The sequence below is a fragment of the Ictalurus punctatus genome, chromosome 25 (assembly GCF_001660625.3).
Source record: "Ictalurus punctatus breed USDA103 chromosome 25, Coco_2.0, whole genome shotgun sequence".
Classification (NCBI taxonomy): domain Eukaryota; kingdom Metazoa; phylum Chordata; class Actinopteri; order Siluriformes; family Ictaluridae; genus Ictalurus; species Ictalurus punctatus.
In genome coordinates, this window is record NC_030440.2 from 12,551,610 (window position 1) to 12,607,515 (window position 55,906).

The 55,906-nt window shown below is 40.5% G+C and overlaps 3 protein-coding genes across 4 annotated transcripts; 1 reads left to right on the top strand and 2 right to left on the bottom strand.

Annotated features, from left to right (window-relative positions):
* Window positions 1-414: 414 nt before the first annotated feature.
* On the bottom strand, window positions 415-17,806 carry slc25a24 (solute carrier family 25 member 24). Its single transcript, XM_017456523.2, has 10 exons — window positions 17,315-17,806; window positions 15,426-15,552; window positions 13,089-13,176; window positions 11,047-11,158; window positions 7,403-7,561; window positions 7,127-7,279; window positions 5,417-5,524; window positions 5,137-5,304; window positions 2,519-2,669; window positions 415-1,591 (listed from the first exon to the last, which is right to left on the bottom strand). Exons 1-10 carry the CDS (start codon window positions 17,495-17,497, stop codon window positions 1,413-1,415), a joined length of 1,428 nt encoding a protein of 475 aa, XP_017312012.1. The 5' UTR covers window positions 17,498-17,806; the 3' UTR covers window positions 415-1,412.
* Window positions 17,807-18,923: 1,117 nt separating this feature from the next.
* On the top strand, window positions 18,924-45,499 carry elp3 (elongator acetyltransferase complex subunit 3). 2 transcript variants are annotated; one of them, XM_017456482.1, is made up of 15 exons: window positions 18,924-18,969; window positions 21,099-21,198; window positions 22,613-22,751; window positions 23,919-23,989; window positions 24,695-24,758; window positions 24,851-24,919; window positions 26,598-26,752; window positions 35,345-35,506; window positions 35,659-35,785; window positions 39,761-39,954; window positions 41,865-41,955; window positions 42,047-42,112; window positions 42,220-42,447; window positions 44,474-44,555; window positions 44,865-45,499. In XM_017456482.1, exons 1-15 carry the CDS (start codon window positions 18,939-18,941, stop codon window positions 44,939-44,941), a joined length of 1,656 nt encoding a protein of 551 aa, XP_017311971.1. In that variant the 5' UTR covers window positions 18,924-18,938; the 3' UTR covers window positions 44,942-45,499. The 2 variants fall into 2 exon arrangements, with proteins under 2 accessions (XP_017311971.1, XP_017311972.1); XM_017456483.3 differs by lacking the exon at window positions 18,924-18,969 and adding an exon at window positions 20,647-20,834.
* Window positions 45,500-47,837: 2,338 nt separating this feature from the next.
* Window positions 47,838-55,703, bottom strand: si:ch211-63o20.7 (Serine/threonine-protein kinase pdik1l-B-like). The gene is made up of 4 exons (XM_017456481.3): window positions 55,231-55,703; window positions 53,055-53,745; window positions 50,737-50,962; window positions 47,838-49,496 (listed from the first exon to the last, which is right to left on the bottom strand). The coding sequence occupies exons 2-4, from the start codon at window positions 53,667-53,669 to the stop codon at window positions 49,264-49,266; spliced, it is 1,074 nt and encodes a 357-aa protein (XP_017311970.1). The 5' UTR covers window positions 53,670-53,745; window positions 55,231-55,703; the 3' UTR covers window positions 47,838-49,263.
* Window positions 55,704-55,906: the final 203 nt, after the last annotated feature.

Genomic DNA, 55,906 nt, shown 5'->3' on the forward strand with positions numbered 1-55,906 from the left:
CATTATTGATGTGGGAAAGAAGAGATGTGTGTGTGTGTGTGTTTGTGTGTGTGTGTGTGTGTGCCAGCCATCACTTGGATTTATTGTCTATGCAAGCGTTCTTTACAGAAACAGATGTGTGTATGTGCTGAGAGTAGTTTGAATAATAAAAAGAGAAAGATTCCAATGAGCTGCCCATCATCTCCTCATCGAATGCGCAGCACCTGATAAATCAGTTAAACGACTTACTTTACATTTACACCGTTAAGAGTAAATGGCAGACTGCACCGCAAAACTCTCAACACTTTCTAAATTCTAGATCGCAATTTCAGTGAAGCGTTAAATGACTGCGTTATGAAATCCAGAGAACAGACGTCTCTTCACATTTTTAATAATGAGACTGGACATGATCAGGAACATGCACAACACAAAAGATGAAAATGACAAGCACCACCTTTAATGAAATATTTTCCATACTCACTGCAGCGTAAACAGGGTTTTCTGATAATGACTAAATGGCCTGCAAATGAATTTGGATCAGTTTATCAGTAAGGCACATTAAATCTTTGTGTTTAACAATAGTGTGCAAAATGATAATCAATTACTGCATCACGCCCCCCCAAAAAAAAAAAAAAAAAAAAACATGGACGGATTTCTCTTTTTGTATCTCTAGGTAATACAAACACTAAACACTGGAGGATTGCCAAGCAGACTTCCAGAGGTCTTTGTTTGTGTAAACTTTTGCTATTAGAGCTAGAACTTTATGCATTAAACTTTTTTTTTTTTAAACTGTAAACCTGAGAAAAAAAAAAAGTGGATTTTTTTTTTTTTTTTAAGGATGTAAAAAACCTGCACAACGTCTATTCCACAAAAGTCCTGCACCCCAGCGAGCCAAGGAATGGACTCGGGCTGTTTAACAGTGGCAGATGTGGACAATTTGGCTTCGAATAATGTTCAATTATGGCATTCATAAACACATAAAACTACATTACAAAGTCATTTCTCTTTAAATGTAAAAAGCTGGTTTTGGCCATTTTGGCCCGAAATGCAATCAATCCCTCAAGTTGGAATCCAACCCAAATGTAAACCATGTTTATGTATAAAATCTTTTATTTTCACGAGATGTGCGTGTGCGTTCATATTGCCCAGCCCCAATAAAGACTCTGGGTTAGAGCTTATCACTATGAGTTATTGGAAAACTGGAGCGTTGGTATTCAGGAAATGAACTCGGTTACAATCAGTACAAATAAAGGCTTACACTATGACTCCTTCCTGCTGTTGGTGCCTTTGGAAATCCTCTTTGGTTCATGCAACTTCCCAAAAGTATTACCCAAACACACATACATGTTGTTAAATCTCTTAGCTCGTGACACAGCCCACCCCACCCCACCCAACTCCTAACCCCCACTCCCACCTATACGCACACATACTCCTCACTTAATGCCTAAACCAGTCTTCATGTACTCGTACACCACGTAGCTGATGCTGACAGCAGGAATCACTTTCATGAAGTTGGGTAAAATGCCACGGTACAGGCCAAAGAAGCCTTCCTTCTCCAAGATCTTTTTTGTCAGTTTGGTCATGGACACCTGCTCCAAGCCCTCCATAGACGCTAGAGGAGAAACAGTCAAAGATCAGAGTCACTCTCTCCGTCTATTTTTATTTCAACTGAACATATTTTAGGATTAATCCAAACAGGAAACTACAACTTCTGAGATCCATGCAGGACGACATTAACAAGCAACTCACTGTAATACCTACATTTGTATCATACCTACAAATGCAAGTGTTTCTAGATCATTACAGTTTACTCGCAGTCCACTTGAAGTCCTGTACGTTGTATATGCATGTGCCTGTGAATATTTAGATTAATATGCAATGGGGAAGAGTTTCCGTGAAGATGTTTTGGTGTGGGAGTTATAAAGTTTACTGGACAAACTGGAAAAAAATCTGGTCATCTCATTTCGGTGTTTATTTTGCACTGTAATGTTTTGGACTAGGCATAGTATATGCAGTTGTGGGGTGGGGGCGTGGTCGAGCGTCAGCTGTGGATGGAGAGGAAGCGGGTCGATTTTGACCCATGTTGGATTCTATGTTTGAGTTTAACTGTGTGTTTCTGTTTGTGCTTTCAGTGCTTCCTGTAACAAACGAGAGAGAGAGAGAGAGAGAGAGAGAGAGAGAGAGATATGCAGACAGACAGACAGAGAGACAGAGAGACGACTAGCACAAAGATGTGTGTGCACGCGTGTGTGTGGTTGATTGATTTGAATAATGTGAGTAAATCAGAGTACACATTACAGGAGAAGCATGTAGGAAAAAATATTTGCGCACTCGGAAACCTTATTTGCGCAATTGCGAATGTACTTTGTCTAACGTGCATGTGCTTCATGTTAATATTTTTACCGGACAATGTGTCCGACAATTTTTTATTTTATCTGACATTTTTAATTTTTAAATGGTCAAAAACCAGTATTTACTGGCTAACAGAAACTCTGACATGAGGTAAATAGTCCAAGCTATATATATTATGAATATTTACCCTGGGCCTGCATGCGTGTCCGGATCAGGGCGAGAGGGTAACTGGCCAGCTGACCGCATGTGCTGGAGATGGTACCACACCCCAGCAGAACCAGTATTCCAGGGTTAGCAGACTCTGTAGCATAGCGTGACAACCAGGTATTCTTTAGGGTCTGTGTGGAGAGAGGGGATGAAAATCGGTGAGTGAGAGAGAGAGAGAGAGAGAGAGAGAGAGAGAGAGAACGAGAGCATGAGAGAGAGAGCATGCTCAATAGAGAGAGAGAGCAAGAGCGTGAGAGAGAGAGCACGCACAAGAGAGAGAGCGCGAGTGCATGAGAGAGAGCACCACAAGAGAGAGAGAGCGAGCGAGTGCATGAGAGAGAGAGCACCAGAGAGAGAGAGAGAGAGAGCGTGAGAGAGACCACGCACGAGAGAGAGAGAGAGAGAGAGCGAGCGAGAGCATGCACGAGAGAGAGAGCATGCACGAGAGAGAGCGAGCAAGAGCGTGAGAGAGAGCATGCACGAGAGAGCACGCACAAGAGAGAGAGAGAAAAAGTGCGAGAGCACGCACAAGAGAGAGAGAGAGAGAGAGAGAGAGAGAGAGAGAAGAGAGTGAGAGCGTGAGAGAGAGAGCACGCACGAGAGAGAGAGAGAGAGAGAGAGAGAGAGAGTGTGAGAGAGAGAGAGCACGCACGAGAGAGAGAGCGCGCGAGAGAGAGCTGTACTGGCAGCTGTTGTTGCTTGAGGCTGTGTATGTATCTGTATGATACCTACATACCAGAAGAACTACTATACTTATGTCTGTTTTAATATAAAAAAGTCACAAAATTTTCACATTTTTTCTTGTATTACAGTAAAATGGCTTTGGACAAAAAAACAAAGCAAAGAAGAAACAGATTCTATGAATATGCAATGTACCCAATCCCAGCATGTACCCACCCTCTTCTCCTGCTGTTGCATGGCCTGAATTTCCTTATAATTAAATACAGTGGATATAAAAAGTCTACACACCCCTGTTAGAATTTAAAAAAGAAATAGAAGTACAGGTTTTTGTAATGTAAAAAAACCCAACATAAACCATGTCATCTTCTTCCACCTTTAATGTGATATAGCCAACAGAATAAAAAAAAAAAAAAGACCAAAACAAATAGTACTGTTTTTGGGAAAAAGAAAAGAAAAACCAATCACCTTTAAACTGGTGTTCAAAAGTAATTATCATGCACCTCATTGTTGAAAGGTATCGCTCTGGAGAGGGGTACAAAAGGATTTACAAAACATTACATGTACAGTACCACGATGGAACACTGAAGACCATCATCAACAAACGGAGAAAATCGGGCACTAGATTTCGAAGAACAGGACATCCATCAAGAATAGACAAAAGGAGAAGAAGAAACCTACAGCAACATTCAAGGTGCTGCAGGAACATCTGGCAAGTACTGCTCACTCCCTGCAGGTGACCACAACCTCTTCTATTCTTCACATAGTCTGAGCTAGATGGAATGGCTAGATGGAAGCCCTTTCTCATGAAATACTATAAAAGCATCTAGGCCCACCTAAATCACCCCCAAACCATGTGGGTCAAATGAATTATGTGGTCTGATGAGACCAAGGTAGTATTTTTGAGCAGAATTCTAAAAGATATGCTTGGCACAAAAACAAGAGAGGTTATCACCTAAAGAAAACCATGCCCACGGTGATGCATGGTGGTGGCAGCATCATGATATGTGGCTGCTTCTCTTCAGCTGGGACTGGGGCTCTAGTCAAGATAGAGTTAAACAGGTGAAGTTGAAGAAACATTTCACCTTCTAGCACGATAACGACCCAAAGCACAAATCCAAAGCAAATTTTATGGAATGGCTTCAGAAGATGATGAAGTAGGAATGGTCCAGTCAGAGACCAGATTGAAATCCTAAATAAAGCTTGCACTTTAAATGACATGAGGGCTGTACACATGAGATCCCCTCACAATTTGACAGATCTGGAGTATTTTTCCAAAGAAGACTGGAATACAATTTCCAAATCAACAAGTTTGTACTCTTACTCAAAAAGACTTGAGTGTTGTATTACAGGCAAAAGGTGATTTAACACTGTATTCGTTCAGGGCTGTGCAGATTTATACTTATACAACCTGGTTATTATAAGTTTTCTCTTTTTCTTTCCCTAAAAGTTTTCTAGTTGTTTTTCACTTGTATTTTGTTGGTAGCTGGATCACATTAAAAGGTAGAAAAGGATGCATCCTGGTTTAATTTTGTTTTACATCACAAAAACCTGTCATTTTAACGGGGTATGTGTAAGATATTTTAAGATATTTTATATGGACTATACCAGTTTTCTAGAGTTAGTGATCAGTAGGGTGGTCAGTGGATGTAATACACATATAATAACAACAGTGAAAGCAAAACATGTTCTCATTCAGGATAGGTGGGAAATATAGTGTCCTGAAAAAATGACCAAAGATCTAACACCTGGTCTCACACTACTGAGATAACCCGTGAGCTATTTATCAACCGAAATTAATCTGTCACATGTTTCCATCCCAAAAATCCATTTTGTTGTCAAGTTCTGTTAACTGATCTGCACAGCTACAAGCCTTAATACTAGACCTGAATACAAACACCATACAAACAGAAACTGCACCTCATAGACAGCCAGGTCTATTCCTGCATAGGGAATGATGCCCAGGATATTGGGAATGTAGCCTTTATAAAAAGCCTTCAATCCTTCTTTCCTCAGAATCTTCTTGGCACAGTCAAACATTCCTGAATATTGTCCGGTTTTCCTCAGCGTCAGTCTCGTCTTCATCACCTGAAGAAAACAAAGACTAACAAATTATCCTAAAGATTTAGGGTTAGTGTTTGTTCTTTAGAGAATTCTGATCATAAAACAAATGAAGCATAGTTCTGATTTATGCTCCTACCTCCATAGGGTAGATGGCGGTCTGTGCTGTGGCTCCAGCCAGAGAACCTGCCATGAACCTCTCGTGGGTCTGAACCTTCCCTCCCTCTGACGTCAGCAGCTTCTTATACTAGCGGAAGGATGATCAGGGAAATCAAGGTTACATTATTGGATTGCTGTGTAAAGACACCGACCTGGGAGTGTACCAGGGTTGTGATCATTGTTCTAATCTCAACAGAGTTATACACATTCATCCTGCATTGTTAATGGAGAACAGTGAAATGCAATAGCTGAAGTTGCTAGCTAATGCCAGATGGGCTGCTGATCTCCTCGGATTTTCACATACAACAGAGAGGTCGGAGGAAAATGGCCAGATTGGTTCGAGCTGCCACGAAGGATAATCACTTTTTACAACCGTGATGAGCAGAAAAGCATCTCAGAACGCACATCAAACCTTGACCTGGATGAGCTACAACAGCAGAAGACCATATCCGGTTCCACTTCGATCAGCCAAGAACAAGAATCTGCAGCTATGATGGGCACAGACTCACCCAGACTAGACAGTTAAAGATTAGGAATTTTTTTATTTGATTATTTATTTTTTTAAAATCACCTTGTCTTTTTCCAGTCTTTTCCAGCTCTTGACCTGTATCTGCATGATTTTACTCACTGTGCTGCTGCCACATCATTGGCTGACTGGATAACTGCACAAATGAGCAGGCCTACAGGTATTCCTAATAAAGTCGACGGTGAATGTATTTTCTCCTACAGAACATGTTTCTGGTGTGCACGACCACTGGCTTGAGTCTTTGCTTGTTCTCACACACACACACATTTTGTTAAAGAAGTAAAACCGACAGTAACACCATTTCTACCATCATGAACGGTGGTGCACATCCTGCTCTGGGGTTTCGTTTTGGCAGGAAGAACAGAAAATCTTGTTGACAGCAAGTCAAATACATGCAAATTCTTCAGGGAGAACCTGTTCCAGTCCCTAGGGTGAAATTTTACGTCCCAAGCAAAAACTACAAAGTAAAGGCTTGAAAGAAAAGGTAGTTTGAATCAAAGAAATTTGGCAGAATTGGAGAAAAATCTCCGTTGAGTAATAGAAAATGCAAAAATAATAAGCTCACAGAGACACATCCAAATGGTAAGGGCACTTATATAGCGCTTTTTTCTTAGTGGTTCCAAAGCGCTTTGCACGGTGTCTCATTCCCGTTCACACACACACACACACACACACCAATGGTATTAGAGCTTCCATGCAAGGTGCTAGCTTCCTATCGGTAGCAACTTGGGGTTCAGTATCTTGCCCAAGGACACTTCGGCACGTGAAGTCACGTGGCCCGGAAATCGACCCGCTCTACCACCTGAGACACAGCCACCCAAGACAACACCAAGCTGTAACTGCTGCACAAGGACAATGCATGTACTGATCAATGTATTGACTCAGGTGGGTGAATACTGATCACTTAAGCAGTTTTTCAATTTTATTTTATTTTTAAATATTTCTGGGTACATCTAAATTATTATTTCTGTACAGAGTCGCTTCAAAAACCCGTTCTGGTATGCTTCAACTTGATGTTGTAACACAGCAAAAAGTTACAAATAATCACTGGAAGGTGAATACTTTCTGGAGACACTGTAGCTATGTCACTCACAAACCTTCAGACAAATATGTCCACCTGACAGTACCGGTAAGACAAATAAAAATAAAATCTTCATCTCTCACCTGCTCATATGCCATGAACTTGATGGCTGTTTCTGGAGCAATTTTCAGTACGTTGACACCATTGCCCCGCCACAAAGATGCGATACCACCCTCTTTAATCATCTGCTTGAACCCACTGATCAGACTGATTTGGTTGGATTTTGAGGCATGAACCTGTAACATGAAGCAAATGTAGCTATACACATATTCTTTACCATCAGACGCTGTCGATTTAATCAAACAGACTCAGACGGTGTGACCAAAAGCCCCAAAACAGTGCAGAGACAATAAAAGTACCTGCATAAACACTTTCATTCGGTCCAGAGGAGCTGTTCCTGTGCGCGACACTGCCCCTGCCATCGCGCCTGCAGACAGCTGCTTCCACCACAGACCACTCGTCTTCTCCTCTTCTGTGAACTCATCTGGGATGGTGAGACTGTCGCCTATATCCAACACCTAGGGCACAATGTGCACAAACCTGTGACACTAACATGCTACTATACATTGATGGATGGGGGTCGAGATAAAATATGTATATAATTTTGCAGTGTATTTAATGAGCAATTTATTTACTTGATTTATTTGTCTCTTTCCTGGACCCCATTCTCTGTATATCTCTTAATAAACCCAAGATGAAATGATGCACATTGCCAATATGCCAGATTTATTAATCATGATCATTCCAAACGGGTTCATTTTCAAACACATCTGAGAACTTCATTCGAACAGCCAGATTGAGTTAGAGATAAAGGAGCACTCCCGTTTTGCCAGGAAAAGAAATCATGGAGTATATAGACACACATACACACTATACAGCCAATTGTTTGTTGAACCCTATCATCACACCCATGTAGTATGTTGAAGCATTACAATTTCCTCTTAACAGGAAATAAGAGGCCCAAACCTGTTCCAGCATCACAATTCCAGCATGACAAAAGGAGCTCCATGAATCATCCAGGAGCTTTATCGCCAAGTATGTTCATACACACAAAGAATTTGTCTTGGCGACGGGAGGGCAAAGTGCAGAAAGGAATCTCACACAACATAAAAAAATAAGCAATAAAATGAAATAACGGTAAATGGTCTGCACTTATATAGCGCTTTATTTATTTTTTTTAACCTTAACAGCTCTACAAAGCGCTTTACACTGCGTCTTCACCCATTCACACACACACTCACACACCAATGGTAGCAGAGCTGCCATGCAGTGCCATGCCATGACACGCCGCTCTACCAACTGAGCCACAGCCGCCCCATATATACACAATACAATTACACCCAAATATAATACTATACTAAAAACATAGCAAAAATAGACAGCATTACGTATGTACAGATATGCTATTTACACATGTACGGTTATGTGCAAATGGAAGTATAGAATGTGCTGTGTATGTTACATACAGATATGTGCAGTGAAAGTGTATCGAATGTACAGAGGTATATAATATAAGGATTAAATTACCGGTATTGTTGCATTAAATGCACAATGTAGAGACCCTGTAGGCAGTTTTAATGGTTCAGGTGGGAGGGAAAAAGCTGTTCTTGTGTCTGGCTGTCCTGCTGCTCAGTGTTCTGTAGCGCCGACCAGAAGGCAATAGTTCAAAGAGAAAGTGGGCTGGGTAAGAGGGGACCAAAGTGATTTTCTTAGCCCTTTTTCTCACTCTGGAGATGTAAACTTCTTGGAGTTTGGCCAGGGAGGCACCAATGATTTTCTCAGCAGTCCTAACTGTCCGTTGTAGTTTCCTTCGGTCAGATTTGGTGGCTGAACCAAACCAGACAGCTATAGAAGTACTCAGGACAGACTCAATGACGGCTGAGTAAAACTGTATCAGCAGCTCCTGTGGCAGGTTGAGCTTCCTCAGCTGGCGAAGGAAGTACAACCTCTGCTGGGCCTTTTTCAAAATGGAGTCTATGTGAGCATCCCACTCAGGTCCTGAGAGATGGTAGTGTCCAGGAACCATTCACTCAGGTTCCTGGGTGTGTTAAGGTTGGACTGGAAGAACTCAAGTGTCCTACACAGAGCTCTGACCCCAACCCCACTGAACACCTTTGGGATGAACTGGAACACCGACTGCACCGCAGACCTCCTCACACAACATCAGTTCCTGATCTCATTAAAGCTCTTGTAGCTGAATGAGTGCAAATCTGGTGAAAAGCCTTTCCAGAAGAGTGGAAGATATTATAAGAGCAAAGGCGGACTAAATGGAATGGGAACGTTCCAAAAGCATCTGATTGGGTAACTGGTCAGGTGCCCACAAACTCTTGGCCATATAGTGTACTGTATATAATGCCTCGAAGCAATGATCAGCAAATCAATGACAACACCAAAACGTGTGGCATGGGAGTCCGGGAGAGGATATTAAAAATGAAATGTTGGTTCCTGAGTGACACAACAGAAACATTTGCTCAGGAGATCGTGTGTTCAAATCCCGATGATGCCACACCCACCTGTGGCTAGGAGTCCAAGAGAATAAAACTGGCCTTACTCTCTGGGTGAGAGACCTGACATTAATTACCCTCAATCAGAGCAACACTACTAAACTGTAGACATCTGCAAAACTCAATAAAGGAAACATACAAGTAATCATAATGCTTATTTGTGCTCAACTTGCTATTCTTAAGTTCTCAAGTTAATTAAATTGGTTTTCTGTTGTTCAACAGATTACTAAATACTCAGTGATTTATTTTCAAATATTTCTAAAATGCCGCAGAGTGGCCTCATTCTGACTCGAATGGTTTTCAAACGTTTAAATCAATGCATGAATTCTGAAAACTCATAATGAAAGTAAGTATGAAGCCCTGCGTGTGTGTGTGTGTGTGTGTGTGTGTGTGTGTATGCGCGTGTGTGTGCATTTCCTGCTTATAGCACTTCTGCTACATTTCTCTTTGATGAGACAACTGCGCACGAATGTCTTGAGAATTCACAATTTTATGTACAAGTACAATAACACTGTCGCTTTTCCCATAATTATAACCCTATAGATTAAAATACATGTTTCACTAATACATTAATCTTGAGGTTTTATTGCTTATTGGAGCACTATGCAACTTATGTTAGTTTGGGGCGTTGTTAGAGCTCTTGTGTTAAACAGAATGGTGTTATAAGACTTGCGTCCTAATCGTTCACCTTTGAACTGTGACGTTTCACCCCATCCATCTCCGAGATCGACCCACAGCCAAAAGGCCAAACTCTCTATCACTATCTATCACAATACTACAGTTAGTCTTACTAATGACCACAATAACCACACCTTTAATGAATATTTAACTTTCACCTCACTGCAACGCTCATCCTAATCTCTCTGCCTGTGCCTTTATGCCATCACTGGTCTTATGAAATTGTGTAATTCTTCTGTAACACTTGCACAATCTTTGCACAGACTTAGTGCCTGTCTATAGCGGTCTATCTGATATTTTACACAGTAAGACTGGAAGGTTTGGCTGGAAATTGAATTAAAATCATGCCTACATAATTACAGTGGGCTCACACGAAGGTTGACTCGATGGTCTATCTACTGCATAAGAGTATTTCGGTGCATGTAAATTGCTCAAATACCATACGACACACTATTTTAAATGATAATCAAATCCTTGTAGATGCACCGCGTACAGTACAACGATGTGCTAAGTGAAGCCAATTAAACACGCTACTATCTCACACCTCTTAAAAGAAGGTCTATCCATCCTGATTTCTTTCATTCTCTTGTTCTCTCTCTCAGTCCTTTTCAGATTACATTCAACAGGGTTATAAAACGGCAGGTGAAGTTGCTCAGGAGGCCACTTATTCATGTGTGTTCCTCGTTCATTCCCATACTAACTGTTTCTTGGGTCCAAAGGACAAATTCGGTTTAAAAAAAAAAAACGACTCGTTATCTAATACTCATGCCCCATGAACGAATCTGTTTGGATCGCTCAGGGAAAGTGTGTGAGGTGCTTACAGTAGAGTGTTTCCAGAAGCGTATGATCTCCTCCAGGTCGGTGGCTGGGTTGAAGAGGAAGTGCTCCCTCCATTCATTCCACTCAACTGTCATAGTGCCATCCACGTCAATGCTGAAAGGGAAAGAACAGAGATGGAGAGATGTCCCTGTACATCTGGACATGCTTATATTCTCAAAACAATGCAATATAAAAAGTTTAACATCACCACATGTTTTATATAAGCAACACTAACACCGGAACAGACAAGGCCCTATTTTCATCAGTCATTCCTATTATACATGTTAAACACCTCATAACATAAATCATACTCAAAACAGTATACATAAATATTGTGAAACAATATACATGGTCAAATGCATGTGCCCCCCTTCTAACGATTGAGTTCAGGTGTTTCAGACACACCCGTTGTTAAAAGAAGCGTCTCACGGTCATTGGATGCCACCTTAACTTCTGCCCTGCTAGATCTGCCCCAGTCAACTGTAAGTGCTAGTATTGTGAAATGAAAATGTCCAGGAGCAACACCAGCTCAGCTATCAACACAGAGCGGGGCCACCGAGTGCTGAGGTTCATAGTGTGTAAAAATCGCCTATTCTATGTTGCTTCGCTCACTACAGAGTTCCAAACTACCTCTGGGAGTAACATCAGAACAAGAACTGTCTGTCGGAGCCTCATGAAATCAGTTCCCATGGCCAAGCGGGTGCACAAAAACCTAAGATCATTATGTGCAATGCAAAGCGTCGGCTGTAGGGGTGTAAAGCACATCGCCACTGGACTCTGGAGCAGTGCAAACGTGTTCTCTGGAGTGATGAATAATGCTTTACTATCTAGCAGTCAGATGGACGAATTTGGGTTTGGCAGATGCCAAGAGAACAGTGGAAACGGTTTGGTGGAGTCTTGGTGGAGGAGGGAGAACAGTCTGGGGCCGTTTCTCAGTTCCAGTGAAGGGTAGTGTTAATGCTACAGCATACAAAGACATTTTAGACAACTGTATGCTTCCAAACTTTGTGGCAAAATTATGGGGAAGGCCCTTTCTTGTTCCTGTGCACAAAGCAAGGCCCATAAACACATGGTTTGCTGTGGAGGAACTCCAGTGTCCTGCACACAGTCCTGACCTCAACCCCTCTAAAAGCGTTTGGGATGAATTGGAACGTAGAGAGCGAACCAGGCCTCCTCGTCCAACACCAGTCCCTGACCTCACTAATGCTGCTTTGACTGAATGGGCACAGATTCCCACAGATGTCCTCCAAAATGTAGAAAACCTTCCCAGACGAGTGGAGGCCGTTATAATCACGAAGGTGGGGCCAACTTCATATTAAGCCCTATGGGTTGGGAATGCGATGTTCAACAAGCTCATGTAGGTGTCCACATACTTTTGGGGATAGAGTGTATACGGTGGGCACAGGTTACTGTAGGTTACTGAAGACGAAGGTTATATACTGTGAAACTTGTTTAAAAGATCTTTAGAGAACCTGGACTTTTATAACATAGTTCAAGGTGTTAAAAGTTCCCAAAAACGAAACTTTGAATATCACTTGAAATCATTTCTGCTGCGTTGTGTTCCTCCTGGACATTTGAATCTTGTCTCAAATCTCAACCTAGTTTACAACTCAATCCCAGATAATTCACTTTATATCTCTATGACTGCACATATGCTCAGGGCAATGACATAGCGAAGATAAATGGGATTACAGGCTACAATGATGCCAACCACACAAATACGTTTTTGGCTTTTTTCTTGCCTTATTGAATCACTCAAAACATTTCCCCGCTTGCCAGTATTTGTGATTTGGGATTCGGCTTATGGCTTATCACTTACTCGAGCCCTCAAGCAGCATACACTTTCACTGAAGAGGCTGACTGAGTCGTGAGCCTCGCACTGTTACAGTGTCAGCAAAAGAGCAAAATAATAAAAAAAATATTTTCATTTAGATTTGCACAGAATGTTTGCTAGCGGTCTTTTTTCAAGACGATGAAGCTGACACATGGAGCACTTTTACTCTGTGATAATGTTCATGTTCATGAGTTTTAGTTTCATCACTACCTTTGAAGAACTTTTTCTGCTTTTTCCTTCGATATGTTCATACCCAGCTCTTTAAATGCCTGTTGAATCTCTGAGCAATCAATGCGTCCTGTGGAGAAAATGAACAGAACGGAACATATCATAACAACAAGAGAAAAAGAAAGTACACCCTTCTTCAAGTCTTTGGTTTTTTATTTATTTATCAGGGCCTAAATAACAATTGTGTGGTCCTCACAAACTTCTATAAACAAACAAATTATCTCAGGTGACAACAACAACTACAAAAAAAAAAACAACAAAAAAAAAAAACACAGATTTCAATATATAGTCATTTTGTCCCAAAAAGTAAACCAACATTTAGAAACCAGATGGGAAAAAAATTAAGTACACCCTTCCTACTTCCACAATCATTAAGAGCGTAATTAGCAGCCAGGTGTTACTAATGAAATGCATAAGATTAGTTAATCATTAAAAAGTGTGACTACTTCTGTAAAAGCAGAACTTTTGGCAGTTTGGTGTTCTGGAGCATTCAGGTGTGTGTCTACATCGTGCCCAGAAGAAAGGACATCAGCCATGACCTCAGAGAAGCAACTGTTGCTGCTCATCTATTTGGGAAGGGTTATAAGGCCATCTCCAAACAATTCACTTGAAATTCACCGTTCTACAATGAGAAGGATTGTTTACAAATGGAGACCCTTCAAGACAGTTGCCAACTTTCCAATGAGTGTGTGTCCCAGCAAATTCAGTCCAAGGTCAGACCATTTCATGAAAACCCAAACAGCTTAAATCTAAAATGAGACCCTCCTAGACCCTCTTCAGGGATTTATCAGGCAAAAGTCCTTTAAACAATTTATTGGACATACACCCCAGACTATTTCGTAGGTACATCGATGACATCTTTTGGCATTGCTAACTGCACGGTTGAGGAGCTCCAACGTTTTATTTCCTTCTTCTCTACATTTCACCCAGCCGTGGAAAATACATAAAGTATTGCTTAAACAACAAACTCCACCTTGAAAACCACCATCTGTTACAAACAGTCAGACTCCTATCCAAAGCTCTGCAAAAATACCATTCCTTATTCACAGCTGATGAGACTTTAACACATGAGACTTTTCTTCAGAGAAGTAAGGAATTTTTATTATTATTATAGTATTTTTTTTTTTTTTTTACAACTGTGGATTCTCTAAGAATGTCACAGATCATTATAGTGCTCACATTCCACTGATAGGACCAGGAGAAAACCTTTGCTGCTCACTTATCATCCCACTAATAAAATAGTGATGGATACTATCTTTAAAACTTCTCCAGGATGCTCCAGGATCATCCTCACACAGCTCCCTTTTTAAGGAACCTCCATTCATCTCCTACAGCAGGGGTTCACAATCATGGGGTTGCTTTGTTTCCTTCAAATTAATTCAATTCAATGATATTACTGGGAATCACATTCAGACAAGCCATGCTTAAATTAATGTGCTATTTTAGCTCATTTCGGTTCGTTTAACCCAGTTACATATGTGTACACGCTTAAGCAACCACGTTATTGTAAGCGTTTTCCTTCCCTAAAATGTGTCTTTCACTGGATTTTTTTAGTGGCTATATCACACAAGGTGGGGGGAAAAGATCTGACATGAATTACTTTGGTTTCATATTTTTGCATCACAAAAACCTTCGGAAACACAAGTCCAACTTCTTTATTACAAAGAACTGGTACGTTAAATTGACAATACACATCCTACTTATTGAAGGTTTACATTTTGGACAATGCTGTGTGTCTTTAAAGACATGCTGTAGTTTAAATGTGGTATCCATTAGATATTCTATGCATCATTTTAAATAATGGTGTAAAAGACTCGAGGCTTTGCGTTACAGGCTGGAAATTGTGTCCCTGGAGTGAACCTGGGCAATGCCAGACACACCAATCAAATCAAATTTAAGTTAAATGTATTAAACATACCAAAAGACTTTCTTACATTTATACTATTGGACTTGCTGAACTCAAGTACAATGAACAGAGGAGCAAAAAAAATAAAAAATTAAAGTGTTGAATCAGCTATCACGCGAGGACTGTTCGTTATGTAACTACTCAAAATAATAATAAAACGTCGTCTTAAAGCATGAAACAGTAATCTCTTCTCCCATTTATGATCATGTTATCATTATTTTAACAGAAATAATAATAATCTACAGGTCAAAATAAAATAAAAAATGTTTCTAGACCTTAAATATAAAAGCATGAGACAGCTACAGGACGAGATAACCGTAGATTAATTGGCCCTACGTTTCACACACAAGTTGAACTAGCTGAATGAAAAGGTTCACGAGGAGCAGAAAAAAAAAACTGCATTGAAATCTTACCGTCATTGTTTTTGTCTAGACTCTTGAAAGTCAGATTCAGCTTTTTCTCATGTTCCTTCAGGTAGTTGGAAAACTCTAAAAAGTCAAGCTGCTCGTCTTTATCTGAGTCTCCAGAAGAAACGATTTTCTGGTACAAGAGAGAAGAAGAAAAGGGGGGGGGGGGGGGGGGACTTGTTTAGCCTCATAGCCTTCATGTAAGAGCTTTTCTTCAATGTTTTGGAATAATTAAGTTAACAAGAACCAGGTTTTAAACTGTGTGCCTTTGTATTTTTGTTAGGCTTCCATCAGCAGTCTTAAACGTAGCCTTTATATTAAAATTCAACTCTTTAACATGCACGCTTATCCGCCTGGTCATTTATCAAGGACTGTTAAATAGTTTAAAATCGTTATTCCTGATCATTCTAACGATTATACTGTTTTGCAAAGAGAAAGCATCGAACACAATATTACGTTCTACTTTTCTCACACTGAAGGACATTCACTGAAAAAAATCTTTCAAAAGCTTTTCATTGGTTGAGAACATGGCAGAATCTACTGCGCTGGATATAAATATTACAGTGCTCAAGTGAGTCCAGATGAACTTCAGTTTCATATCTTCACATATCTTACTGCTCCACTGTATATGTGAAGCAGCCTGGAAACAATCAAATTAATTGAAAAAAAAATTAAACGTCAACAGAACTGACAGAACGAATCAACAATTATTTCCCTACCTACGTAAGCGCCAACAATGATCAGTGGAGAACAGAGGAGACGCAGTACCACTTTTACCTGATGCGGATGATGCTGATCAACAAAACGACAATTTCTTTCCCACTGCAAACTTTATACAACTATAAACTGAGCTTTTAAACTAGAAATCAAGCGTTCCCTCCAATTTCTCCCCAATTTGGTCTTGCTAATTCCCACCCACCTAGCCAGCTCTCCTTCAATCACCTGACCGCTACCAACCTGTCAGTACATTTCTTTACTGCTTCCACGCACATTTTTGCAACAGATCTCCTCTCAGAGAGGATCTGAGGTGAAGGAGAGCCGTGTGTGTGTGTGTGTGTGTGTGTGTGTGTGTGTCTGGGTATCTCAGAGAGGATCTGAAGTGAAGGAGAGTCAGGTGTGTGTGTGTGTATATCTCAGAGAGGATCTGAGGTGAAGGAGAGCCAGGTGAGTGTGTGTGTGGGTATCTCAGAGAGGATCTGAGGTGAAGGAGAGTCGTGTGTGTGTGTGTGTGTGTGTGTGTGTGTGTGTGTGTGTGTGTCTCAGAGAGGATCTGAGGTGAAAGAGAGCCAGGTGAGTGAATGTGTGTATATCTCTGAGGATCTGAGGTGAAGGAGAGCCAGGTGAGTGAATGTGTGTATATCTCAGAGCGGATTTGAGATGAAGGAGAGGGTTTGCTATACCATAGGAGGTATGTCTTTCATTCCTGACACACCTCACCCTTCAGGTTTTCACACTAATCCACTAATCCAGATGCCTGTCCTGCCTCGTATGCAGTTCTGGCTGCACAAGCATCAGCAGTCTCTCCTTTATTTCAGAACAGAAATGCATATTTCATCAATCTTTATGGGGAAATATAAAATGTAGAGACTGTGACACTGATAAATATCCTACTTCCCTGGCGTGGAGGGTTTTATTGATTACTCTGCAGGCGTTATTATCCGCCAAGGCTGACTCAGTATGCAGGGTTAATGCTGCTTTTTTGTTTCTGCTAAAGCAAGACAAGTGAAGTCAGTTTTTCATTCCCAGTCTGAAGTCTGTTAAAGTCGAGCTGAACGCGGGCTATGATGGACAGTAGAAGGACAAATGACTGATAATAACGCACACAGTGTGACTGAACCGAAAGTAAAGAGTAACCGTTTTTAATTTACAGTACGGGGTTTTTTTAAGGAGTTTACCTGAGCCGCGTCCGACCCCAGAGAGAAGCCCATGGAGGCCAGGCCTGCCCGCAGCTCCGCAATGTCCACCTTCCCATCCTTATTCACATCCAACTTCTCGAAAAGCGCCTCGAAGCTCTTGCTCGTGCCGTCGTTCAGACACCGAGCCTCGGTGAAAAACACCTTCCTCACGGCGTGATACATTCCGGCCACTATAACCAACAGGAATGTCCTGACTGAGTCAAAAACACGACCGAAACAGCGGAGGGTTTGTGAAGACTGCACGCGACTCGATATAACGTCGTCAGGAGTGTCATCAATTCATCCGTTAGCTAGTTGCTAATATCTAAAAGTGTAATCTAAGGTGGATTTGTTGATTATTAAACAGCACTGTTGAGGGTAGTAAAACAGGCAGGGTTACCGTACAGCCGTGTGCGTATCTAAGGAGACAGAGACACACCCTACTGGAAAAACAAACTCTCTTCGAGTCGCTTAAACGCTTTACTACTTCCTCCTGTGTCAGGTTACAACACCAGGCTACATTCACTCTTTCACTGTTCATGTTTAACTCCAGCTGGATTTCAACGGCGGATGTTTTTGCTTTGTTTACTGGGTGAAAGTCTTAGTGATATTCTGACATCTCATGAGTCATTGAATGCCTTTGCCGTGTTTGGGGAAAAGTCCTCAATACTCTCGAGGCATATAAGCAATGTAAAAAATAAGCGTATAGACTAGTGCATACTTTTAATTATGAGCTGCCAAGCTGGTATGCTGTATTTCGAGAACGTTATAGACATATAACCTCAGACTGTTTCATATGAATGTAGCCTATACACTTCTACTACTACTACTTTTACTACTACAGCTGCTGCTACTATTACTACTTTTACTACTATTACTACTTTAACTAATACTAATGCTGCTACTACTACTACTAGTACTACTAATGATAATAATATACTACTACTACTAGCAATAATAATAATAATAATGATAATAATAATATTCCACTACTACTATTACTAATACTACTTCTACTATGGGTTCTACTACTACTACTACTACTACTAATAATAATAATAATAATAATAATAATAATAATATTCCATCCATCCATCTTCTATACCGCTTATCCTTTTCAGGGTCACAGGGAACCTGGAGCCTATCCCAGGAGGCATCGTGGCACATGGGAGGGTACACCCTGGACAGGGTGATGATAATATTCCACTACTACTATTACCACAACTACTTTTAATAAACTTCTACTGTACTATTTCTACTACTGCTTCTTCTACTACTACTACTTTTACTATTTCTACTACTTTTTCTACTACTACTACTTTTACTACTTCTATTACTACTACTGTTACTACTTCTACTACTTTTACTACTTCTACTACTACTATGTTGTTGTGTACTTTATGGTTTCTGTCCCATACTGATAACATAGACTGGTAAGTCAAGTGACTTTTGGATTGATCTGAAATGTGAAGTCTTTTTTTTTTTTTTTTTTTTTTTTTCCCCCCCACTGACTGAAATAGTCATGTTATGACTCATCTGCTCCATGGCAACCTGGAAGGGCGGATGCTTTTGGCATGCACTACTGTAGACTTGTGGTTCTATCTCAGGGGTCTCTAACATAGCCATGGATGTATCTGGTGATGACAAACCTCTAAGTAAGGCATTATAATTGTTAGGCCTAGTTGTAGTTCTAATTGACTAGTTTCATACAAACTTTAATTAACTTCAAACAAGCATAAACAATGCCACCTTGAATTGAACTTACTTCTGTGGGCGAAGAGGTCAGGAATTAAATTCTGATATGGGTCCAACTAATAAATAAAGTTGGGTCCATAAGTATTTGGACATCGACACAATTTTGGTCATTTTGCCGCTGTACACCACCACAGTGGATCTGGAATGAAGTAATTGAGATGTGATCGAAGTTTAGACTTTTGGCTTTAATTCAAGGGGTTTAACAAAAATATTGCATTAACCATTTAGGAATTACAGCCATTTTTACAGAGTCCTTCCATTTTCACTGGCTCAAAAGTAATTGGACAGTTGACTGATAAGCAATTTCATGGCCATGTGTGGCTTGATTCCTTGTTATTTCTTAACAAATTAAGCACATAAAAGGATTGGAGTTGATTCTACGTATTGAATTTGCATTTGGTAGCTGTTCATGGGAACTCTCAATATGCAGCCATTGAAATGTTGACGCAAGTGAAGGATGCCTTATTAGGCTGAAAAAAACAAAACAGACCTATCATTCTTTCTATCATTTATATCATCAATTCTATCATACGTCTTCATACGTCTTCAGTATCTGGTTTATCCTTAGCAGGGTCGCATTGATCCAGAGTTTATCCCAGTAATATTGGGCACAGTGTACGAGAATTCACCCCAGGTCAATGTGAACACACATTCACTCACTCGCACCTAAGGGCAATTTAGTTTAGCTAGTACGCTTACCTGTATTTTTTTTGGACAGTGGAAGGAAACTGGAGAACCTAGAGGAAGCTCGCGTGAACATGGGGAGAACATGCAAGACAGTAAACCATGCTGAGGATTAAAGCATGAACCCTGGAGTTGTGAGGCACTAGTGCTCCCCACTGAACCACCATGCCACCCGCCTAAAGTTTGATGAGCTTAAATCAAAAAGGGGGACTGTGTCATTTTATTTAAACCCTGGTTGGGTGAATGGTGCCCTGTGGCGGACTGGCATCTCTGGCATCTTCTGTCATCTCGCGGCACTCTGGCCAGGATGAATCAATTACTAAAGATGAATGAATGAATATACTGAAACACATTTTACCGTATACCATTCCCATTTGGGTATGTGAGTATGCTGAAGATGCAAAAGAAGGAAAAAAGAAAGAAAAATTGCTGGTTCCATATATTAATAATAATAATAATAATAATAATAATAATAATAATAATAATAATTAATAATAAATTTGGGTCATTTCAGAACATTGGTTCCTCATATCATATAATGGGGAAAACTATCATTAAACTGATTAACATCTTAGAAGGAAACTAAGTAAAATAATGGGTTTGTTGACCTGTTAATTAACAAGCTACCCCAAATTGCTCTATATTACATTTTTCACGGATGCAGGCATTGTCCTGACATACAGTCTGTACAGTGCACTGCTGTTTATAATATAAAAATGGTCTGTACGTGTCTTGAGCATATGTTCATTAAAATATATGTGAAAACTAAACAGGCAGGGAACACCTCACAGAATTATTACATCATTATTTATAACAAGGACTGGAGCAGGATTCAAAACTTTCTTCGGATCTGCCACTAGGTAGCGTTGAACTGTCGTGAGTGCAGCATTTTGCGACACTTCCCGTTGCTTAGCGGCATTAAGTATGTTGACGCTTGCATGCTAGGTCTGTTTACGTACACATGTGCAGCTAGTTAGCATTTTTGTTTGAAACAAAACAACACAAAACAACACAAAACAAAGTACAGCGAGCTTTACCTACATGTGAGCTGTAGTCAAAATGGGAAAGCCGAAAAAGAAGAGTAAGTGATCCTGAAAGTCGAAGAAAACTAGCTGGCTAGCTAATGGAAGTTTTGCAGTTGTTGTTAAAGTAAATGATTAGTTCATGCTTCGCGACGTTTTTTTTTTGTAAAATTTTATTTAATATATATATGTATATATATATTATTTTAAATGATGTAGTGGGAAGCCCTTCATTGTCACTGAATCAGTGGCTGGCTGGATGAGAATACCATTAAGTTTCATAGTTTCAATAATGACGTTACCGGTGTCTCTGACCTCATCAGGTGACCTGAGCCGGGCTGAACTGATGATGATGACGATTGCAGACGTCATCAAACAGTTGGTTGAGGCTCATGAGCAGGGGAAAGATGTCAACCTTAACAAGTAAGTGAAGTCCAAAAATTGTGGCATGCAGAGTCCTAAAATGAAATCACAAGTCAGAGTTTATTCCAAGAAGAAGAGAAGCAAACATTTCTACAGAGAATTTGTCCTGAAGAAGTAGAAGAGAGAGAATGAGAGCCTAGTGATTACATTTAGTTATATAGGACTAAACAGAGCACCCCTGGGGTTGAGGGGTTCGAATCCTGCCTCCACCCTGCGTACGTGGAGCTTGAATGTTCTCCCAGTGCTTTGGGGTTTTCCTCCGAACACTCTGGTTTCCTCCCTCAATCCAGAGACATGCATTGTAGGCTGATTGGCAGTTCTAAACTGTCCGTAGTGTGTGAATGGGTGTGTGTGTGATTGATTGTGCCCTGTGATGAGTCCAGGGTCCACCCCGGTCAACCCCCCTGCGCGCCTTGTGCCCGAGTCCCCTGAAATAGGCTCCAGGCTACCCGCAACCCTGTGTAAAATAAGGGGGATGGATGGATGGATGGATGGAAATGATTGGTATAGCCAATAACACCATGTTGAATATTCATAAGACTCTCACCTTCTGCTCACATATAAAGAGGATTTTAACCAAGATGATGATAAACAAAACTGGTTCAAACAAGAACTGTTACTATATCTACATTATGCTTATTTGTTTACATTAAGATAAAGTGTTTTTGAGAAAGTAGCCATGCGTTATGTAAGGAATAACACACAACAGACTGTGCTGTTGTAAGCAAATAATGGAGCGGAGTCGCTGCTACACCCCAAACCAGAAGTACATTCGTTTTGTATAACGGCACGGTCTGGAGTGTGTTATTCTGCTTATACCACATCGATTTGCCAACGAGTAGAATGTTTCATTTATTAATGAGCGACACGTCACACATTTTAATGGTTGGTTAGATTTAATGTTGTGGAATGTCTGAGAAATAAGTCGGTTCCTGTTCTCACTTATGCTATAGCTGCAATAAACTGTAATTCACTCTCTATCTTTCTCTCTCTCTTTCTCTCGCTCTCTCTCAAAAAAATGCAGATATTGTAGAAAACCAGAAAGTGTAAACGCCCCTGTCATCAAGACTCTCCCATGCTGGGAAATGTTAAATAAATGTCTCCTGACATAAAGTTCACCACATCAATGATTGTATGCTTTACTTTGTTAAACAACAGCACATTCAAAAAAAATATATATATATTATTAGTTTTTAACTGTTTATTATTCATCTCTTCCATACAAGTCAGTGTGCATGAGCTGTTGCTATAGAAACAATAATGCATTTGTCTCAGCAAAGGTAGTTAATGCAGGAATAAATTTTTGTCACAAGCTGACACCAAATCCATCTCTATCAGTAGGTAACTAACAAAGTCTACACTCTCCTTCTAATCGAGTTAACCCAGAACCAAACGATCTGTTCCTTATTTTCAGGTTGAAGACAAAGACCTCGGCGAAATATGGCCTCTCAGCACAACCACGGCTAGTAGACATCATCGCTGCGGTGCCACCCCAATACCGACGAGCACTCGTGCCAAAACTGAAAGCCAAACCCATTCGCACAGCCAGTGGGGTACGCTTTCCTTTTACTAGAGTTATCACACAGTTTATGACTTAATCAAAGTGTATACGGAGACTCCAGATGTTTCTGGAGACACTCCAATGTTTTTGTGGCTAATTAGCTTAATTACACAGAATAGAGAGAAATGTATATTCTAAGAATTAAAGAATAAAAATCCCTTTAGGAAAAATATCCTTTGTAACAAAATGTCAAATCATTGATACCATGAGAAATTCTTATGAACAAAATGTAACTGAACATTTCTATTTGTATTTGACTTTTTTTTTTTTCTTAAGCAGTCATCCATGTCCTATGACTCAGAGGCCAGATTCCTTTAGGCGTTCAACAATGGGAAGATTAGTGAATACACAACGTAAATGAGACAGAAGTGTTGTAACGTTCATAAAATCATGTGATGGCTATAAAAATAGCTGTGTGCAAAGGCCCATATCCACTGTTAGGGCAATAATAATGAAAAACAACCAGAGCTTTAATGAATCTCTCTAGAAGAGGATAGAAGGGCATTTTACCACCACACACACACGACGAGGAAGCGGGTTAAAGTGGCAGCATTTCTCCAAGGATCACAGTTGGATATTTTAAATGTCTAATGTTAATATTATCAATGTTATTAATGAAATTAAGTGTCTTCTATAGAAATGACTGTTAAATATACAGCCTATAATTGTTGTGGAGTGAGGGGGTCCTTGTGGATTGTTCGAAATATGCTCAGGGTCCGGAGCTCACAAACGGTTAGGAACCACTGGTCTAAGATTCCTTACTCTGTTTCTCCATGTTAGCGGGAAAAAAGTGACTTGTTTATATATTTACATAACTAATCTCGTGAATATTCAGGAAAGACGCATGAAGTATTAATGTTCCAGTCGGTTAAGAGGCTGATACTGGTCTCAAACACCGGTAGTGGATTGGTGTCTGTTATTTTCTGAATCCGTCCAATCATGGACGAGCTGCAACTATGTTTGCTGTGTTATTATTTATTCACTCGGATCATCTGTATCCGTCACATTTGGTCATATCATCGCAGCATTTTTTGCACCTCAGACAAGGTTCAAATCTTTTTTTGAGCATTTATTGAGTTTTTCATAAGTCCAAAAACATCCAAGTTAAAAGGTCGTATTTTGAAATGAACCACTTGTATATTTTCACTTCTCTGTTTAGATCGCTGTCGTTGCTGTGATGTGCAAGCCCCATCGCTGTCCTCACATCAGCTTCACAGGAAACATTTGTGTGTAAGTAGGTGTACAGTAGATATAAAAAGTTTACACACCCCTGTTAAAATGGCATGAAACCAAGATAAATCATTTCAGATGTTTTCCCACTTTTAACGTGATCAAAGCATATTCACAATTCAACAAAAAGAAAACAAAACCTTACAACAACCTGGTTGTATAGGTATGCACACCCCTTAACTAATACTTTGTTAAATCACTTTTTACTAGTAATGCAGCGCTAGAGTCTAACTTGAATCTTCTTGATTTGGCGAGTTTTATTCCACTCCACTTTCCTTGCCAAGAATGCTCCAGATCTCGCTGATTGCGACGGGATCTCCTGTACGCAGCCCTCCTCAAGTCATTCTGCAGGATTTTATGGTCGGATTTAGACCTAAGCTCTGGTCTAAAAAAAAAAAAGTACATATTGGTCTCATCAGACACGTTTTTCCACATGGTTTGGGTGATTTTAGTTAGGCCTGCAAAGGGCTTCCTACTAGCCACCCTACCCTACAGGCCAGGTATGAACATGAGATTGTTGTCGCATGCAGGGAATAACCAGTGCTTAGATATTCCTGCAGCTCTTTTAATGTTAAACAGCCTCATTTGAATAGTTCTAGTCATTATTGGAAAGCACGGCTTTAAGATTTGTTCATTGGCTTTGTGTACGTCATCATTTGTCTCACTTTGACTGATTTTAGTGCTTTTTCCTGCTCATGTTAACAGATACTGTCCAGGTGGACCTGACTCTGATTTTGAATATTCGACACAGTCTTACACAGGCTATGAGGTAATGACGTGGTCTCACACTGTCCTCCATGATCATGCTTTCGAATACAGTGTGATTCTTTGTGATGTTTTGTGTCATTGTCTCTTTCCTAGCCGACGTCTATGAGGGCCATCCGAGCACGCTATGATCCCTACTTACAGACAAGACACAGGGTGGAACAGGTGAGGGACCTTCCATCTACACCACCTTGCTATTGTTACTTATGTATGTTTGAGTACAGGCCAGTGCAAAAGTTTCTATACCCTATGGACAAAGTGAAAAAATTAGTTTTTTAGCAACACCTTTTTTTGTTTTGTTTTGGGGGTTTTTAACGTCATTATCACAAGTAAGTCATTCAGAAGCAGGGATGCAGCAAATGTTCAGCAACCGAAATGATTCGGCCAAAAATGGCAAAAAAAAGTGGTTAACCACTTTTTTGGACTTTTTAAAGCACTTTGTTGTTGTAGGCGTACAGAGTCAGTTATAGGCCTAATATAGGCAGTTCAAGAAGGGGGGATAAATATATTTTTAGTTTACTCATTTATTTATTTTAAGTTATATTGTGCTTTGTTGGTATAATGTCTGCTGGAATGTTAGATAAATATTTTTAAATTGTGGTTTTGTAAATGCTTTTTTCTTTGAAAAGCAAGACAAAATAGGCAAAATAAACGGAAAACAGTGCGTAAAACAGCGTTCGATATTCAGCCAATCGTTTCATTATATTCGGTTTCAGCCTCAGTGCATCTGTATTCAGAAGCTATGAAGCGATGGACCTTTTGCCCATCAGTGTATTTTCAGCAAATATTTATTTCCTTTCTGATTTTTTTCCCCACTCTTCATTTTAAACACAACATATACACTTATCAGACACTTTAAGAGGTACAATTACTCATTCATACAGTCAGCCAATCATATGGCAGCAGCACAAATGCAGAAAATCTTGCAGATACAGGTCAAAAACTGGAGAGCTGAAGACTGAAACATCACATCTTCAGCTCTCCAGTTTCAGTGAGCCTGTGCCCATTGTAGCTTCAACTTTGGCTGACAGGACTGGAACGCAACGTGGTCTTCTGTTCTTGTAGCTCATCTGCCTCAAGGTTCTATGAGTTGTGCATTCTGAGATGCTTTTCTGTTCACCACAGTTGCAAAGAGTGCCTATTTAAGTTATTCCTGTCTCTGCAAGGTTTTTACAATTGCAGAACTGCCACTTAGTTTTGTTGCACCATTCTGTGTAATCTCTACAGTCTGTTATGTGGGAAATTCAGCATTACATTTATGGTATTTGCCTTTATCCAGAGCGACTTACATTTATCCCATTCATACATCTGAGCAATTAAGGGCCTTGCTCAAGGGCCCAACAATGGCAGCTTGGCAGTGCTGGGATTTGAACTCGTGACCTGATCTGAGCACTAGACCAACACCTTAACCACTGAGCTACCACTGCCACTACTACTGCAGGTTCTGAAATACTCAAACTCCGCCCGCCTGGCACCACCAAAGTCAGTATCACCATATTTTATTCATCAGCTGAAGATTAACTGAAACTCGTGACCTATATCTGCATGAGTTAATGCATTGATTGGATAATTGCATAAAAGTGCAAGGGTGCTGGTGTTCCTATTAAAGTGAACAGTGGTATTTGCAGGAGGGATGAAGCATTTTTTTTATATTTATTTATTTTTTTTAAATCGGTATTTCCACAATTGTGCTGATTTGTGTTTTTTTATGTGCTGTCATTCATGTAACGGAGAAATACAAATTATGGCCGTTACATGAATGAATTAATAGTGAATTTAATTTTTTTTTAATTAATTAATTTAAAAAATTAAATTTTAACTTTTTTTATGTAACTGTGTGTAGCTGAAGCAGCTGGGCCACAGCGTGGATAAGGTGGAGTTTATTGTGATGGGCGGCACATTCATGGCTCTGCCTGAGGACTACAGAGATTACTTCATCCGCAACCTGCACGATGCACTGTCAGGACACACGTCCAACAACGTAGCCGAGGCCGTCAGGTACGAGTGTGCTTGTGTATGTGTGAGTGACAGAATTGGGCCACTCTCAGTACCACTCCTGACTCAGACTGTAAGGAGTTTAATGCCACCAGAGGGCATTATGTGCTGAGAATAATGGAGCAGAGTTGGCTTAGTGAATACAGAGGGGTATTTTGCAGGTGTGTTTGGATAATCCTTAGCTCTTTCACGAGTCAATAATGAGACACCAAATATCAGAATACAGCAAAGGTTTATGCACATGTTAGCGGTACTGAAACGAATGCGTTCTTCTACTTTTGTGTTTGTTTGTAGTGCACTGTAGTGTTTTAAATCTGGATTTGTACTCGGCATGTCTTACAGATTTATTTAGAAGACTCGGTGGAGTTGAACAGTGAAATATACCATCATAGGAACGCACAAATCCTTGTAACCTACTAGCACGACACTTCGTTCGGTATTATCGGAAATGCGCCTTGTCATGAGGCGGGCAGATGTTGGTCAAAGGCCAAGAGGAGGCTAATTCATAGGGTTTTTGAGAGGTTGTGCTAACAAGAACAGCTGTGCTGGCTCCGAGAAAATGGAGAAAATCACAGGTTTTGTCCAAGTCCTAATAACTGACTCAGGTCATGTAGTGCTCACTTGTTGTCTGTTTGCAAGTAGTAATAAACAAATCAGTAGGAACAGAATCACCAGAACATTTTAGACACGCTACGATGGCTTAGTGATTAAGAAAAATTTTTTGAGAGAGATTTTTGTGGACAGACTTATAACTGGATGCAGCTGCTTTGGCTTTGCTACCGGGGTATTTTACACTCATTTGACATCTGCAAGAGCTGATATAACAGACACACAATAAGCATCATGAAGTGTCAAGTTATAGATTCTAAAGAGTCCATCATTTTTCCACCAAGTCAATAAAACGTAGAATAATGAAGTCTTACAAAGCCAAAACAAATTAACTATGCTAACACTGAAAGAGTAATTGCTCCAAAGTGTCCAGAAAAATGTCTTGTAGGTAGACCGTTCCGCCATTTTTTTATTTTCGGTCCAGCAAATTCTCAGTGTAAAAAGAAAAAGATTTCCGAAGGTTTTTCAGTTGTAGCTCTTTTAGTTCCGGTTATTGTGTTTTGCTTTGGTTATAACACCAAGATGGCAGTACTGATTGATATAGTTAATATCAGGCATTAGTAGCTAAAAAAAACAACAACTGGATTATGGCATCAAAACATCTGGGAGAAAATGACGCATGTGATGGTGTGCGAGCAGGATGTACAGATACGCTTCAATTTTATGCGATTTCTCAAACAGATAATAAAAAAAATTGTGGCTTTTATTTTGTAATGCACCAATCTGATGTTGGTGTTAGAGCTCATGCTAATCTGCTGGTCTGAAATGCTGGATCGTTACCAGAATCGACGTATTTTCAGATAGATCATGCATGAAAACGTTGTACACACTGCAATGAAGTGTGGAGGCCTCACAGCTCTGCTATTCAACAAGAACCTGCAGATGTTCCACTCTGATACTGTCAGTATTGGATCAGTATCAATAGAGCTCGGATTTTGGTGGTGTATCAAATGGGGTTTTACATAAAGCATTATTAGATAATATGAGCAGAGCTGCCCGCATGTACAGTTTAGTGGTAGCATTTATGATTTTTGACCTCTCGCTATCATGGGAGATGCCTGAAAACTCCTCGTTCCTAGCTAAAACAGCAGTCTGACTGAACATGATTAAATTCGCCTGGCAGAAATGGCAATTTACTAAAGGGGAAAGGACATGGGACATGAAAATTAGGCTTATATCTGCATCTAGTAGTGGTTACTTTTGCTTCATGCCTACTTTATCTAGGTGAACTTTGCCCTGTGAAGTCATGAGCCCCAGAACAGCAAGGTGAGATTGTGGTTGCTTTACCCTAGTTTGGCCACAGAGTAGCTGGTTATTGGGATCCTCAAACTTCTGCCTAGCCATTTTCTTTGTTGCCTGGAGGGGAAAAAACCCTGCATCATCCACAAACATACATTTTCTTTTTTTTTTTTAATCTCTGCCTGCTAGGATTTTCTTTTTATCAGTGTTGGCAACTATAGTGTATGTATCTATTGCTCTCCAAAAGATCTATTGTAAGTATCTAAGCTGTCCACCAAATGCAGATCTAGGACTATCTCCTGGCCAAACCCCAGAGAATGAGGCAGTGAGTTTGTTTTAATGGCTTTATAAAAAAAGATTTAAAAAATATGTATGTATTATTTATAGGCGCCTTTCATGGTACTCAAGGACACAAGAAAAGTTTACAAGAGTAAAGTTACAAGAAAAAAAAGACAACAAAAAAAAATCATAGTCATAGTAGTAAGTAAAGAAAATATATTCTAAATTAAAATTTTAGATAACAGACAATAATAAAAATAAATAAAAGGGTATACAATTGAGAATAAAACGAAAAACGCATATGTGTGTGTACATAAACTATGAGCAAAAAAAAATAATAAACCAAAGAAATGTATACTTAATGGTTGCACACACAAAATACAGTCGTGTGCCAATACTTTAATCTATTCTGAAAAGACAAACTTGATCAGACAACATTTAAAAGAAACACAAGGAGCATGTTGCTGTGGCTGAATCTCAGATGTTGAGATAAATATCATGTAACCTATGTTGGACACAAACAAAGGGAATAGGAAGCCATTTGGGATTGCTGACTTCAAGATGGTGGATTTTACTAGGATCTTGAGAAGGAATCAAGCTAAAGTTGGGGAAAAAAAAACTGAAGGCGCTTTTTAAAAGAGTAAAGACTTTCCCGGATTGAACATGTTTGTGCCAGTAGAGAAGTGACTACAGACAGAGACATTATTCAGGACCATTCTGGCTTTGCTTCTATGGTACCAGGGCAAGAAGGAAAACCTGAGCACTCGGGTGTACGATGGTGTAAATAGCAACAACATGCAGGATTGCGGTTAATTTGCCAAGCACCGTCCAGTGGAAAAGAACTGTTGGGTGAAATTCCACTAGGGATAGGCGATGTAGACTTAAAACTACAGTCATGTGAGAACATGAGTACACTTTTTTTTAATATACATATTTGGACAAGCAAACATTTTGATCCTCTTTTGAAAGTTGATAGACTCTATGAAAGAACACATAAAATTGACATTTTTTTGTCGTTTTCACAGTTTATTTAAAAAAAAAAAAAAAAAAAGTCAGTCACATGGAAAAAATAAGTACACCCTTACATTTATCACACCTTCAAATTAGAATCAGGTGTTGAAGATTGGGTTCCAGTGATTAGAACCTGCTTAGGAAGTGCAGGTGTCTTATTTATACCCCTCTCACATCTAGTGTCTGGATGTGAGATTTATACCCCTTTGCTACTGAGGTGTGTGGTGTCATCACGCCAAGATCTAAAGAGTTGTGTACGGCCTTCAGAAAAAAGGTTGGGGATGCCTATAAGTCTGGCAAGGGATTTAAAAAGATCTCCAAATTATTTGAAATACATCATTCCACTGTAAGGAAAATCATATACAAATGGTACAGATTTGAAACAGCTGCTAATTTGTCCAGGACTGGCCGTCCCTGCAAATTCAGCCCAAGAGCAGACCGTCTGATGCAAAAAGAAGTCTCCAAGGACCCCAAAATTTCATCACAGGATCTCCTAGTAAGTCTTGCAGCTGTTGGTGTCAAAGTGCATGCTTCTACAATCAGAAAGAGAAAGAGGCATGCCAGGAAGAAGCCTTTGCTGTGTAAAATGAACATTAGAGCATATATGCCAAGACCAGGCTTTTTGGAATAATGTGCTCTGGACAGAGTTGTTTGGCCACAGTAAAAGCAGACTTGTTTGGCGGTGACCAAAGACAGCTTTTCAGGAGAAGCACCTCATACCAACTGTGAAGCACGGTGGTGGAAATGTTATAGTTTGGGGTTGCTTTGCTGCCTCAAGGACTGGATGTGTATTCATTGATTCAACTATAAATTCTGCATCATATCAAAGAGTGCGTGAAGATAGTTGTACCAAAAGTGGACTTCTCAACAAGATAATGATCCTAAGCAAGAGAAGAGATGGGTGTTTAGCTGTTTTTTTGAAGCTAGTGACAGATTTTGATGTCCAGGTTGAGGTTGGAAGTTCATTCTACCACTGAGGGACAATCAGTTTCAAGGTTCTGGAAAGGGAGCTTATGACCTAACTGATTGCTGGTTGCATGAGGGAACATAAACCTCAAGGAGAGTGTCGAGCTAGTGGGGTGCTGTTCCAGACAAGATCTTGTATGTGAGCATGAAGGTGTTGAATTTGATGTGGGTGGCTACAGGAAGCCAGTGGAGGGAGATGAAGAGGGGTATGACATTTGTTCTTTTGGGCTGGTTGAAGACGAGGCGTGCTGCTGCATTCTGGATCATCTGAAGGGGTTTGATGGAGCTGGCTGGGTAGTGCATTGCAGTAGTCCAGTTTTGAGATAAGAAGAGCCTGGACTAGTAGCTGTGTAGCCTGTTCAGTGAGATAGGGTCTGATGTTCTTGATGTTGTACAGAATGAACCTACAGGCTCATGCAGTTGTTGAAATGTGGTCTGTAAAGGTCAAGTAGTCATCAAAAGTTACCCCAAGGTTTCTGGATGTCCTGGTTGGTTTGAGTGTGGTTGAGCCGAGCTGTACGGTGAGGTTGTGGTTGATTGGGGGGCAGTTTGGGAAGACGAGAAGCTCCGTTTTTGCCAAGTTGTGCTTAAGGTGGTGTCCCTCATCCAGTTCTAGATGTCAGACAGGCAGGTGGAGATGCGTGCTGAGATGGATGGATCTTCAGGCTGGAAGTACAAACGGAGCTGGGTGTCATCAGCATAGCAGTGATATGAGAAGCCATGAGACTGACAGGCCCCAGAGATGTAGTACAAGTAGAAAAGAGCAGTGGAGCCAGAACTGGCCCCTGGGGAACCCCAGTTGTGGGTTGCTGAGTTTCAGATACCCGTCCCCTCCACTATACCTTGAAGGATCGGCCTGAGAGATAGGTTTCCACTCAGCATGGAGCCGTTCCGGTGATGCCTAGACCGGAGAAAGTTGACAGGACGCTCTGATGATTCACAGTGTCGAAAGCAGCAGAGAGGTCGAGTGGGATGAGGACAGATGATTTTGAGGTTGATCTTGCTAATCGTAAGGCTTCAGTGACAGAAAGCAGAGCAGTCTCTGTGGAGTGACTGCTTTTGAAGCCAGACTGCTTGGTGTCTAGAAGGTTGTTCTGTGTGAGAAAAGTGAGAGTTGATTAAAAACAGGGTTTTTAATCAGGTGAGAAGGGAAAGGGTCTAGAGGACAGGTTGTAGGACGGCTGTAGAAGAGGAGTTTTGAGACATCAGTCTCAGAGTGAGAGAGAGACGAGAAGTTACAGTTGAGAGGTACGTGGAGGAGGAACCTGTGTCTGGGGATGAGAAGCGGATCCTGATTGATGTAACCTTGTTAGAAAAGAAAGTGGCGACGTCATCTGCAGTGAGAGTGGTAGGGGAAGGGGACAGAGAAAAGAGGAAAAGGTTGTGAAGAGAGTATGGGTGTAGGGAGAGCTGACAATCTTCTATTGGTAGTATGCGGCTTTAGCGGTAGAGATACTGTGGGGGGAGAGAGGAGATAAGTGTTTGGTAATTGGTTCGGTCAGTCGGATCGTTTGATTTATGCCATTTTCTTCAGTTGCCGAAAATGTCTTGGGTGATGTGCAAGCTGACCTGCAGGTCTGGGGGCAGATGTTATCAAGAGAAGATGTTAGAGTGGAACATAGCATGTCTGTTGTGGTGTTGGCAACAGACACACAACCGAAAGAATATTGCATGGAAGAGTGGTCCAAAATTCCAGCAAACCAATGTCAGAGACTGGTGGACAATTATGCAAAACGCCTACAAGAAGTTATTTCAGTTATTTCCAAATATCGGGGGATGGGTGTATGTATTTTTTTTTCACATGACTGTATATCATGATATTAAATATTTAAAATATTAACATTCAACACTATCTTTTTGGCCACATCAGCGTACAGTCTTCAGAGCCGTGCAAACACAAACATTGATACTAAAAAACTCAAACTTAATCCTGACCATCATCAAATACCAAACTTTACCATTTAAGTGGCACTAAGCATGCATTAATGGTGACAGTGGGGCTGGTCATAGCCTTACTCACTGGGAAGGTCTGTATGGCTCTGGTTGTGTTAGGCAAACATGCCTGAGTGGTATTAGGTGTAACAGGAGGAAACCATATGGAACCAGTGTCACTGAGCATGCATTAATGGTGCCAGCCTTACTCACTGGGGATGCCTGTATGGTTTAGGTTGTGCTAGGCATGTTGACAAGGCTGAAGGACAAGTGGGGTAATCCTATGGGTACCGGAGGAGGTGTGACAGGAGGCAATGCCATAGCAGGTCAACATCTACCTCTGTAATCAAGGCAGATTCTAATCAAAATAGAATATGAATTTTATTCACAAATTAAAATCCCAGTAAAAAGCAAACACCAACACTGATTTCATAATCTAACCCCAGGAAAAACAAATGGAAAGATTGTATCCAGACCACTTCCATATTACGGGGATTATTTCTTCTTCTTCGTCCTTGTTCTCCTACCACGTGTGAGATGCCCATGTTTTGGTGATGACAAATTCTTCTCCTGGGGAGGAATTGTATATAACTGGTATAGCATGGAGGATATGATATGGCACTGCACTACATTCCACACAGGACTGTTGTACTGTTGATGTTGCTGCTGCTAGACTTGAACTCCAGCAGTTTATATCCTGTATCGCTCAAAAGGACCGAGACGCTGCAGAGGAATTTGGTTATAGGAAGCCATTTTACATATAAATGTAAGTGCCTTTAGAAAGTGTGGTCTTGCTGCTTATCTGCATTGCTGTGCTTCAGCGTAAGCTCACCTCTCTCAACTCGGTGACGTTTTCCTGAATTCAGACACGAGTGTAAAACTCAGGGCAGATGGTTTATAGAGACCAGGACGCTACCTGTGTTGGATCAGGCATTCTAAAGCAGTGGGGCCTCCTGTCTTTTCCTTGCTCTGGCTGTAGCTGTTGGTCTGATTTGGGAAAGCTGACCACGTACATTAGGTATATCGGGTCGTTTTGTTTTATTGTCCGTTTTGTTTTTGTTTGTTTCGAATTCCCATTAAGTTAATTTGTCCAGAATTTAATCCACAGCATTATCCGCCTTCGATCTTTCTTCCGTACCCTTGAAAAGCCAGTATCGATCGGCCACTAGGTTAATTCCTCTTTTATCTGTGAAAAGTAGCCACGGTGTACGTGTTACCAAAATAGCGATAGATGAAGACTTGCGATTGATTGTGTGAAACTAGTCCGAACACAGAAAAAACCCGGAGCGCTGCATGGTGCTTAGTGTACAATTAAATAGCTTTATCTCCATGCCTTTTTTTTTTTTTTGGCAGAGCTTTGAACGGGTTGTTTTGTTTTGTTTTTTATTAAATGTTTTCCGTGGCCCTTTTACTTCATTAATGTGCGTAACACGTCTTTTTGAGTGGAAGTCGTGACTCAGACGCAGCTGTGGCATCAGATTCATAGTGATGAGAAATAATTGCTAGATGCATGCAGCTTGTCACTGTTGGCCCGAGGTTAGTTTATTACAGACATTTGTCTATGTATTTATTTTCTAGTTGCCCATAAGTGTATGTGTGTATGTGTGTATGTGTGTGTATGTGTGTGTATGTGTGTGTATGTGTGTGTATGTGTGTGTATGTGTGTGTGTGTGTGTATGTGTGTGTATGTATGTGTGTGTGTGTGTGATGGGGGGGGGTGTCGGTTGTAGGAGGCAGTATGTCTTCAGGATTTCTGGCCCACCACATCTTATCAGCGGGTTTGTTAAGATGACGCGATTGCAGTAATTGTTCTGGCTGCTAATCAGGCAAAGTCGAGCGAGGCGACAGTTCGATTTCAGCTGCAGACCTTATCTCTGCTGTGTATGTGTGTGTGTGTGTGTGAGATAGACAGACAGAAATTCTATTTAACAGAGAAGAGGTGCAACAGAATGATGACAGATGACTCTTTTTTCAGATGTTATTTTGAACCATTAACATCCATATCTTGAATCTTAATAATGATTCTCAATGATGAGGCCCGAATCATGGCAGGAGAAAGTCACGACTAATGATCGACATATGGAATAACAATCTGTCCCTAAAATCTAAGATTCGTTCCACCTCCACACTTTTTCATTATACAGTTTGAGGTCATTGACTGTCCTGCTGTCTGCAGTTTTCAGAGACGAGGGAACCTTCCGGCTTGTTTTAGCCGTGCAGTCGGCTTTTTTTTTGTGTGTGTGTGTGTCTGTGTCCCCCCAACCCCCCGGCATATGTCTGAAGTTTAGACACAGATTTCTGAAGTACAACTAACCAGAAGTCTGATTTTTTTTTCAGCGAATTGAAACTTTAAGTGAATTCTAAAGTAATTGAATAAACCTGTGTGTAATAGAACGGAAAAGGTTTGCGATTTAAAATGTAATGATTTGAAAATCAGTCAAACCAACCCTGAGATTTCCTGCCGTTATTTTCATTCCTCCCGTTTCATCATTCAAAATCCAATAGAAGTACGCATAGCCACAATCAGAGGCGCTGAATGTACTGTATCTTTTCGTCAAGGTACTCGGAGCGCAGTAACACTAAGTGCGTGGGGATCACCATCGAGACGCGGCCAGACTACTGCCTGAAGAGGCACCTGAGTGACATGCTGGCGTACGGCTGCACCAGGCTGGAGATCGGCGTGCAGAGCGTTTACGAAGACGTGGCTCGTGACACCAACAGGTCAAACGTGTTTTTATTTCCTTGACAGAGTTACCGAAGTGAACTTTCACTGAGGAGGTAGATTAATTTCCGTCTCATTTGTTAGAGATTCTATCTACAGCCATCCAATAAAAGTCATTTAGTCGTTTAATGCAATCATTTGTACTTAACAGGGGGCACACGGTGCGAGCTGTGTGCGAGTCTTTTCATCTGGCTAAAGACGCAGGCTTTAAGGTGGTGTCCCACATGATGCCTGACCTGCCCAACGTGGGCATAGAGCGAGACGTGGAGCAGTTTATAGTAAGTAAACACACTACAGACCACAGCGTCATCTCTGCTGTTAAAAAGGGATTATCTATTTTAAAAACGTACACAGATGACAAAAAAAACCACAAAGCAAACGCACGCAGCGTAACAAACCCTTTGTTCTAATGAACGTCATGAAAAATCTAGCGTTGCAAATTCCCACCAATCACACGACATCACACTATGTGATCAGAGGAACGTGCTGTCTGCCCTCTTCCACATATATGATCTCACAGACGCACACGATTGGCCAGTGTTGCTCTGATTGACGCTGGAGACAGAGTATGCCCTTCCCGCGCAGAGAGCACAGTGAATTTGGCCGCGCTTGACTCCTGGTCAGGATGGCTGTGACATTGTCAGGATCGAGCACTTGAGCTATTTCTTATACATGAGCACTTTTCCTGTTGAGGCTTAAAGCTCTGGGTTACTGATCAGAAGGTCGGGGGTTTAGGCCCCAGCACTGCCAAGCTCCCACTGTTGGGCCCTTGAGCAAGGCCCTTAACCCTCTCTGCTCCAGGGGCACTGTATCATGGCTGACCCTGCACTCTGACCCCAACCTCCTGAAAGAATTTCACTGTGCTGTAATGTATATGTGATCAATAAAGGTTTCTCCTTCTTTATCAAGCAATAATATTTGCACTTGTAACCTGGTAAAAAGTGATGAACAAGAATAACGAGTCACTCTACAAAATTGTTGGTAGTTTCTTGATTGTGCACTTTCTGAAAATGTTATGAGTAGCGTTAGTAAAGCTAGACTAACGTATAGCAGCTACCCTATTTAACATTTTCATCATAACTATGAGCCATGAGTTCATCTCATTATTATATTACATTACATTATATAAAGTGTATAAATTATAAGAGAACGGGAAAAGATTACGTACAAATACAACATATATGGAAAGCACTTCGATAATGCGACTAAAACAAGAATCTTAATTCGATTTGTGTTTACTTGGAGAATGACTTTAGCCCGACTAAGGTCATCAAAAATCACTGTTTACATGGTGGTTTCTTAATCAGAGTATTGTCTTAATCGGGTTAATATCGGATTATTGTTGTCCATGTAAACGTACTGACTGACGCAAACGTTCGCTCGCCCTCCAGCGCCACCGCAGCGTGGCATCGTTGTGTCTCCTGTTCGGCAGCTTGGAAAAATAATACGCCGAGCGTTCAGGGCTAAATAGTACATACAGTTACGTACACGCCGCTTCGTAGTTTATCATTTCAGGCTCACGTTCACTTTTAAAGGATTATGTAAAGCTCTTTAGAAGGAAATGGAAAAGGGGAAAAGATCTCAAATCTGTGTAACAGCTACTGTAGCCCACTGGAACACTTTGTAGAAATTTCTTTTGTACAAATGTTTTTATTAAAAAGCAGTCCAACTGGAAAAATAGAATTCAATTTGAATATCGAAAATCGTTACAGCATGAAAAGTCAATAAAGGGAAAAGGGAATGATTTATCATCAATATGATAAATGGCTTTTTTTTTTTTTTTTGGCCCAGTGACCAGAAATGGGAAATCGGCTTCAATCCCAGACGCATCTAAAAGCAGACAAAGAAATGTTTAGAAAAGAAAAATACGTCTGAGAAGAAACAAACTCCAAAGTGATCATTGCTGAGCCGCCACGCTACTTTTGGAAAATTCCACCCCCTTGGTGCGCAGTAGGTAATTGGCACGCAGCAGGCATGACGGAGGAATGGAAATGAAGTGGCGAGTGATGCGCTGTGCCGTGGAGGGGTTGGTGGGGGACTCTTTTATGGCACTAGTCGGTGTCCAGCTGTGACGCATTGCTTCACATTATCAGGGGGTCCATTATGGGAAATGAATAGAGCACATTTTACTGGGGGTTTCATTAGCAAAGAATGAAGATCCAATCTGCGAGGCCATTGTGTGTGGTGGCTCCCTGTGTAAACCTGCGTGTTAAACAGCAGCCGAGAGCATGCGTAGTAACAACAGGTTCTTCCTGAAGCGTCCTGTCGTTCCACTCGTATCCTTTTTAAAAACAGTACGTGCATTTTAATTATCATTATCAAAACCGATTACGAATCATTTCAAACGAACTCCGCATCAGCAACAGGCGACGTAAAGAAGCCGAGTTCCGTGTGGATCATCGGTCATCGTTTCCTCATGTTCATCTTTATCCCGGTCACGCTCCGTGCACACACGTATTCTTAACTACACCCACACGGTAAAAGAAAACAAAAAAGTAATTAAGTAAGGTCGCACATTCTGCAGTCGTAGAATGAGATGCTGAAAAGTGAAGCCTGAATAGTACTAAACACTAACCGCACGGGACATATAATTAGGCGTAGTATTCAAACTAACTGCAGTTAGTTTCCACCCCAATTACAAAATTGGTTCAGTGTTTGTTTTTGTTTATTTATTTATTTATATATATATATATATATATATATATATATATATATATATATATATATATATATATATATAGCGCAGCCACTCGACTGCTCTCACAGCTGCCTGCTGTTGTGATTTGTTCTTCCTGTTGTTCCTCAGACAGACATTCTTATCTTCTTCGTTTGTGGCCGCGTCAGGTCACGTCTGCAAAAGATAACATCTTGATCCAAATTGGTGATCAGACAGTAAGCAGTGTGTGCTGGTTGGACCTCTGTATTCCAAATAATTGTTCATTTTTATAAATCTCATCTAGTAAAATAATTTCTCCCGAAGAGGACCAGTTTGTATATTCCTGTTTTTGTATATTAATTATTTATAAAGACATATTTTGACCCATTGACAGCTTCAAGCTGCTCCGTTTTGTTAGTGTGATAGTGATTTGGATCCAGCATGAGCTTCTCCAAATAAACAGCAATATCTGAGCTGTGTAGCTCCATTAGGAGGTGTGTCAGAGCGAGGAGAAGGGAGATTAATGGCTGCATGCGTTGGTCTCTAACCCTGCCGCTCCTGCCCGCTCCTATCAGTCTTCTCCCCACGGCCGTCTGCAAAAAGCCCCGCCCGCGTTACCTCACCCGCGTCACCCACCACTGCAGACATCTGTTTATCTCTCTCCTTCAACCCCCCAAACACCACCCCCCACCCCCCGTTCTGTCCTGCTCTGTTTTTCTGTCTCCTGAGGGGAGAGGAACCTGTCAGTGCTATCTCCAGAACCCGTGCGCTGGTGAAGGGAGCAGCACAGGTGGGCGATAATGGAATCCCATTAGACTCAAGCAGCACCCGCTTTACACTTATCAGAGTCGTTGCAGGCTTCCACACTCATTCCCAAAAATACATTTACCCCCCCTCCCAAAAAAAAGTAAATACACAGAGACTCGGTTAATTTGGTTGTGAAAGAGAATAGTAAAATTCAAACACACCAGAGGTCGGAACTTTAACTCGTTTGGACAAACCCAATTAAATACACGCTGACATTGTCATTTCAGTTGCAGCGGTTCAATCATCATTATCGTGGTCTGACAGACGAAGCTGCTTAATGGAGAGTGGAATAACAAATGCTTACACTGTGAGGAGATAGACTTCTGTTACACCAACACACACACAGCATCGTCTGCCATCTGCTTTTAAAAGAATGATGACACTCACCCATGTACACTTTCCACATAAACACACAAAAGCACACAATATTACTCTTATTAATCTTTTCACAAGCAGCGTTGCTCTAAATGCAGAACCCCAGACCGAGCCACTCGAACTAATGATGGAAGCTCATCAGCCTCATGAGTGTTCACTCGAATAAGCACAAGCATCAAAAGTTCAATAATAGACGCAATGGAGTTTTGTCTTATGCTCAGCTAGCTTTCAAAAGACTACTTCAGAACATTTAGCAGACTGAGTGATTCAGGGCTTCCCACTAATGACTTGTTTAGACGGTCCGTAATACCAGAATTAGACCGTTAGTGAAGTCTGCTAAACAGCTGTCCATGCTGTCATCCAGTCTTTTTTTTTCCTTCAGTGTCTAATGAGACACATTTCTCGTCCTGTTCAGGAGTTCTTCGAGAATCCGGCATTCCGGCCAGACGGCCTGAAGCTTTACCCTACATTAGTGATCCGGGGAACAGGCCTGTATGAGCTGTGGAAGACTGGCCGCTACAAGAGCTACTCACCCAGCACTCTGGTGGATCTGGTGGCCCGCATCCTGGCGCTGGTGCCACCCTGGACTCGAGTGTACCGTGTGCAGAGGTAAAAACAGCAGTAAAGGATTTGGTTATAAATATACCGATGGTCTTATACAGTCTCTCCAGGATTTTGCGAAGCAAATTCCACATCTTTTTTTTTTTTTCAAAATGAACGCAGATTTGCCACAGATTTGGGGCATGTGACATCATCACAACACGCGTTCATCACTTCAAAAGACCATGCAAAACAATTTCATGCAATTGCAATTTCACCAATTCAAGTAGTTTTCCTCAAAACAGCACAAAAAAAACAAAACTTCTGCAAACTTTGGAAAAAAAAAAAAGCCGCAGCAAGATCAAGCGTTTTTGGACGCAACATTCGCAAAAACAAAAAACCTCCACAAAATCCTGTATGGACTGTCTTATCGAGAAAAGTCTGCTTGGTGGTTCTTCACATAAGATTTTCGTATTTTATCTTCACATAAGATACCACTGAATGATTTTCGGCCCGGTTTTGCTGTCATATACAAAAATCACGTCATAAGGGATATCATATGGTCGTAGAACGTGAAGCCCACCGGCAGACGATTTAATACCACTGCAACCAAAGACAGCTGACGACAGTAACAGAAACTTCTGGAAGTATCAGAAAATGCTGATTAAAACCTATGACGCTCTAAAATCCTAAAATCCACCAATAGGAAGACAGTATAGAGTTGCACAGAACTCACAGGACGGCTACAGATATAAGTTGGCGAAATGTTAAAAATGAACAACGTATGGGATTTAAAAGAAGAGCAGTTTGCGGAAGCAGAGAGAACATCTGTAACTTTCTCATCGCGGTTAAAAAATAACGACAAGACAAAAAGGGATGAAAAGAAAGAGAGGATGAATTACAGCTTCCAGGTGCATAGCTTAGCTAATTAAAACACCAATGCTCTGTTCATGGGGTTTATTTACAGTAATGACGAATCACACCAGCGTGTTGCTGCGCAGAACGTAGGTATCGTCTTTAACCGTAGGTCTAGGATCGTCATTGTATGATCCGACACAAAGAACAGTCTGTTATAGCTTTCGGCTTTAACCATATTCCAGTATTTCCATCTTTGACTTGTACCACAGTATAGAGAATCACAATTTGGGGAACCAGTGATTTATTTAAAAACGATTCATGTTACCCAGAAACCCTAAAAGCCGTCTGTCCTGAAGTCAGAAAACTTAGTGACCTCTGACTGTTACAAAGCACTGACACTGGAGAGTCCTTCCGAAAAAACAAAAAAAAAAAAACAAAACCCCAAACAAGGTGTCTCCACATAGAAACCTTCACTATATCAACCATCACATTTTTTTCAGTCCGTTCACCAAACAAGCCATCATACAAGTTGTTACTATAGAAATGATGTATGAAAACAAGCGCATTAATATAATATATAATATATAACTGTTAATTTTGTATCTGTTTTTATATCTCTTCCAGAAAATTATATTTATATATATATATATATATATATATATATATATATATATATATATATATATATATATGTGTGTGTGTGCGTGTGTGCGTGTGCGTGTGTGTGTGTGTGTGTGTATATGTATGTATGTATGTGTATGTATGTGTATGTGTGTATATATATATATATATATATATATATATATATATATATATATATATATATATATATATATATATATATATATATATATATATATATATATGTATGTATATATATATATATATATATATATATATATATATATATATATATATATATATATATATATATATATGTTAGTGTATGTATATAAAATATGACAAATATTTTAAAGGTCTAGTTGTTATCTTAATCATTTGGTACTCCCCCCCCCAGCCTCGCCCAGTTCCACATACGGATAATCCAGCCTTGATATTAACCCTTAGTTGGCTTACCAGTTGGGTTGTTCTGTTCATTTTATGTGTGATGTTTCGCTCAGGGACATCCCCATGCCGCTGGTTAGCTCTGGCGTGGAACACGGAAACCTGCGAGAGTTGGCACTGGCCCGAATGAAGGACATGGGAACCGAGGTGAAAGGAACTGAATTCGTGTTAAAATCTTGACAAATCTATTCCGCGAAATCCGTTTGAGTAAACGTTCTCCACCCGTTTGTTCCTTCAGTGCCGAGACGTGAGAACCAGAGAGGTGGGAATCCAGGAGATCCATCATAAAGTGCGACCATACCAGGTAACGGCGTTTTTAACATCCACCGGTTTTACATCTTTCATAAACGCTGGCTTCGCTCAGTACGGACACGGCCATTTTAAGCGTGAACGTGTGAACGCGGCGTGCAGGTGGAGCTGATCCGACGAGACTACGCGGCCAACGGAGGCTGGGAGACGTTCTTGTCGTACGAGGATCCCGAACAGGACATCCTGATCGGGTTGCTGAGGCTCCGCCGCTGTTCACCGCAGTCTTTTCGGCCGGAGCTCAAGACCGCCGTGTCGATCGTTCGCGAGCTGCACGTGTACGGCAGCGTGGTGCCCGTCAGCAGCCGAGATCCCAGCAAGTTCCAGCACCAGGTAGGAAAAGCGGAACACTTTATATTCTCTGCTCTAACACTTTCCTGTACGGATTGGGTGACCCGTCCGATGTCTCTCAATATCCTGGGACATTTCTTAATCGAACACTAAAACGTCGATAAGGTACTAGAACCAGGCGTTTAATGTGTTATAATATAAACATATTAAGCAGTTTTCAGACTTATGGCCAGGTATCTGCATACATTCGGTCATATAGTGTACGTTAGGCTGTGTCTACTCGTGGTTGCAGTGCTTTTTGTGCTGGAAAAAAAGGCGGCTCATATGATATGCACACTTTACCCATAATCAAAATCATAAAAAAAAACAGTAATAACGTTTAACTTCATTAAACTTAATGATAGTTTAACTACGATGATGAGCAAGAGGCTGAAAATCAAGAGATGGAAACCGTTCAGAGGGACAGTCACTGGTGAATTTTTTTTATTTTTTTCTTCGAATGCAACACTGCAGTACTGGCAATAAAATCACCATGTCATAAATGTTATATTTGCTCACTATATGTTTTCCTGGCACTCATGTCCACCATTGTTTGTTTTTCTTACTTGCTTACCCAGCTTGCAGTCCGATCGGTCAGGGGGTTAAAAATAAATAAATAAAAAATAACGTGCTCGGTGCCATACGGCACTTTTCTGAAAACGTGAACTTTTGTTAACTGTTATTGTTACTCCACTGAGACAGAACACATAGTGTACGACACGCATCAGCATTAGAGATGCACCGATACTAAATTTCTCAGCCGATAGCGATGACAGATTATTCAGAGTGATATCGGCCGATACCGATTAGTTCTGCCTTTTACGCCTTCTTTTTAATGAATAATAATCAATTCCACAATTCTGAAAGAAATGTAAATAAAAACTTTATTCTCTCCATTTCATCAAGCTGTTTCACAGTAACTGGTCTCATAAACAGAACACACATCACTCACATTAACATGAACACATGAACTCAATTCTGAAGATTAAAGTAAGATTCCTTAATTTATTGAATGGTATTAATATAAGTTACAGGATGTCGCTGTAACTGTATGTTACTATGGTCACAGTTGTATCTAGGCAGCACATTAATTTAGAACGGTGTTTAAAATGACTGGACCTACTTGTGCATTATTATTATTATTATTATTATTAATCCGATTATAATAAACCTGAGTCAGACAGACCATGGTATAATGTAATGTAGTAGCTATCGATTTCTTCAGCTAGTAGGAACTTTTAAACAGGTGGATGAACTGATGATTACGACGACCTGAAAGCAGCTGGTGGTATTTCATGCATGCGCAAAAGATTTGACCGACAACTCCCTGCTGCTGTAGCCAGTTTGACGTGGTTAGTAAAATAAGAAATTTAGATAACGTTAGATAACTTTCTTTCCGTGTTTTTAAAAAATAGTGTGTTGACGGACATCAGAGGAGCTACATCATCAACTAACCGTATTGCTAACGTAACTGATGGACAGATTCTTCTTCTGTGGTCAGTTTAGCTTAGAATGTTTAAGAGAGGAGATGTGTTCAAAGTGGAGCATAGCAATGAGGGTCCATGATGGAAATTTCATTTATTTATTTCTTTTGTGGTGGAAACCACGACAGTGAATCTATTTAATTCAAGTAGCCGGTCAATTAGCTAATTAGTGAGTTATTAGCTAATTAGACCGGCCACTTGAATGAAATAGATTTCATCCAGACCTCAATAACTGAAAAACAAGTACGCCTTTAAATAACGTCAAGATTGTGTTCTGTCTCGGTGGAAATAAATAGACAGAATATTATCACCGTGCATATTTAAATAATAAGCAGAATATTTGATCAGTTGGATAAATCTGTATTTTAGAGTTTGACAAACCCATGCATTAGAAGCCCCCCCATATTAATCCTGCCTAATCAATTTCCTTAAGCTGTGTGAAATCCATAGAGAGAAAAACAAAAGTTTTGCTTTGATAGTGCCTTGGTGTTCCCTTCCATGTGACTCGTCATTAATTCGTCCCTGCACCTCTTTTGTGTTTGCAGGGTTTCGGGATGATGCTGATGGAGGAGGCGGAGAGGATAGCCAGAGATGAACACGGCTCCGCCAAACTCGCCGTTATCTCAGGTATTGAGAGTATATTCCTAGCTTTTTCTTTTTCTATTAGAAACCCTTCCTTTCATCCTCGCCTTGAATCGTCCTCGCTCTCCCGGTGAATAAACCCTCCTGCGCGCGTTACACCGAAATCAGCTGCAAGGCTGAGATAATGGCGCAGCAGGAAGCAGGAGAAGAGTTTATTTCTTATTATGCAGGTTTTTCCACACTTGTATTAAACTCCTGATTGGTCCCTCAGTTTTGTCTCGGTGTTGAAAGAATTAAACAGCGGCGTTATCACGGACGTGCGTGTATTGAGTTTTTGTCTGTTTTCGCTTTCAGGTGTAGGGACTCGGAATTATTACAGGAAGATGGGTTACGAGCTGGAGGGGCCGTACATGGTGAAACGCCTGGACTGAAAACAGGCCCGTGGTTTTTATCAGCGTCGCAGCAAGACACAAAAATGTATGTGTGTGAGAATGAGAGAGAGATGAGAGAGAGAGATGAGAGAGAGAGAAATGAGAGAGAGATGAGATGTGAGAGAGAAAGAGAAATGAGAGAGATGAGTGGGCGAGAGATGAGAGTGAGTGAGGGAGAAGAGGGGAGAGAGATGAGTGAGCGAGAGATGAGAGTGAGTGAGGGAGAAGAGGGGAGAGAGATGAGTGAGCGAGAGACATGAGAGCGATGAGATGAGACATAAAGAGAGATGAGTGAGAGAGAGAGAGAAATGAGAGAGAGGAGAGTGAGTGAGAGAGGAGAGAGATGAGAGAAAGTGGCAAGAACAGATATTACAGTAAGCTAGGATGACTTGAGCACGAGTGTAGTTCTTTTAGGGTTGATTAAACAGTAAGAAATTCCATTTTATATCTGAATTGTGCAGCTTAAATTGCATTTGAATCCTTTCACGTCTCCTGGCACTCAGAATAACTCATCTGTTCATTCTCTTCTGTTTTGACAAATAAAGAATATTTATCTCATCTGTTGTTGTGAATGAACGTTTGATATTAATGGTGTTATTCATTAAAAATAATCAAATTAACCCAGTGCACTTATATACAAGTTGACTGGATTTAACTTCTATAACTGTTGCTATTTATCCATCAATGCAAAGAATATAAAAAACGCACATGCAAAAAAACCCAGACGTCTACTTCTACTGAACGCCAAAAAGCTTTTAAACCCTGTTTTTGTAGTCATGTGGAATGAAATTGCTTTCATTATTGCCAGCAATAAACGTTCCAGCCTGTGTCTTTCACAATCTGATTTTTCACTAAATCCGTGTTTGAGCCGGTTGCCATGCTGCCAATTTCCATCACGCGTCTCCGGGGGTGGCGACGCATCTTTTCTTTGTGGGAGAGCTCATGATATCTCTGTTGATGGCTTTTTGCTGCTTCATTTAACATTGCAATACCCAATTATGTCTGTGTCTCGGGCGCCGTGAGTCAAGGTGTCACTCGAGTGATGAGTGAATGGCCTTTAAAACCGCTCGTGTAGGGGTTTGACGTCTGAAAAATGCTTTCCAATAAACTGGAAAATGCTATCGTTCACAGGGCAGAGGTTTTTGTTTGGTCTTTTCTCATGACTCGCCTCTTGCACCGTGCAATTAAATGCACGTGTCGAGCTCGTCGTCATGACTTTATTGGACACCAACACAGCCACTGCAACAATTAAGTATTTTATTGTTCGTATTGTGTGCCGTTCGTCAGCTAGACCTCGCGGGACCTTTATACCCCAGGCTTAATAGATAATCAAGTTTCAATACATTCACTGGAGATGGAAGCTGCAGAGAAGATGACCACAGTATAACATGGTGTGTGTTTTGATTTACAAGGGCATACGGGTAAATGCCACCGACGAGAGCTATTTAAAAGCCCCACAGATACATCACATCCTTCCTGGGCAGGAAGGTTACAGAAGTTTTATTTGCACTGTCTCAAAGTCAATGCTCTGATAAAAATATGTCTGTGTCCATGATCTCTAGGGTAACGCTTCTGCACATTTGTAAATAATCTTGAATTCAGGTGTTTAAGGAAGCATCCTGTCTGAGGAACTTGGTTCATTATAATTAACACCGCACCCAAGATTTATTTTGTACTTAAATTCCGAGTTGTACTTGTAGTTGTACTTACTCATGTTTGAGATTGGTTCTCTTATTAAACACCGTGCACTAACAATGTCCCACACAACACGCTAACACATCAAACGGTAAGTGATGTTTATTCATCTTAATGTTTTATTATTACTTGTATCCCACATAGGGAGTTAGATTTGAGATGCTTTAGAGTGTTAGAGACTCTAAGCAGATTTAATAAACAATAGATTCTTGTCTCTTCCATATGTTGAAATATGACTGCTCAACCAAAAGAAACAGTTTTGGATCCAGGCAGGTTTAATCTAGATCAATCAAACTGGAAGTTTCATTTCCTGTGGAAGATTGAGCGTAGCTCAGAGCCGAAAGACCGTTTGACAAGTACAGACCAGCAAAAAAAAAAAGGGCAATAACTGAGGTAAAAGCTCAGCAACTACTTCAAAGCTATGGAAAATACATAGGCGATCATTTTGAAGGATATAAAAGTCTTCCCCAACCCCAACCCCCCCACCAGTAGCTACGTTGTGGCAGTCCTCAAGAGAACTCCATCTCCTTTCCTCTGCCTGAGTGTTGAACGCTCCATTCAGCAGAGCAACTACTACAGGCTGCACTCACTTTGCCTGAAATTACACTGCTCCATCAATGTGAAGTGATTGGTTCTAATCTTATAGTAGCTGCAGAATCACCATTAACCTCGTCACTGTGTCTGACTGTGTGTCACATATCCACAAAGTACACTTCCAAAATGAATACAGCAAACATTTACGTTCGGTCACTTTTTAATTTTTTTCTTCGGCAAATACATAAACAAAAACATCTAGTGCAATATACAATGGATATAAAAAGAAGTCTACACACCCCTGTTAAAATGGCATGTTTTTGTGAAGTAAAATGAATTAAACTGAAAGAAAACATCACGTTTTTCCACCTTTAATGTGATACAGCAACTAAACTTTCGAGTGAAAGACGACTAAACTTGCACTAACTTGGTTGCGGAAGTGTACACAGATTTACTGTACTCCAGATCTATCAAACTGAGGGTTAAAAACTCCTGTGCACATCGCTTTTCAAACCATTCCACAGGTTTTCCCATAGCATTTAGATCTGACAGGGTCATTTCAAAACACAGACCTTCTTCTGAAGCCGTTCCTATGTTGACTTGGATTTGTGCTTTGGATCGTTATTGTGCTGGAAGGTGAACTTTTTCTTCATCTTCAGCTGTATGACAGAGGCCTGTAGGTTTTGTGCCAATCTACACTGGTATTTGGAGCTATCCATGATTCCCTCTGTCTTGACTACAGCCCCAGTCCCAGCTGAACAGAAGCAGCCTCATAGTGTAATGCTGCCTCCACCCTGCTGCCCCATGGATATGGTGTTCTTTGAGTGATCAGCTGACTTGGTTTTGCACCAGACATGTAGTTTAGAATTATACCCGTAACATTGTACATCGACCTCATCAGAACACACAACACAATTTCCCCACATGGTTTGGGATGGTTTAGATGGGCCTGGGTGGGGTCCCCCCCCATGAGGGGAAGGGGTTCCGTCTAGCCACCCTAATCTATATCCCTGATGTGAAGAATACGAGAGATCGTTTACATTTATTCATTTAGCAGACGCTTTTATCCAAAGCGACTTACAAATGAGCAAATACAAGCAAAGTGATGTATCAAGCAGAGAACAATACAAGTAGTGCTACCTTACAAGATCTGTTAATTGAGTTCTAGAAGAAGCAAAGTGCACAGAGCAGAGGTTTTTTTTTTTAGGGGTTGGTTAAGTGTTAAGGGGTCTTTAGCTGTTTCTTGAAGATGGTGACAGATTCTGCAGTCTGGATTGAGGTTCATTCCACCACCGAGGAACAGATAGTGTGAAGGTTCTGGAATGGGACCTTGAGGCACGCTAAGTAGGCAAGATTGTTGTCACATGCAGGGATTGAGCAGTAATTGCAGATATTCCTGCAGCTCCTTTAGTGTAGCGGTAGGTTTCTTGGCAGCCTCCCTGATAAGTTTTCATCTCGTGCTTTCACTCAATTCAAAAGGCAGGTCCTGTTTTTGGTGAGGTCACTGTGGTGCCCTCATTTTCTCTACTTATTAACGATTGCCTTCACAGTGTTCCATGGTACATCTTATGTTTAGGAAATTCTTTTATACCCTTCTCCTGACCAATACATTTTGACAAGGAGACCCTGCACATGCTTTGTAAGCTCTTCAGTCAGTTAGGCAGCCGGATGAAACCAAGATGTCAGGAAAATCCTCCAGAAACAGCTGGTGAATTTTGATGGTTGCTACACGACACTAATGGCAGAAACAAGATCTGACATGATTTATATTGTGTTCCTTTTTTTTTTTTACATCACCAAAACTCTCCGTTTTAACAGGGGTGCATAAACTTTTTTCCACTGTAGACATTATGGCTCAGCAAACTTCTGCACTTCTGTTCAGAATTGCATTGTTTCATACTGCAGAGATATTTCAAGCATTTATTTTAAAATATTTGTAAAGTGACGGCATGTGAACGCAGGCACACGAGTAAATACAGAGAATACACATCCCACAAGGCAGGCAGTAATATTCAGCATAAAGTTCTCAGAATGGGCAGAAAGAGGAGGCGGTCTAATTGGGTCCAAGTAAACAAATAAAAATTTTTTTGAGATCAGTGAGTGTCTGTGGCCCTATAAACTCTCTCCTGCAGCTGTAGAGCGGTGGGACGAGCGTCAGGGTCAAACGCCAGCATGTCCAAAAGCAGGGCACACAAGTCAGGGCTTGGAGATGGAGGCAATGGTGGTGCCCGTCGTGCCCGCATGGGGATTACCAACTGTAGAGCTGGATTCTCACATAAAGCCTCTCCAAGCGGTGTGAGCCAGCGGCCTTTCTCCACATATGCTCCTGCAGATGGATGAAAGTATATGACAAACTCAAAAAAAAAAAAAAAGAGGAAATTTTCTGTTTGACCACCAAATTATTAACATCTAAATTCAAGGGCATTCAATGAATATAAATTAGCAAAAGCAAAGTTTAATGCTTTAAAGCTGTGGCACAAGGCACCATTCATTAGTATTCACTACAGCACAAAGGTAGCAAAAACACACCCCGTAACTTTGATGGATGAGAGAAGAAAAAACAACACTGAAAGCTCTTAACCGCCTTTAATAAATAGGCTGAGACACCTGACCTTTGTGGTAGCCAGCTGTGAGTAATTACAGTCCTGCTTGAATTGGCTGGCCACTCCATCCAAAGCCTCTTTGCTCAATCCAATTTAGTCCATCACCAATAATACGCCATGTCAATGGGCCCTTAAGTCAGGCACACAAATGCCACGATACATAAAATTAAGCACAGCTACCATCCTGATGTAGCTCCAATGCACTGGTTGGCATTAGCGAGGGTGAGTCTGGGGTCACACGCAGCCAAAATGGGCTCAGATGAGTGCTGATGATATCAATAAACAAGGGCTCTATCAGTTACGAGAAAGAGACTAATCTTGTAGTTAACGTAGTGGTTTCCAAAGTCCAAAGCATGGTTAAAGATGAGCAAATGGCACTGTGGAGGTATGTGTGGAGAATCAGTACAGTTCTGATATAAGCAGTGTAGTCACTGAGATGTGAAATTAGAATAAAACGCCCCAGTGACCCAGGACTGATTCCTTTCATTCTTTAAAAAACATCCTTGTTATGAATTAAGGATCCAAATGAACTTCAAAATGGGTTTTAAAGCATGGCATGTAGTAGTGGGCGGTATGGACAAAAATCTCAGCATTGGTTTAAAATGATCAAGGTATTGGGTTACATCATGGTATAACGTACTATGTAATGTAAAAATCCACACCTTGTCTCCGTAACAAAAAAAATCCCTAAAACCATAATAATAGATCAACCGTTATACCATCCACATATACTAATCCCATTACATTTTGATCTTTGTTGCACCCATTTACCTAAAAACTAAAACAATGTATTGCATCTCAGAAAAAAATAGCCTTCTTTACACTTCCAAGTGAAGTCATTTGTTTATATGCTTCCTTTTTTTTTTGCTTTTAAATGACTTACCAAACATTACAAATCCACATCTCCGCCTTACTGGTTAGCCAAACTAGGTTTGGAACATATTCGTGAGACTGAGCACTCACCCAGCTGCTCCTCGTTGGAGCCGTCTTCCAGGAAGGTGATCCTCTCCAGCACGGCCCAGAAGAGAACACCTAGAGAGAAAATGTCTGCTTGGGCTGTGTAGCTGTGTCCAGCCCACACCTCAGGGGCCATGTAGAAGTCTGAACCACACGTGGAGGAGAGGGCCAGTCTCCTCCGTTGCCCTTCTGTTGGGCCTTCTACGGTCTTGCTCAGCCCAAAGTCTGCCACCTGGAACAAAAATCAAGGCAAATCGTCAGCCACAAAACACAAACATCAATGCAGGGAGTGTAACGATACACGTAAATCAGAATTAGATTAGATACGATGGCATCTACATATAGTCAATTTTTTCAATACAGCAAGAGTCTGGTTCAGTTGACCACTCAGTGTCAGTGGGGACGCCTCTGCCACCAACAAGTCTAGTCCTTCTTCTTACTACATAATACCCTTAAAATATTAAACTATTAGAACTATTTCAGACATTTGACTTTGAATGTTTGTAGGGTTGATTTGGAACTGATTCAATTAGAAATTCATAGCAAACACACATTCTTGAGATATACCGGAGAGATGCACGTAGCTAGCCAAAAAAAAAAAATTTTAATTCCTTAACATCAACATGTAAGTACCATCTCTGTATGACAAACAAGAAGGAAGCGGTTGAAGAAAAAACAACAACAAAAATTTTTTAGACGTTAATTCATTTGAGAACTTTATCCTGTGTGGATCAAATCTAAAACCTAATTCATTAATCTGCTGGTTACAGTGATAATCCCATATAAATCCGACAAACGTTCAACCACTCGTTCTTGAGATATTGCGGAATCTCAGACAGACGGACAACCTGAAAAAACACCCCCATCGCTCAGTAGCAGAAAACACGAACCAACACGATACATTCAGGATATATTATTTATTGATAGAGACTTCAAAGCACTACTGTAAGTCGCTCTGGATCAGAGCATCTGCCAATGTAAATGCAACAGTACAAATTTAAATCAGTCCCTCTAGGATTTTGTGGTCGCAGAAATTGATACGTTTACATGGACAGCAGTAATCTAATTATTATGTCTTATTCGGAATAAGACATTCTGATTAAGGCGTTTACATGAGTCACTTTTAGAATATTCCTTTCATGTAAAATGGGAACATGTTATAGAACATAGCACACGTCATTACGTCTTCATTATGGTACCGTATACAATTGAGTGTTTTTATTTTTAAATTTTACAAACGCTTCAAATGCAGTTAATTATTTGTCATGCTGTACCTGCAAATAGACGACTGCTTGAAGCCGTGGGCTGCGTCCCAAACCACGTACTTACCTACTATATAGTAGCTGAGATACGTGTAGTTATCCTAGTATACAGTAGGTAAGTACGCGGTTTGGGACGCAGCCGTGCTCTCTTGTTTGCCGTCAAACAGTTGAGCGCTGCCGTGTGTGTACGTGTCCTGTCGCGGAATTTGGTGAAAACTCCCACACGACGTTAATAGTGTGATTAAGGTGTGTACATGTCTGTAATGCACTTCCATAATGCAACTAAAACAGGAGTACTCCACATGTCTTAATTCTATTGGTGTTTACTCCGTGTATGACTTTAATCGGATTAAGGTAATATAAAATTACTGTTTACATGCTAGATTCTTAATCAGAGTATCGTCTTAATATCCGATTATTGTTGTCCATGTAAACGTACTGAATAACACAAAAACGAGAAGTTTACGATTTTTCTAAATTACCACAGATTTTCTGCAGATTTGTGTGACCACAACACGCATTCAGCCCAAGCCCTCTTCGATTCATGTGCATTGAACATGAGTACAGCTAAAAGATCTCATTTACCAACAAACATCACTGTGAAAGGGCAAAAAATAAAATAAATTTTTTAAAAATTCCACAAAAAATAAAATAAATAAATAAATAAATAAATAAATAAATAAATAATATTTTTAGAAAAAGCACAAACAACTGCGAGTTGCATCACAGATTTTGAAAAAAGCCGCAGCAAAACTGAGCATTTTTGACCACAACGATCAAAAAAAAGACAAAAAAACAAGACACACAAAAAAAAAAAAAAAAAAAAAACACGAAAAAAAAAGAAAAAAAAACTCCACAACATCCTGTACGGACTGTATAAATTTTGCATTATGAACTTCTGTGAGGTTTGGAAAGCCTGGATTGAAACCAGTCTGTCACACTGTTTAAATACAACACAAGTTCTGCTTTGCTGATTTGCTGTGTGGGTGGAACCAGTGAAGCAAATACAAGAAAGTTTGAGCTTTTAAAGACCACTTTAGTGGCGTTTTACCCACACATTACCTTGATCACTGGGCCAGTTTTAGTTAGGCAGACGAGCACATTGGCCGGTTTCAGATCTCGGTGCACTATACCCAATCCATGCAGGAAAGTCATGGCACTACTGAGCTGTCGAACCACCTCATGATTTCTCTGGATGTCTGGACACCTAGACAGCATGTACTGGTTCAGGTCTCCACCATCGCAATATTCCATCACCAGCCACAAAGCCATGCACCGTTTCGGCAACTTCCAGTCGGACGGCAGTCTCCTCCTCGACCTGTCTGGGTTTCTCGCTTGACTTTTAGAGTCCTTGTCCACAACCCTTCCTTTGAGGGCACTCTCCACGAGGTCCAGCGGTAGCTTGTTGGATTTCAGGGGCTGCAGCGTTTTAGGGCCGGTCTGCAGCAGGCAGTTGTGGAGGGCGATGACATTCGGGTGACTACTGGCAGTGGCTCTCATGGCCCAAAGCTCCTGCAGGTAGAGTTCAATGCTTTCTGGGCTGCAGCAGGGCAAACGTTTGATGGCCACCGTGTCTCCTCTGCAGCCCCACCAGCCTGTCTCCATCACATGGCCCTCAAACACCACGCCATAGCTGCCTCGACCCACTTCCCGCTGCAGCCTGTACACCTGCTCCATGACGGATGGTTCTACCCTCACTGGATTATATTTGATACACCAGTGTCATGGACGATGAACATTTTGTTTGTTTGAGCTGCAACGACAGGAAAACTTTTTTTTTTTATACCTCAAACCACAATAAATAATTTCAACACTGAATTTAGCTTTCCAAATAGACCTGGGGTAATGTTAATGTCACCAAAGGTTTGAGCTGTTTTTTCATTGAAAGGCACACTATAAACTAAATTCTACGTTTAAAGTCGCCGTGAAGCGCCTGAAACCCGCTGCATTATCCAATGTGTTGAAAATTTCCACTGAAGCAGGAAATCAGGGTGGGACATTGAGTGACTCCACCCCCTTTTTAAATAGCCAATAGCATTTAGCTTACCTCACAGCCCGGGATAAGCCATATTTGACAGTAGTTCGACAGGGTGATTTTTATAATGTCGGGGCATTATAAACGCAAAGACGACAACGACGATTCTAGAGAGCATTTGATTGGACAGAAAATCTGATTAGAAGCTAAAGTCCAGAATGAGGTCATCAAAATTGTTGCTTCGTATTGGTGGTAGAGAGCGGGACTAAATTTTTAATGCGTATATCTTCTAAATGTGAATCATGTCATTGTTTTGGAGCGCACCAGCTTATAGATAACCTTAAGTCTAACATTCATACCAAAACTTCCATTTTTGATTTCAGATGAACATGTACGTGATGTGTTTGTTTGCGCAATAAGTAAAATATCATAGACTGTATTGCTTTAACTACTTTTATATTAAGGTTTGGGTCTTTAACTGATCAACTAACTGCAATGTTTAGTTGTGTAGTTTTCCACTGGTCAGGGAAATTCAACCATAAAATAAAATGAAATGTTTGAAGTCATACCACAGAATTCTCCATTCTGATTGGTCATAAGATGCTCTCCCAGCAGTTCAGCTACAAGCCAAACCACAGGTTTATACTAATGCAATCTGTTCAATACATTATGGTTATCTACCTAATACTTACACGGGAACGACAGTGGTAGACATGTGGGTGGGCTTTCACCTACTAGCACAATGCACAGACGAAGAAGACGACGACGAAGAAGAAAAGTAGTAGTCGTAGAGACAGAGTCAGAGGAACTTACATCTCATTTCCTCATAAAACTTGATAAAAATGATACCCGAGACTACTGAGTCTTTATTTATTTATTTATTTAAAATAAAAACCAAAGGGTTATCACACCAAACCCTGCCCTTGTTTAGATTTGTACTGATTATTGTTCTTTAACGTGTCTGGTGTTACTTTTGCACAGTCCTGTATATAAATGAGTAAAATATTTAAAAGCAGTCTGAAACTATGCTTGACATTTTTCGGTATTACTGTGTAAAGAAGAGGTTTTTCTTCAGGGACAGAAACAACACTTGTATGTAAGGATAATCTGCTCTACTCACTTTAACTCACCAAGTTTAACACACACTATTACCTCTCGACAATTAAAAGTGTACGCTACAGATAATGCTGCTGCTTTTCAACCATTTTGAGGAAGGAAAAGTCAGAGCCTTGTTGAATAATAAAGTCTTGTCACTTTACTCACCCATGAAAACAAATCAAGTGACCAGTGTCACAGCTCGTATTAAAAACCCACACAAAAGAAGTACATGTATCTGACGTGTACAAGCAAAGCGCTTAATCCAAATAAAATATACAAAAATTTCAGCGGAAGTTCCGGCCTTTCAGAGCTTCCCGCCTTAAACCGAATCTGCGCTCCTATTGGTCACAGCGTGTTACCGGTACCCGTGTGACCAATAAGCGCTGACGTTATCACTAAGGATTCAAACCGACCAATGAAATGAAGGAACGATACAAATATTTAGGTTTTTCATAAATATCTACAGACTGGTGGCAGTTGTTGCTTTTGTTTGTTTTTTTAGTTGAAACCTTTTCACATATATGCATGTACACCAGATACAACAGCATTGTGTATCGATTTAGTTTGAAATAACAAAAATAACCCGAGTAATTAGCCAAACAAATATCAGATTTGAAAAACTTATATACGTATGCCTGCATAATAACGATATGAAGTCATTTGAATAAATATGAATAATTCACAATAATGATTATGAAGTCATTTGAATAAATATGAATAATTCATAATCATGATATGAAATAAAAAGGTGAAACAATTTTAGTGCATGTTTACAAAGACAATTCTTTGAGGTAAATAGTGAAGTTTGGTGGAGATTTTAAGAATCTATATTTATGAATGA

Bases quoted from the DNA above. Each gene is read 5' to 3' on its own strand.
- slc25a24 (XM_017456523.2), bottom strand. From the start codon at position 17,497: ATGTATCACGCCGTGAGGAAGGTGTTTTTCACCGAGGCTCGGTGTCTG. The intron at 13,177-15,425 runs GTAAGATTTCAA...TTTTCTCCACAG, and splicing joins TCTAGACAAAAACAATGACG to GACGCATTGATTGCTCAGAG. The intron at 2,670-5,136 runs GTGCAGTTTCTG...CTCTCCACACAG, and splicing joins TAGACCTGGCTGTCTATGAG to ACCCTAAAGAATACCTGGTT.
- elp3 (XM_017456482.1), top strand. From the start codon at position 18,939: ATGGATGTATCTGGTGATGACAAACCTCTAA. The intron at 24,920-26,597 runs GTGAGGGACCTT...AACTGTGTGTAG, and splicing joins CAAGACACAGGGTGGAACAG to CTGAAGCAGCTGGGCCACAG. The intron at 42,448-44,473 runs GTAGGAAAAGCG...TTGTGTTTGCAG, and splicing joins CCAGCAAGTTCCAGCACCAG to GGTTTCGGGATGATGCTGAT.
- si:ch211-63o20.7 (XM_017456481.3), bottom strand. From the start codon at position 53,669: ATGGAGCAGGTGTACAGGCTGCAGCGGGAAGTGGGTCGAGGCAGCTAT. The intron at 50,963-53,054 runs GTAATGTGTGGG...TTTTTGTTCCAG, and splicing joins AAACTGGCCCAGTGATCAAG to GTGGCAGACTTTGGGCTGAG. The intron at 49,497-50,736 runs GTGAGTGCTCAG...ATCCATCTGCAG, and splicing joins CTCCAACGAGGAGCAGCTGG to GAGCATATGTGGAGAAAGGC.